This window comes from Pantherophis guttatus, chromosome 7 (assembly GCF_059756535.1).
Source record: "Pantherophis guttatus breed Tessera chromosome 7, ASM5975653v1, whole genome shotgun sequence".
Classification (NCBI taxonomy): domain Eukaryota; kingdom Metazoa; phylum Chordata; class Lepidosauria; order Squamata; family Colubridae; genus Pantherophis; species Pantherophis guttatus.
Genome location: NC_142069.1, coordinates 67,389,006 through 67,461,094, shown reverse-complemented (window position 1 = coordinate 67,461,094; position 72,089 = coordinate 67,389,006). Strand labels below are relative to the sequence as shown.

General features: G+C 38.8%; 1 long non-coding RNA gene across 2 annotated transcripts; it reads left to right on the top strand.

The window, feature by feature from the left end:
* Positions 1–24,968: 24,968 nt before the first annotated feature.
* LOC132710543 (uncharacterized) lies at positions 24,969–65,051 on the top strand. Of its 2 annotated transcripts, none has more exons than XR_009621250.2 (3): positions 24,969–25,037; positions 26,826–26,895; positions 64,830–65,051. It is a non-coding gene; the product is annotated as an uncharacterized LOC132710543 (long non-coding RNA). The 2 variants fall into 2 exon arrangements; XR_009621249.1 differs by lacking the exon at positions 64,830–65,051 and adding an exon at positions 27,748–27,978.
* The last annotated feature ends 7,038 nt before the right edge of the window (positions 65,052–72,089 follow it).

Sequence of the window (72,089 nt, the reverse complement as noted above, 5' to 3'; positions counted from 1 at the left end):
AGAAATTTTACCCAGGGGATGAAAGTGTGAATTTAAATATTGCTCCATTAAATCACCACATTAATCAGTCATATTTTTTTTATAAATCAGAATGGAAAAACAATTTCACACAAAGGATACTATTGAAGACTGGTTTTTCATTCACACCAGTACATTTAAAAAGTATAATTTTACAAAGAAAAGATTTTAATTCCATTATACCAGGGGCACACAGTGTTGCTATCTAACTCCCAACATTCCTCACCACTGACTTCTTGGCTAAGTTTACTGAAATGGCAGCTTTGAAAGTTATATATTCCCTGACTCTGCCTTACAAGGATGAGTTCTCATTTGCATCTGTCTTTGTAAAGGAATATAGAGCTGACCTCAGGCATAAGGTGGGATGGAATAAGCCTTTAAACGAGGACTAGCAGAAAAGGTTACAAAGTCTTGAGATGGAAGCATGAGAAAGACACTCAAAGGATTGATTGATTATCTATATAAATAAAAATATAAATGTCCGTTTGTACATAACCGCACATCTCCAAAAGTTCTTCACCGATTGGTTTCAAATTTTGACACAACATTGCATTCGACTTCGGGTGTGTTTTTATATACCTATATTATATACATGTCACACCTGTGATAGGTAAAAACATGAAAAACATTGGAAAACATTGAAAGACATTGACAAACATTGAAAAACATTGAAAAACAGTGCCATCTGCTGGACGTAAAACCAACATGGCAGCCTTCCAGCCCTGATTACGCTCAACAGATTTCTGCTCCTTATATTTAGACTCTCCATATTGTTTCCAAAAACTGCACATTTGGAAGGCAGAGATGCCCGAGGGCCATATCCTGTCACCGGGCTCGGCAGGTAGGCAGCCGACTCCCCGCCGGAAAGCCCTTGCAGCCGGCGCTTCTAGAGCTCCTGCCTCTGACCTTCCCCTTCCCCGGCCACCCCATGAACTAGCCTTGCTGCTGCCCATCCCCCTCGCCACCCGGTCTCGGGGCTCCCTCCAAAGAATACCTGGCCATGAGGTTGCCTGGGTCCGCTGAGCGGGAACCCTCCATCCCTCACCTGGCCTGAATCGCGCCTGGCCCAGCACTACCATGGGCCCCGAGGTCAAAAAGACCAGCCACTATGCGAATCCAGTTGGTGAGCGGGAGATGGAGGCAACTGGAGCCTCGAGGTCGCTTTTGACCAGCACCGCCTTTGATTCCCAGGTGCGCGCTCTGGCAGTTCATGGAGCCTACATGAAAATTTCGGCCTCTGGCAGAAAAGGGGCTCCGGGGAGGCTTCGGGGGGCAGAAATGGGCAGGAGGGAGGATGGCTGGCCCTCCTTCGTTTCGCCTGGAAGAGCGGGGGATTTAATCATTCCCCTGCCCTTGGCAGGCAGGGGAGGAGAACTGCGCAGCAGGGGTCCAGTGGGGTGTGCATGGCTCCTGGCTTTGCTGCTTTCTTCCTTCAGGTGGGAAGCCCCAAACCAGCCTCGATCTCAGCTCGTCACCCAGACAGCCCGGATTGCAACCATCTGTGGCTGCTGTTCTGGGGCCCAACCAACGCTCTCTCCCACAGGTGACCTGTGCTGCGATGCCCCGAGACCGTGTGACAAGCCGCCTCTCATGTGGACCTTTCGAACAGCTGGTAACCTCTGCCCCTCCAGTCCCGTGAGTGGCGAGACCTGGCTGGGGCTCGACACTCGAACTGTATCCCACCGCACTCCCTCCCTCCCTCCTTCCCTTCCCTTCCCTTCCCTTCTCTTCCCTTCCCTGCTATGCCTTTCTCCATCGAGCCCCCAGAGAACATCTGTGTAGGGAAGATGGAGCCCCCCCCCCGAGTTTCTGCTGTGGTGCGGAGAGCTGCGAAGGCCTGGCCTGAAAAGGTATGGGCGATGGCGGGGGATGCAGAAGAGGCCGGGCCAGACACAGAGATAAACAGAGAGAGAGGGAGAGAGAGACATAGAGAAATACAGAGAGACCGGGGGGGAGAGAGACACATACAGAAATACAGAGAGAGAGGGTGGGAGAAAGAGAGACAGAGAGAGATACAGAGAAAGGGGGGAGGGGAGAGACATAGAGATATAAAGAGAGGGGGAGAGAAAGACACATAGAGAGATACAGGGGGGAGAGAGAGAGACATAGATACAGGGGGGAGAGAGAGAGACATAGAGAGATACAGAGAGAGGGGGAGAGAGAGACACATAGAGAGATACAGGGGGGAGAGAGAGACATAGAGAGAGACAAAGAGAGAGGGGGAGACAGAGAGGGAGGATTTTGTGGTTCCCATTGTTTTTTAGCAACCGGTTCTCTGCCCTAATCACCAGCTGGGTAGGCGTGGCTCGGGGGCTGTCATGTGACTGATGAAAGTGAGTAATGTCGAGTTGGCCACACCCACCAAATGTTCGTGGAGAGTTTGGAACTTCAGCCTCCCTCTTTTAGCCCAGCGGAAGCACCAGACTGGGCCACAGCAACGTGTGGCCGGGTACAGCTAGTATGTCATAAAGTTGTCAATTCTTAGTGATAACATAGATGATTTTGCTCTATAACAATTTATTTTTTATTTGGTATTTATTTATTGAATTTATATGTCTCAATGTTTCTCAACTTTGGCAACTTTAAGATGGGTGGATTTCAACTAATATTTTTAAAAGGTTTTTTTTTTTTTATGTCATGCCCATTTTTTTAATGGATTTAAATATGGCTACATATTAGGTACCTTTCCTTTTTGGTGAAAAGTTTTGAATTTCAGGCATCAGCACTTCTATGGCTCCTAAATGTTGCCTGATTATTAGCTGGAAATTTAACATCAGAGTCCCAAAATAGCAGGCAAAAAGTTGGGGGAAACTGCTTTGGATCTGAGCCTACATTTGTCTCATTCACACACAAAAAATATAGAGCTATGATTAATTTTTTTCAGCAATTGGGGCAGATGAATTTTTTGATAGGGTCGAGACTGGCTCTTGCTAAAAAGGAAGAAAGAATATGAAAAAAAATATAAAGAAATGAGAAAAAGTAGAAAAACTGCAGGCTGAGAAACTATAAATCTTATATCGAAAAGTACTAGAAAACAGGGTAATTTCCTAACATGAATTGAAGGTGGAGATAAGAAAAAGGTTGTGGAAAGTGCTTGTGTCAGCATGAAAAGAATTATCTTTATAGAGTGCCATATATAACTGTGGAGTTATGCTAATAGGAGTATGAAAAACATGCTTTATGGAATGATGAAGTGAATGAAACTCTAGATGACAAGTATTGTATCAAAGATTCTGCTTTAAAACATGAGAATAAAAAAATTACACATGTATAGAAAGTAAAAGATACAGTAGTTTGAAAGAAAGCGGAAAAGGGAAGCAAGAAATGATTAAAATTTTAAAAAATTGACATGATTTTGATGGAAATTAAAAATGCTCTATAAATGGAATAAACAAAATGACTGTAAAGAAAATGAAAAAAAAAGCACTGTATTGTAATGGTAGTGTCAAAGAATAGTACATGAATCGCATAAATGTGAATGCCAAAAAAAGAAAATAAACAACATTTATATAAAGGAAGTCATAAATGTTATGACAGTGTTGAAAAAATTGTAAGTCTACAAGTATTCCTATAACTGAAGCTAAAATATACACTTATAGTGGCAGTGTAGCTTGTTTCATATGTGTGTAAAGACTGCATTTGTGGTTGAAGATTTGAATAATGCCTTTATTGTTACCTTACACAAATAGAAATCTAGCAATAGTGAATACAAAGGCAACAGGGTGATTGGTTGGTGAACTTAATATATGCTTACAAACATGTTTGGTGAATGTTTGACTGAAAGGGTATAAAAGATGAGAGTAGACAAAATTTGAAAAGTATATTGTGGCTTTATGCTGGTTAGGTGTGATTCCCAGATTTTTGCTCTTTAGCAGGTCATGAGGAATGTTTGACCTTGAGGAAAAAAAGTTAATTGTTGATTTAAAGAAATTCTTGAATAGGCTTAAATTATGGTTTTGTGCCACTATGGGATTGAAAGATGATTGAGTGCGATAAGAGTCTATCTTGAAATTAGAATATAAGAGAATAAGTGGGATGTTTAGAGAGTGGTTCAATACTGACCAAAGACTAAGAGAAAGATTTGTGATGTCTCTTTGGTTGTTTATTATGTTTATAGAAAAATATAAAAGGAATGCTTATGGTGATGATATAAATGTTTTGGTTAAGGATGAGAATGTGCTTCAATTTTGTATGCAGACAATGTTATGTTATTGGCTTGAAACTCAAATGATTTGCAACTACTTAGACCAAAGTAGTTTTGTCTGACAGGGAAAATGGAGTGAACAATTGCAAGCTACACATAAGTACCCAAAACTAGAGCAAGAAGATCAATTTGTACACCTTGGCAGAATGTTTAATGACAATGAGAAAATGGATTTTTAAATGTGCAAATGCTGATAGAAAGGCAGTGGGTATCATATGGTTTGTTGTGAGGAATTAATGTTTATTGAAAGGTGAAAATGGCTATAAGAGAATACTTTGCCAAGTTTGTTACATGGACATGAAAGTTGAATATTGCCATTTCGGTGTGGAGTCTGTTCGCAGAACATATATATATATTCGAAAGCTACCGTCCGGGGGTTTAGAACGAGGTGAAAGTTGAATATGTCAGAAGAAGCCTAAAAATAATTTGAATGTGGTGGGAATGGGTTAGGGAACAACTGTGTGTGGTAAAACAAGAAAAGTGAATGGCTGCTGAATGAATGTGGAACGAATACAAATCTGAGTGACCCAGAAAAAAATAACTTTGAGTTGGTTCAATCATTGAGGGAGAATGGATGGGAAAGGAAAAGTTGAGGTATTTAAATTTGGTTGGCATTGATGAGATATTCAATGAGAGACAGGAGGTGTAAAGAACAAAAGCCAATGAATGAACCATGATATGGATTAATTCAGTGGAAAGATGCTTTTAAAAATATATACATGAAGAGCTTTTTTAAAATAATAGTGTTAACTAGATTTAGCTATACTTCCTTTTCTGTTTCCTAATTCTGTTTTTATTTAGCTTACTAGCTGTTCCTCCATTGTTTGGCTTTGTACGTCTGTGTATACACACACACACTTTTATATACAGAGAAGGAAAATCATAGTCTTGAGTAGCAAATAATGCTGAAATGAGCTTATATTTTCTTCTTGCAAAAACTATTCATGCCCAATGCACTTTTTCAGCCTACAGAGTTTTGAATACAGTTTGACACCACTTCAGCATTTAATTTACATGTTTGTAGGTTATTCTCTCAACTCATCTAAGACGGTCTTTTAATACAAGCATGAGTTAGTTATCTCATTCATTTTTATCCTGCTTCTTGTTTTCTTTCTTTTCTTTTTCTTTTTGTATTAATTGTTCTTTCCAGTTGGAACACTTGTGAACTGTATTTTGTAACAGCATCACCTTAACATGGATTTTACAACTTTTGGGGTGGCTTTCATTATCTTTTAATATTTGTTTATTCATTATTTGCTGTAATAAGAAATGGAAATAAGGTGTACTTTGACAAACACAGATTTGATCCTGGTAGTTTTTAAAGTAGTGGTGAGGTTATACAGGTAGTCCTCGACTTACTACCACAATTTAGCCTAAAATTTCTGCTGCTGACTGCAATTTGGCAGTTCAAATCTCACCAGGCTCAAGGTTGACTCAGCCTTCCATTCTTCTGAGGTGGGTAAAATGAGGACCAAAATTGTTGGGGGGGCAATATGCTGATTCTGTAAACCACTTAGAGAGGGCTGTAAAGCATTATGAAATGATATATAAGTCTAAATGCTATTGCTATTGCTGAGCGTTTGTTAAATGCATTTTATCCCATTTTATGACCTTTACAGTTTACTTTATTGATTAGCCCATAGGCCATATCAAAGTGGAGTTCCAAACACAAATTATTATTAAAATCCAAGAAAACCAATTTAAAATGAAATTGGAATAAAATACAATAATGTAATATATAAATAAAATAAAATAAAATTATATTTCAGTATCACCCCTAAAATCTACCCCAATTAGTCCCACATATGCCAATCTCAACCAAACCATTTTGCTCAAGTACTGTGCCATATTAAATGTTGTTTTCAAATTCTGGCTGCACATAAGGTAAATTGTTTTAATATTGGGTTCCCAATGGGTCCTTTGTTTAGTATATAGACCAAGGTACCTGTCTAGTAACACAGTTGTTAAGTGAATCTGACTTCCCCATTAACTTTTCTTTCAGAAGGTCACAGAAAGTGATCATATGATCTTGGGACACTGCAATGTTCATAAATATGAGTCAGTTGCCAAGCACCTGAATTCTGATCATGTGACCATGGGGATTTTGCAACAGTCATAAGTGTAAAAAATAGTCATGACCCACTTTTTTCAGTGCCATTATAACTTCAACTGGTAACTAAGTGAACTGTTGTAAATCGAGGACTAGGTGCATTGAGATTAATTTAATTTATGCATTTAGGCATTTTAAATTTATAAAGGGGATCTAGAAAGCAATCCCTATATTGGATCCTAATTTATTTAGTTTTATTTATTAAATTTCTAGGCCACCCATGTCTTCTAATACTAAGATGTCTCTTTATATGGCACAAATTAGGTCTTATCACATGTGGGTAAAATGACAATATCTTCACATAGCTTACATCTCACCAACCATAGTACAAATGTGGATATTTTGTACTATACTTTCACTGTTGAATTAAACTTTCCCTGTTCCTGAAGAAAATTAATTAAAGGCCTACACAGCCAAACCTCAGAAAGCAAAGACTAATAGTAAGATTGATGAGAAATCATAGTTCCCTTCCTTTTAAAAAATGACACTATTATGGTTAAAGATTACTTCATTTTTGACACTATTGAACACTATACCATAATAGAGACTATAATATCTAATACAAATTCTTTATATGGTGTTCCCTAAATGATGGATATAATCAGGAATTTATTTAAATTAGTCATAATGCCAATATAACTTCATCAGTTTGTATTCAGGATAATAGTTATTGTTGAAAGAGACACATTCCAAAAATTAATTTGCATTCTGACATAACTGACAATGAGAAAATGATCAAGGCAGATAACATGGCATTAACGAAGATTACATGTTTCATTTGTGTTGGGAGAATAGCTTGCTTTGCTTTTTAGCTGCCTGGTAGATTCTTTAATCATTATTTACATTATACAATCTTATTTGACCTGCTTTTTCCAAGTAGGCCTATATAATCTAAGAGAGATGTCAAAACTATCATAGATATCAGTGACAAAAAAACAGGGTCATAAACCAAACTGCCATAATAAATATCCAAAATAATATTGTTAACAAGATTTAGCTATTTATCCTTATCGATTTCCTAATTCATGTTTTTATTTAGCATACTAGTTTTTCCTCCATTGTTTGGCTTTGTATGTCTGTGCATACACACACACACACACACACTTTTATATACATAGAAGGAAAAGCATAGTCTCTTGAGTAGCAAATAATGCTGAAACGAGCTTATATTTTCTTCTTGCAAAGACCACTCGTGCCAAACACACTTTTTCAGCCTAGTTTTGAGTACAGTTTGATAGCACTTCAGGATTCAATTTACATGTTATCCATAAATATCCAGAATTTGCTCACTTTTATTATTTCTCAGTTAAAATGTTGCAGAAAGAGAAATATCTTTGTGAAATGTGCCCTTGCTAACCAATTAGATCTGGGGAAACTGCTGAATTGGTTTAGAAAGGCAACTAGTTGCATGGGCTGTGTTTGCCTGTGTCTATGTGAAATCCTATTTACGTTTCCTCTCAGATTTCAATCAATCAATCAGAATAGAGCTGAAAGGGACCTTGGAGGTCTTCTATTCCAATCTCCTGCTCAAGCAGGAGACCCTATACAATTTGAGACAAGTTGCTGTCCAGTCTCTTCTTAAAAACCTCCAGTGATGGGACACCCACAACTTCTGAAGGCAAGCTGTTCCACTGGTTAATTGTTCTCATTGTTAGGACATATATCCTTAATTTCAGTCATTTTCCGTCCTTAGTTTCCATCCATTGTTTCTTGTCTTGCCTTCTGGTGCTTTGGAAAATAAGTTAACCCCCTCTTCTTTGTGGCCAGATCCTCAAATATTGGAATACAGCTACTATGTTCCCCCTAGTCCTTCTTTTCTCTAGACTAGCCATACCCAGTTCCTGCAACCGTTCTTCATATGTTTTAGTCTCCAGGACTTTATAATCATCCTAGTTGCCCTTCTTTGTACTTTTTCCAAAGTCTCAACATCTTTTTTGTAATGTGGTGACCAAAACTGGATGCAGTGTTCCAGGTGTGGTCTTACTAAGGTTTTATAAAGCAGTACTAATACTTCATGTGATTTTGATTCTATGCTCTGGTTATACAACCAAGAATTGTATACAACCAAGGACTGTTTATACAACCAAGTCTTAGCATCTAGACAATGTACTTTTTTTCTTAGCCTTTTCATGACTACTTTTAAAATAAGGAACAAAAAGATTTTTAAATGAAGCAAATATATATATTAATTTGCAATTTAATTGTTTTATTTGCAATTTAATTGTTTTATTTGCTATCTCAGAATTTATCTGCATGAAGTAAGATTATTATTTGCAACCTACCATTTATGTCATACATTTTAAGCCCAAAAGGAATTTCACAATTTGGATGCCAAACACATTTTCAAAACAGTTATGAACAGGTTGCAGCCCAGTAGTGAACCACAGCTTGGGGGTTGGGGACCCCTGATTTAGATGTTTTCTGATTGATGATGATGTGACATCAGTTCTTTTTTTTTTTACTCCTAGCAACCATATTAATAGATTTTCTCCATGATAAAGTATACCTAAACTATTCTTTCTGATGTCCCAATAGTGAACTCATTGCCACTGCATCTAAATTCATATACCTTGCAGCTAATCATTCTCTCCTTTTTCCCTCCACCTTCCCCATCATTAGAGCTCTCTCATATTTCCAAAGTAGGATAATTTGAGCCTAGACATTTGTCTCAAGTGAGAAATCTGGGTTGATATATTTATGATCCATCAGTTTATTTTCTTGGCTTTCCACAAGATTCTTAGGAATCTGGTCCAATACAAAAATTCAAAGATACTTCTTCAAAATGTTCTCTTCCACAGAGTGTTACAGGGATTGTACAACTCTGATCTTTGTAAGTATAAAGACATTGCAGCATTTGTATCTTTTCCAAGATCTTCATAGCTACTCTATCAAAAGGGCCTTGGTAGTACAGTGGTCTAAAGCACCCTGTTATTAACACAGCTGCCTGCAATTACTGCAGGTTCAAATCTTACCAGGCTCAAGGTTGACTCAGCCTTCCATCCTTTCTAAGGTAGGTTAAATGAGGACCCAGTTTGTGGGGGCAATAAGCTGACTTTGTATAAATATACAAAAGTATGAAGGCTATTGCTTAACGCATTGTAAGCCGCCCTGAGTCTCCGGAGAAGGGCGGCATATAAATCAAATTAAAAAAAAAAAAGTGCTAGTCTGTGGCATATTTCTTAAATGCTTATTCCTTTACTGTAAATGGTTGTTCTTAAAAGTCAGAAGCTATCCACACTTCGATAATTTCATTTTAAGGCTGTTTTTTCTGTTGTGAAGACATTCTCTAGCCACTGCAATTTGTGCTAGATGCAATTTTAAACAATCTTCAGAGCAGTTTTGGATTGAAATTACTTACCAATATTTTCTATTTGCTTTTTAATTCTTTATGTAAGAGAAAGTGGGTAAATTTTTGTTTCTGCTGAGAGGCACATACTCTCAAAAAGACTTGGTTGGCGATTGCATCTTGTAGAAGATGTGTCAACCCTCAAAACGACTTCAGCCATTTCGTTTCTCAGTTGCCACTCTTGGGGGCAGTGGGGGAGTCAGAAAATATTGGAATGTGGTGCCTTAAACTGCTAGACAAAACATTGACCAGAATCAGTGTGAAAGCCAAGGTCATGGCAATGAACATCTGCTGAGACCGAGGGGGAAGCTGCTGCCAGACTGATTGGTTAATGTGATCTAAGACACCTGATGGGGATGGGAAGTTTCTGTTCTTTTAACCACCCTAAAGCGTGGGAATTACTTAGAGCTAGCTTCACCTTTTTAAGTGCTGATATGATGTACTCAATAAAAGGTCTTTTGAGACTGACTGAAACCTCAGAGTCCTGATCCGATTTGGTTCATTACTCAGAACCATGACATTAGGATTGTATAGGATTAAATACAAAATGGAACTTTACTTAACAATATTGAGTCCAACTTCTCTTGATATTGAGGAAGACATGTAAGCACATTTGCATACACAAATGTTCAAAATGTCCTTACAATGACCAGGATGCAGCTAAGTCCAGAGCCAGGATATATTGCAATCTGCAGAACATCCATAGAACTGACTGCTATAAATGCAAGGAGATTTCCTGTTATAATACAGGAATTAAGTAAATGGAATAGACTGCTCTGATAGCCAGTGCAACCCCTTCTCTACATTTCCTATTGTCCAAACTGTCTGTATAAGTTGACTTATCCATGTGTTTGAGGGGATCTTGCGCAAAGGAATGTCACCCAGCAAGGTCTGCTTGGTCAGGCTCTGTAGACTCTTCATAAAAATACTGGAGACTTTGCAATTTGCATCCAGATTGTATAGAGGGACAAATCTGTATCTTGTTATTTGGGTGACTGAGACGAGACAAGGTAATTATTTTCCAACAATACTAATGGCGGAAAGGGCTGAAGCATGAAGTAGGTGGAAACACCTCAAGCAGTCTATTTTTTTTGCTCTTTCCTTCTCTCTCTTTTTCTAAAACTCTCATGCAGAAGGACAGGCAGCTGTAACCAAAAGATAGAGAGATTGCTTGCAAATTAAATTGATGGACCCATAAAACTAAATAAAGAGCCACAGCTGTCAACCCTTATATAACTTACAGTATTAAAAAAGTAATCTTCATAGTTACAGACATATGGACTACAATGTTTGAGGAAAAATACAGAATTAAGAAAAATGTACATGAAAGTGAGAGATGAAAAATAAAGCTGAGTAATTACTTTTGAGTGCCAAATACATTTTATGAAAAATGAGAGGACAATCCAGGAAATAAGAATGTAAATTTAACTCCAGTTCCTAAAAAGGAAAGTAGAAAGTAAACACAGAGAACCATTTGCTGGAGAATATTGCTCTTTAGAAGAGTACAGAATGTATGATTATGTGTTCTTATTGACAGATTGATGATACAACTTTAAAAAGAATTCTGTCCCACTCTATGTGAAAAATTAAGAAAAAGAGAAAAGAAATGGGAAAGAAATGGTGCAAATATCTCAAATGGTAAACAGGTAAAAGCTGTAGAAACCTTTCTAAGATCAAGAGAATGGTTAGTATTGAAAGTTACTAATTCTGCACTTTGTACCATGTTTCCCTGATCCAACCAGAAAATAAGCCCTAGCATGATTTTTAGGGTGCTCATAATATAAGCCCTATTCCAAAAATAAGCCTCAGTTAAGATTGCCAGTTTTGGGGGAGGTGAGAGTAGGGGTGGCTAGCACAGAAGGTGGAGAGCGTGCTGGGGCTGAAGGTGTCCAGCAGCAGCAGCAGCCCACCGAGCCTCTTAGCTGGCACAGTCTGGGGCTGCGCAGCCTACACAATGCAGGTGAGTCCAAGTGCTGCGACTGCCAGGCCGGCCCTCTAAGCAGCAGGCAGAGGCAGGGGAGAGGCATTTGATCTGTTCCACTGGATGCGCCACATGGCCATCTGCCCCATCATAACCACAGGCAAGCAAAGACAGATAATGGGATGGAGTAGGTGGATGTCAGTGTGGCCAGCGTATTCTGGGGCTGTGCAGCCTGTGTAGCACAGGTGAGTCTGAGCACTGTGACCACTGGGCCAGCACTCCAAGCAGCAAATGGAAGCAGAGGCACAGTGGATAGACATGCAATCTAACCCGCTGGATGCACCACTTGCCTGCCTGCCCTGTTGTGTCACAGGAAAGCAAAGACAGATGGTAGGATGGAGTGGGCAGGTGGCCATGCAGCATATCCAGTGGGACAGATCAAATGCTTCCCCTGTGCCGCTGCCTCTTCTTGCTGCTTGGAGGGCTGGCCCAGCAGTTGCAGTGCTTGGACTGCAGCTACTTCTGGACACCATCAGCCCCCATGCAGTCACTGCCTCTTGTGCATGCAGCGGAGAGTGGGGTGCCCAGCCAAGCTGGGCCATGGCCAGGGAGATAGGGTCTGGCCCCTTGCCATCACCTTGATACTGTATTTACTCAAAAACAAGTCCTAATGCATCTTTTGGAGCAAAAAAATAAATAAATAAGACCAAGTCTTATTTTTGGGGAAACATGGTACAACATATAATGGAAGGAATTATTTATCATTCATAGTCTCAGCCAACATGGCACCATCTGCACATAAAAAAATATGCACATATACCCAACAAAAACTTTAATAGTGCTATAAATATTCCTGATATGTTTATCCATAATGTCATTAAATAAGCTAGAAGTCATAATAAAGCTTTTCTTACTCTCTGCCCAATATTGAACTAATTGCTAAATATTCCATTTATTTTCAAACATGCAACAATGTTTAAGGAAGATAAGAAGTAATCTTCTTTATTGCACTTTTGCTACATTCAGCAAGTATCCTTAAACGCACAAAATATTCCATAATTAAAGTCTGTGCACTTTATTAGATTCTCTTCAAAATCATCAGTTAACAAACAAAATCTGGACTGCACTCCACCATCCAGCATACAACTACCATGAACTTTTTTTTAATTGCAGATCCAATCTGGGTCAGTCACCGGGACAAGAGGTTTTGTCTTCTGAGCTTTGAGATTCATGCTGAAGCCCATCTTCAGAGAGCCTCGCTCTGGCAGAGTGTGTGCTGTTCTTTGTGTGGTATTTATAGTGCCTGTTGTAAGTGGCTTTTTAGAAGTTGATTGGAGTGTTGATGGTTGGTTTTTAAGTCATTAGCTGTCATTTGCTTATGCTGCCCAGCGGTCAGCTTCTAAGTACTTGTTAGGCTGGTGGTAAATCAGCACTCCTGTTGACTGACTAGGAACCTTTTTCCCAGGCTTCAGTCACTTCCCTGGCTCTGCAGCCAAGTCAATCTTACCATAAGTTCCACACTCTACCCCTTTTTAGCCACCAGTCAAAGGGAGAAGTATCATATTTTTCGGAGTATAAGACGCACTTTAGTTTTTGGGGAGGAAAATAGGAGAAAAAATTCTGCCTACCAGGTATTCATCTGGCTTGCGTCCTTAGATTGGTCAGCTTCAGCACATTAGTTCTCTGATTTTGAGTGTGCGCACACACCTGGTTGGGGCTGAAATACAGCTTTTAAAGCATAGCTTATCATCAGAGGGAGCAGCAATGAGAGCAGCAGGCGAAGTGCAGAATATAGCTTCACTCACAAGCTCCTTGAGGCTAAAAAACAGCTTCAAAAGCATAGCTGGCCATCGGAGGGAGCTCAAGTGACTAAATCAAGTGAAGCGCAGAAGGGGTAAGAGAAGGCAGGAGCTGTTCTGGGTAGCCATTTTGGGCATCGCACGTCGCATTTTCAGCCTCTAAAGGTGTCACGTTTTTGGGTGGCGATCAGCAGCAATGTGCTTTGGCAATCCTTGCAGCCTAGAAGGGCTCTCGAATGGGACGTTTAGAAGCTGAAAACGTGACGCATGGTGTTCTGCCCCAGGTCCGGATCCCAAGGAGTGTGACACAGACAAAGCTCCAAAAACTCTGTTTAATACAAACAGACCCCTTCCAAAATGCAGGCTTCCAGTGCAAATGTCCTTATCAGTCTGCTATGAATTACAGACAATAAACGAAGTACGACAAGGGTTGGCAACCAGCCCAGAAACCAAGATATAACAAGAAACTCACTCTCAAAATGCTCTGCATAGTAATTAAATGTTGTTTCCAGCAGCGTGTGCTATCTGTGAGCGAACTTAAATAGGTTAAAGAAATGGCCAATTAGCCCCAAGCCTTATTCTCGAGGAGACCTCCTCCTGAGTAGCCACTCCTGCCTGTTGGCAGGCCTGCATGCTCAAGCATTGAGAAGAGGCTCCTCCACTTCACTCTCTTCACTTGAAGGAGCCTCTGGAGGTTCTGAAGGCCCTGGCTGAGTCTCTGCCTCTGGCACCACATCCTCTTCAGCCTCCTCGGTGTCCGACTCGAGCGTCGGCTGCACAGGCTGCTGGCGCAACACCACACCAGCCTCCTCCTCGTCGGGATCAGCCACAATCCGTGCAGGCCACTGGCAGGCCACAACACATGGTGCCCAAAATAGCTAAGCCATTGTTGGTGACAATCGCTTCAGCAAGGAAAAGGATGCGTAGAGGTTGAAGGGTGGGGGCCGGTGGGTGGGCGGATCTACATTTGGAGTATAAGACATACCCAAATTTTCAATCTCTTTTTGGGGGGAGGGGGGGAAGTGTGTCTTATACTCCAAAAAATACAGTAGATCTTTTTGCTGTTGGAAGAACCTGTTTTGCCTCCTTCTCTTCTTTCCCCATCTCATGTTTTTGTAAGGATATTAAGAGAGGTGGGATGGAAAAAAGAGCCAGAGAACAACTCTGGTGCCACTTATCTGATCCCAGCACAGAATTGATCATTGCACAGAATTGAAAGCACAAAATCCGCACATCATCTACTGTCAGCTCCTGGTATCAAAAGGGGCATTCTTCCTCCTACATCTCTCCTCCATTATTTCCGATGTGGGTAAAAACTCATTTGTCTTATATGACCAAGGAAGAATAAAAATGAAAGTATAGTCTTACCCAGTTTCCATTCCCAGTTAAATGGAATAAGCTTAGTTAAACAGATCCATCCCTTTTTAGGAGGAGCTCTATGTGTTTAGACAGGATTAAAAGTGACTGAACTTAATTAGAAATACAGGTAGTCCATCATTTAAAAACAAAATCCATTCCCAAGGTCTGTCCTTAAATCAAATGTGCATATAAGCTAGAACAGTATAGTTGATACTGTATAGGTGGTATTGTATAATGAACTCAGACCATTGTGTATTTAACTTGAATCAATATGTATTTAACTCATTTTTTTTTTTTTGCTACAATAGATTTTGTTCTTAACTAGGAGAGTCCTTAACCTGGACTAGGGGTGATCTTAACCTGGAGACGTATTGTATTGCACATTAAAGGTTTACATCCACTGAGCCCACGTCTCCACCATCTATCTTCCTCTGGAATACATATACTGTACATATGTACAAGAATAGATTATGTGTGTATATCTGCAAATGGAGAATTAATTCATTGCCTGTAAGGTGTCTTAATTTTACAGGCAATTAATTTTAATTAGTAGTCAGTAATTCAGTTATTAATGTGATTATTTATCTTGGCTCTTTTGTAAGTGTGTTTTCTAGCCAGTTGCGTATTTTCACATATATACAAACAAAACTAGAATTTTTATATATGTTTTCTTTCCTTTTAATATTCCTTTGCTTTGGCAGGGGATAGGTGTGGGTAGACAATTGTCTTAAATTCAAAGTCAGCTTGCCTGAAGTACATTAATTATATACGTTATATTTTAACTTCAACAGCTGATGAAGCAACCTCCTTTTTAAAGGAACTATCTGAAATTTCTTTTCCACTTTACCATTCTCCAAAAGATAAAGAGATTCCTTGGTTGTTTGTCTGGAGATATTTGTCTGGCTGTCTGATAGGAAAGAATGAGGAGAATATAAGCCTGTAAATTTGCTGTACTAGTTTCTTAGCATCCTTCACCACAAGCAACCCAGTTGGAGCTGCTGAAAGATGAAAGTCAAAATCACCCATAGAATCTCATATCATTTCTACTAAGTCTTCCCTAGGTATCTTGAAAACATGCAACAGATAAGATCATAAATTTAAGGAAGTTTAATCATATGAAAATGACAACTTCTACTACACGCTAGTCAATCAATTATTCATGGCATGTTGCAAATATATGAAACTGTTCAATCATGCTACCAAAGACATTTTCTTTTAACAGATCCATTCTTCCTTTGAATTACCCCATATCATCTTTCACCTTCTATCCCTTAGGTTAAAGCATAATTTAGTATTGTCTCATAAGGTGCATCACTGAGAAACTATGCTCATTCTCATAACTCTTCATACTCTTCTCCAGGCTAGCAAAATTTTCACAGGCTATCTTACTCCTTGCTTACCGACAAAGCACTTCAATAACAAACTGGCCATGATATCCTTCCTAGGGCATTAATAAAATTTTATAGAATTCAACTGAATCTTTTTTATTTTACATTCCAAGTGTACATTGAGAGCTAGTGTAGTATTTGACTATAATATATGATTAGGATTAGGATAAGATCCATCGCTGGAGGCTTTCAAGAAGAGACTGGATAGCCACTTATCCAGAATGGTATAGAGCAGGGCTGTCAAACTTGCAGCCCACGGCCAGATGTGTCATGTGCTGGTCCCACCCCTGCCTGGTTTAGCGAAAGGGGAAAAAGTCCTGATATGTCATGTGATGCTGCCGTGACGAGTTTGACACCCCTGGTATAGAGTGTCCTGCTTGAGCAGTGGGTTGGACTAGAAGATCTCCAAAGTCCCTTCCAACTCTGTAAATTTGTTATTCTGAGATTCGGGTTCAGGTTTTCACTCAATCATTAACCTGATTGGGTGATTGTAGAGCAATTATAATTTCTTTCATTAATCTATCTTGCAAGGTTGTTAGGGTAATAATGAAGGAGAGAAGTGTGTATGCTGTCTTGGCCTTCTAGAAAAGAAGCAGGGTTTTAGTAGCAGCAGCAGCAGCACTCTCATCATCACCCTATTGATAAAACTCCTTTTCTATTATTTTTCTAAGCACCTCTATCTTTTCCATTCTGGTTTTACAAAACTTGAAAGGGGTCAAATTTAGTGCATGATGAATTGCTGCATTTTGGAATAGGAAGGTGAATAGGAATATGTTTCTGAGTGCTTTCCTGGCAGTCTGCCACAGGTTGATTAATGGCTAATAATAAAATTATGACAATACAAAGCACAGAGAAGCAAGGCAGCAAAAGACCAGGAGAAAAGTGGAAATTCAACCTCCACATATGCCTTAAATTAATCCAGGGTTCCATTAACTGCATTTGTAAACGAAGACCAACAGTTGCAACAGGGGATTCCATTCTAGCAACATACATACATAGTAGTCAGCTGTTTCGTAACATGCGCACCCACACACTACAGATAGCGAACCGGTAGCACCGGGTTTTGAAACCCACTACTGGCGCACGTGCATGTGCAGGGAAGCCCATGCACAGGGCCACGTGCACATTGCACTTGGGGGGTTCAGGTGGATGGGCACTCAGTCCAGAAAAGACTAACCATCACTGGCATATACTATAGGTATGAAGCAGAACAAGTTTCTAGGAACATACACACATACACATCCTGCCTATTAATTTCCAATAGGAGTGTATAGAATTGCCCTCTTCAAATTTTAATTTTTGCACCTTTAATTGCATAAGAGATATTGGGAGGAAAGATCCATTAGAGAAATATGGATATCATTTCAAGTAACTATTTAGGTGGTGGCTCAGACAAGTGAGTCGGACATGTTTTTAATTGCTACCATATTATTACATCCAAGTAATAAATTTAATGGATCAGGAATGAGGATGTTAATTATAGGAACTAGTTTCATCCATTTGTTTCTAAATAGTAGCATATTTGATATTTGCACAATTTGACCATGAGTATCATAATACAGTTGGATCTAAATGAAAAGAGGATTATTTCCTAAATCCACTAGACTTGATGTACAAGCAGTTTAGCAAAAAAAAAAAAAAAAAAATTGTAGGCTTTAATGCCAAAGGCAAAGAAAAACCATCATCCATGCTGCATATACGAAATATTACTTGTGGGAAATTTCTATGTGCTCAGCCTGAATGTTGAAAATCTTGCAGATTGTAGTATTCAGAATCATATTTACTCTTGAGAGGAAAACCGTAAATTGAAACAGATGAAGAGAAAACTAGAAAAATCAGGGTATCTTTTATTTCAGGCCTCATCACTGTCCATGAAATTGAATCTGACGGGAAATTACCTTTGTATTCCCAGACTGGCCAGATATAATTTGAGAAGGGTTCCATGCTCTGTCTGACTGGTTCTCCTACTCATTGCACTCCTATTCATTCATTTATTTATTGTCAGGGTATGGGTTATAGAACACCCAATCTGATCTCCACTAGTTTGAACTCTATTGCAATATTGGACGTTTCTCCTGGTGCTCCTCTGACCACTGATAAATTGAATTCATTTAGGAGCATTGATTAGAAAGGATGAAGGTGCTTTCCTGCTGCTCGTTTCCTGGATCTTTTCTGTCACCCTCAGAAAAGTACAGGAAAAAGCTCCTCAGAGTTGACTCCGACACTTCCCTAAGAGGCAGGAACAGCAAAGAAACTGCCATGACCCTCCAAAAATAACTGTCAGCAAGGGAGGTTAGAGTGTTAGGGATGGAACTGACAGCATCACTAGCTCTTCCCCCATTTGAATATCATGTCACCTGTTGTGTCGGCGCGTTACCATAGCGATGGAAATGCCTGCACCTAATTGGTTGGGACGGGGTTATGCTAAGCGCGGGAGGTTACTCGTTTCCTGATTGGTTAATGCTGTTCTGTTTTGCCAAGTATAAAAAGGTGAGCTGTCAGATAGACTGACAGTTCAGTGTTCTAATGTTTTGCTGTTGCCTGAAATAAACCGATGTTACGTTGACATCCTCGCCTCAGTTAATGACTATAATCCAAACACAACAAGTGGCGACGAGGATGGAATTTTGAGCCGACGGAAGAAGTGAATGTTATTCTGAGCGGCCGCACTGAGGTAAAGTAAAATACAAACGAACCTGACAGGAATATGGCCCCTCCTACATTAGCCCCATTTAACGCAGCTGCAGAGACATGGCAGGCGTACGAGGAAAGATTCGAGTGTTACTTAGAAGCGAATGAATTCACTGAACTTTCAAGCAGCCAAAAGTGCGCTCATTTTCTAAATGTTTGTGGGCCAGAAGTATTCGCAACTGCAAGGGCATTGGTCACTCCTCTTCCAGTACACACGGCTCCCTGGGAGGCGTTACGAGAGAAACTGAGGAGTCATTACTCACCAGTTCCCTCCCGTATAGCCTGCCATTTTAACCTGAGACAGATAGTGCAAGAGGAAGGGGAGTCCATAAACCAATACATGGTTCGCCTCCGAACGGCAGCTTTAGACTGCGAGTTCAGGGACTTGGATGATGCCCTTGTAGAACAGTTAGTTTGTGGCATCAGGGACATCCGACTTCAAAGGAGGCTGCTAGTAAGGAAGGAGTTGGACCTCCCAACGGCACTTGAGGAGGCCCAAGCTGCTGAGATGTCCCATAAGTCCGCAATGGATATAAGAAAATTTCAACCACATGCCGGTTTAGCCACCGCTGTTCATTATGAGGACGAGGTTACGGATGAGGAAAACGAGGGGGACATCAGTCGTTTAAAGGCATCTACAACCATAAAAAGGGGCCCAATGGGACAACCAAGATCTTCAAAATCATTTTGCCTCAGTTGCAGTGAAAATCACCTTTGGGCGAATTGCCGTTTCCGATCCGCCACATGTCGCCGATGTGGGAAACAGGGCCATATTGCTCGCGTTTGCTGGTCTGGTAAACAGTCCTCACGGGTTTCCAAGTACAAGCAGCCCAAATCCAAAACCTATTCCACCAGTGAAGATTGCTATGCCATCTACCGAGGCCGCCGAGTTACCGAGGTGACCACCAACAAACACAGACCTGAGATGAGCAAGCTGTTCCTGACGGTCAAGATTGAGGGAGTGGCCTGCCAGATGGAAGTCGATACCGGATCTGCTAAATCGATTGTCTCCTGGACCACCATCAAGAAGCTATTGCCCAACCTCCGCAAAAGCCAACTCCATACTTGCCCCATCAAATTACGCGATTATCAGGGCAATCACATTCCTATTATAGGCCAGGGCCGGTTTTTAGTTGAAAACAATAATTTTGCGGGCCGCCTCCCTTTTATTGTAGTGGGTGGTTCCCTTCCCAGCCTTCTGGGTTTAGATTGGTTCACCTCTCTGGGCCTTGGCATTTCTGGCATACACTCCATGTCGGCAGGAGATTGCGATGCTCTGTATATGGAATTCACTGATGTCTTCAGCGGATCCTTGGGTAAATATGTTGGTTCCCCTATTTCCCTAAATTTGGACCCTCAGGTAGCTCCTATTCGCCTCAAACCAAGGTGAGTTCCCCTGGCTCTCCACCCAAAAGTAGATGCGGAGCTGGATAAACTCATCTCCCAGGGTGTATTAGAGCCCACGGATCATTCTAAGTGGGAAACTCCAATTGTAATTCCAATCAAACCTGATGGGTCTATTCGCATTTGCGCCGATTTTAAAAGTACCCTAAATAAGGCTTTACAATCTAACCCATATCCTCTTCCTGTAGTCCAACAATTACTGCACATTCTGGGTCCTGGGTCCATTTTTGCCAAGTTAGATTTAGCTCCGGCCTATCAGCAGCTCCCGGTGGATGATGCCTCTGCTGAGCTCAGACCATCGTGACCCACCGTGGAGCTTTTAAGTGCCGGCGTCTACAATTCAGCATTAGCATCGCACCTGGCCTTTTTTAAAATTTAATGGAACGTCTGTTATTTGGGTTACCTAGAGTTGTCCCATACTTTGATGATGTTCTCATCTCGGAGTGAGCTCATCAAACATGTGTGGACGGTTTTACTACGGTTCCGAAGTGCTGGACTCAAGTTGAAAAAGAACAAATGTCTCATTGGTGTGCCTAAGGTTGAGTTTTTAGGGTATCTCATAGATGCCTCAGGCATTCACCCCACCCCTTCAAAGGTGGCAGCCATCAAACATGCCCCCGTCCCCACCAGTAAATCCAAGTAACAAGCATATTTTGGGGTTATTAAATTTCTACAATGTATTTCTTCCCCATAAAGCTAGCGTCGCTGAGCCTCTCCACCGGCTCCTAGACAGGAACTCACCGTGGGTTTGGACCCCGGCTGAGAACCGCTCATTCCAAGCTATAAAGGATCTGCTCACATCCTCGGCTGTTCTAGTCCAGTGCACACCAGACCTTCCCCTTACCTTGACCACCAATGCTTCCCCATATGGCATAGGGGGTGTATTGAGCCATAAGCTTCCTGATGGTCGGGAAGCCCCCATCGCATACTATTCTAGGACATTGTCCTCCACTGAGCACCGGTATAGCCAAATTGATTGCGAAGCATTGGCCGCTGTGCCCTCTGTTAAGTGTTTTCATGACTACGTATATGGCCATCCATTTGAACTAGTCACGGACCATAAGCCATTCTTGGGTCTGTTAGCTGGGGATAGGCAAACCCCCCAAATTCTGTCTCCCAGGATGTCTCGTTGGGCAGTGTTTTTATCGGCGTATAATTACACTTTGCGCTATCGGCCGGGCAAATTGATAGCCCATGGCAACGCTTTGAGTCGCTGCCCATTACCAGTGTCCGTCCAGGACCCTGCCCCCGCCTCGTCTGTCCTCCTCATTGAAGAGTTACAAATCCCTATTTCCGCGAGAGATATAGCAACTCATTCGGCTAAGGATCGCACCCTTTCGCAGATCCTTGACTGGGTAAAGAGGGGATGGCTTGATGGCCAAATTACTGAGGTTTTCCTGCCCTTCCGATTATGAAAACAGGAGTTGTCTGTCCATAGGAGTTGTTTGTTGTGGGGAAATAGGGTGGTGATTCTGGACACATTGCAAACCCCGGTTCTAGAATGCTTGCATGAGAGCCACCCTGGTATCGTTAGGATGAAGGGCCTTAGTCGGAGTTACGTGTGGTGGCCCAAAATCGATCGAGACATTACGGCGTGGGTTACCAATTGCCAGAAATGCCAGCAGTCTAGACCTTTTGAACCAGCTTCCCCCCCTCAAGAATGGGAATCCCCGAGGGGCCCTTGGTCACGCATTCACCTGGACTTTGCCGGGCCGTACATGGGACACACCTTTCTTGTCGTGGTGGATGCCTATTCAAAATGGGTAGAGCTGGTGAGCATGACGTCCACCACCACGGAGACCCTGATCCAGGTGTTGCGCGGAATGTTTGCCACCCATGGTATGCCTGATATTTTACTTTGGGACAATGGCCTGCAACTAATGTCCGCCACTTTCCAGCTGTTTTTAGCATCATTAGGGATTCGCCATTCCCGGGTTGCCCCATTCCATCTGGCGGGGAATGGCCTGGCTGAAAGGGCCGTGAGATCAGCCAAGGAGGCTTTGGCAAGGCTAAGTCCAGGCGGGTGGCCAGAAAGGGTAGCAGCCTATCTGCTGTCCCAACATTCGACACCGTGCTCTTCCACAAACCGAAGCCCAGCCGAAATGCTGATGGACCGTCGTCTGAGAACAACTTTGGACAGAATGCATCCCGATTACTCACCTGAGTTCCCCATTAAGGGTCCCGGACCATCTAGAACTTTCAAGGAGGGAAGCCCTGTCTATGCGCAGAATTATGGGGGTGAGCCGCGATGGTTACCGGGCCGGGTAATCAAAGTAACAGGTCCCTGTTCTTACAGGGTCCAGCTCAAAGACGGCCGAACGTGGCAGTGCCACGTGGATCAACTGCGCAGAAGGTTGTTAGATGAACTGTTGGTAGGAGGAAGGAGTCTCTCTGCAGACTTTTTCCGATGTGGCAACCCCAGATATAACAACAAGAAGACGCGCAGCCCCATCTCCATTAACCAGGGCAAACAACGACGCAGACCACAATTCCGAAGTGGCTAGCCCACCGCCAGACTCACCTGAAGGAGCAATTCCAGCCAAAGTTCAAGATGAGCTGTCATTCCAATGCCCGGCGGAGCCTCATTCCGAAGGGCAGGCCGCTGACCCCGAATTGCAACGTTCGGGGTGAATACGCAGGCGTCCGCGTACCTTGCAGACTATGCATGCGCCATCCAGGGGGAAAGAGGTGTTGTGTCGGCGCGTTACCATAGCGATGGAAATGCCTGCATCTGATTGGTTGGGACGGGGTTATGCTAGGCGCGGAAGGTTACTCGTTTCCTGATTGGTTAATGCTGTTCTGTTTTGCCAAGTATAAAAAGGTGAGCTGTCAGATAGACTGACAGTTCAGTGTTCTAATGTTTTGCTGCTGCCTGAAATAAACCGATGTTACATTTACATCCTCACCTCAGTTAATGACTATAATCGAAACACAACATCACCCATATGTGCAAAAGAAGGGAGGCTGTGTCCTACAGACCCCTCTATTCCCATACTTCCATGGGCTTCACTCATCCACTCTAAACAGTACAAGAAGAGGTGCTTTCTTTCTGTTAATGCCACCACTACCTTCTATGTTCTCATTAGAAGTTCTGAGCTTTCTTTTGAAAGACATAGAAAGAAGAAAGCAAATGAAAGCAATGATATCTGTACATACTTTGTCCAGGGGAGCTTTGTTATACAATGTGATTTAATAAGAAAAAGAAGGCAATCCTGTATTAATTTACTTGACTCCAGAGATTCCAGGTGTCCCAATCATTTTATTCATCACATTGGGTGATATCTGTCAGCCCAAGGGCATTTATAGAGAGAAGGGCTCACAAAGGCCAAGTTAGTAGCTGAGCTATGCAGTCAAATTCCCATTCTTTTTTTTTTTTACATACAGTGCACATTTAAGAAAAGAGAGGACTTCAATTATGACAGCTGACATCTTAATTTTTTTGACCATTTGCCACCTCCACCCCCCACCCCCCAATGACCAAGGCTCCTATATCCTCCTCTAGAAAAGATGGATTGAGCGGCAAATCAAGTTCCATTACATTTTAATTTGATATTTTAATTAGATTATTTTAAAGGACTGTATTGTTATTCTGAACACAGTATTTCTATAACATTAAAACTCAGTGAATTTTGATTGCATTCTTATTTTTAGTCCTTGAAGAATTCTTACAAGTTCTTAATGGCTTAAGTTATTTTTCTGATTATGCTCATTCATGATTTATTAAACCACTCTCAAGGGGGTATTTCACAAACATCTGCAGTTGCATCCAGATTAATGCTGGTTCCACTTATTTCTCTTTTACATAAATTAAATACAAGTGATAACTAATCTGGATCATAACTAACTAAATTGAACTAGTTTGGATCCAATCCACTGTCAAGAATCCATCACCTTTAGCTTTTTATAGTCAATTAATATTAATTGTTAAACACAAAATGACATTGATTTGTGAAATAGTTGCAAGCTTCCTTGAACATCTGTGGTTATAGTGAATTATAACAGAAATAGCAATTATTAAAAATTTTATAGTACAAATAGCAAAGACTCCTTAATCAAGTGAGTTTTTGAGCTTCTCCTGGACTTTGTCCAGAACTACCATATTTTAAAATTTTAGATAGAAGATTATAATTCAAGATTTTTTTTTCACATTGGATGTTCCTTCCAATCAATCAATTACAGTAATTATAAACATTTAGGTACCTGAATCAACATTACCTGATGTGGATAAATTGATAGACATACAGTACATACATATATACAATTGTCTTTGTAGTAGATATTTAGTGTCTTAGAAATTGAAAGTGTAGTAATACGAGCATGGTAACCACTTTATTTTGTTCCCCTGCTATCACTTCTATGCTTATTACTCAAGGCATTTTCAAATGGCTTACATGGCAGAGATAAAAATAAATATATTCCCACTGGTATGACTTCTAACAGTCAGCTAACAAATAGGCATTATGTAACTTGATATAGCTGCTCTTTGCCAGAACTGCACATTGGAAGGCCTTCCAACTGATCTTACATTGGAGAAGCCAACCCAGAATATGGGTCATTGTTTTATCTCTGGGGTTTATTCTTAATAGAATCTCTCTAAAAAGAATTTTCCCTGCTATAGTATTATGGAGTCATTTGTCTAAATGTCACTGATATTCCACAGATTGTGTAGTCAGCTGCTCCAAGTAAAGAAGGGAGATTGCCTTCTTGGATTGTAGCCTTGGCCATTTTTCCAGGTTGCTCACATGAAAGATGAATGAAATGACTGGAATTATGTCTTATGGAACCTTAAGGAATAGAGTAGGTACAAAACATTTTTGGAGGAGTATTCTAAATTAGTCTATTTTTGTTTCTTACCATTAAATAGTATTAAACATACCTTGAATTGTTTCTGTTCTGCTTTCAGTAATAACGATCTTGGTTCTTTTAAAAAGTGGATGAAACTCCAGATAACAAAATAATGATTACCTTGGGCTTCTTCTACAAATGTCTCAGCTGATTCTGCAATGTAATGTTTCACTGTAGACATGTCCATTTATTTTCAACCACACTTCACTCCCCTTTCACTTCTCTTCCTCCCTGTCTCATCTCATCTTCAATCAAAATAAATCTACCACCTATAGAAAAATAACACTGGACATAAATTGGACATTAATTCTAGGTTGGGTTCTTCAATAATCTAAGCTACAATGTATTTGATTTGATTTTTGCTTTGGCCTTTGTCAGGGTTATGTAATATTCTTTGAATGAAGTGGCACACCAGCACACCTTAAAAGTATTCAGGAAAAAGATAAGTAGATAGGTCAGGACAAAAAAATATTTTGATTTTATTAAATTAAATACCATTTGCATTCTTATTCCCTATATATTTCATGATTCTTCTTTTGGGATCTTGCAGTTTTTGACAAACTGCTAGGGTTGATGCCAAAGGTTTTTTTGTTTTTTTTCTTTCCAGTGAGGTTCATACAACAATGGAGCTTCAGACTGTACACTCTGGCATTATGATTGTAAGATGATAAATTTCACTGTCCTTTTCTTTTTCATATGTGATACTGCAACTGTTGGAGTATCACAAATGATTTTAGCTGCTAGTTTTATGAGAAAATAACGTCCATAATCAGGTATTATTTAAAGTTGGGACTCTGCTTTGTAGATTAGTCAGTGTTCCCCAACGTTTCTGGCTCCACAGACCAATGGAGGAGGCGGAGGTGGGGGGGGAGAGGGGATGGTTTCACATGTGTGCAGGCACTGCTTTCACAAATGCAGCTTCACATGTACACATACTGTTGCCCTCCACTTCAATGACCCTGTTCCAAATGGGCTGCGGCCCGGCATCGGGCCACTGACTGGGGGTTGGGGACTCCTGCCTTAGGTGCTGCATTATATTGACCTGCCTCTGTTTTTCTTATTGAATAAGCATTATCAGGAAGAAGTATCATCATATCCATTTTATGCTGGTTTCAGATTAATTTAGGATAGAGATAAAAATAGAAAACAGAGTAGAGTGGAGTGGAGTGGAGTGGAGTGGAGTGGAGTGGAGTGGAGTGGAGTGGAGTAGAGTAGAGTAGAGTAGAGTAGAGTAGAGTAGAGTAGAGTAGAGTAGAGTAGAGTAGAATAGAATAGAATAGAATAGAATAGAATAGAATAGAATAGAATAGAATAGAATAGAATAGAATAGAATAGAGAGTTGGAAGGGAACTTGGAGGTTTTCTAGTCCAACCCCCTCTCAGGCAAGAAACCCTATACCATTTCAGACAAATGGTTGTCCAATCAATGTTGGAGTATTCACAACTTCTGGAGGCAAATTGTTCCACTGATTAATTGTTTTAACTGTCAGGAAATTTCTCCTTAATTCTAGGTTGCTTCTCTCCTTGACTAGTTTCTTGTCCTTCCCTCAAGTGCTTTGGAGAATAGATTGACCTCCTCTTCTTTGTGGCAGCCCCTGAGATATTGGAACACTACTATCATGTCACCCCTAGTCCTTCTTTTCATTAAACTAGACATGCCCAATTCCAGCAACTATTCTTTATATGTTTTAGCTTTCGGTCCCCTAATTGTCTTTGTTGCTCTTCTCTGCACTCTTTCTAGAGTCTCAACATCTTTTTTACACCATGGCAACCAAAACTGGATGCAGTATTCCAAATGTGGTATTACCAAGGTAAGTGGTATTAACACTTCAGATGATCTTGATTCTATCCCTCTGTTAATGCAGCCTAGAACTGTGTTGGGTTTTTTGGGAGCTGCAGCACACTGCTGGCTCATAGTTTGTCTGCTAGGATTCCAAGATTCCTCTCACAGTTACTACTATTGAGACCGGTACCACCTGTCTTGGCTAAATGTAGAACCATATTTTTTTCACCATTGAATTTCATTTTGTTAGATAGCACCCAATGTTCAAGTCTGTCAAGATCCTTCTGTATCTTGAGCCTATCTTCTGGAGTGTTGGCTATTCCTGCCAGCTTGGTGTCATCTGCAATTTTGATGGGTTCCCCATCTATCCCCTCATCCAAATCATTGATGAAAATATCAAAGAGTACTGGGTCTAAAACAGAGCCTTGGAGTACCCCACTGCATACTTCCCTCCATGTAGATGTAGTTCCATTGAGAACTACACGTTGAGTGTGGTTGGTCATTCAGTTATGAATCCATCTGGTGGTGATGCTGTCTAATACACATTTTCCATCTTATCAAGTTGTGGTCCACTTTAGCAAATGGCTTAGTGAAGTCCAAGTAAATTACATCCACAACAATCTTCTGGTCCATTAATTTTGTCACTTTGACAAATAATGCAATAGGTTTTGTCTAGCACAGGGCTGTCAAACTTGTGGCCCGTGAGCCAGATGCATCATGCGCTGGCCACACCCATGCCTGGTTTAGCAAATGGGGAAAAAGTCATGATATGTCACATGATGACGCTGTGATGACGCGAGTTTGACACCCCTGGTCTAGCATGACATTAGAACATTTATGAGTTTATTATTTATGTTTCTTTATTACTTCTTTTTCTTAGGCCAGAAAAAGATCTGGACTGCAAAAAAACTAGATAACCATTGGATGCTAGTAAAAAGTTAGTTTTCTGTATTTCTTTGCTGCCATCTAGTAGCCATCTTGATGTCTGAAAATTTGGTAGTCCTATTGCTTGTATACCAACAGAGTAATGAATTTGGTCTTTTTTGATTGACATCTTGAACAGACTTATTACTATCTTTGTCACAGAATAAAGCAAATTCAGGATTTCAAACCTGCCTTGAAATCCAGATTTTATCCAGAGATGATAAAGCTAAGCAAATTGTAGCTTGAGGGTTTGTCATTTGCTTAACTGTACATCCTCAGAGGGACTTAAACAGGTATCAAATCTTTTACAGTATCTTACTGTAACATAAAACCAGGAACTAGGTAATACTAAGAGCACAAGATTCTAAAAGATTCAGAGCATGCCAGTTTAATTCAAGCAAAAAGGGCTTTCATGTTTCAGTGAATACACTAGGGCAGAGCTGGCTACCACCTTTGATGTTTCTTCTAAATCTTAGCTTAATGGAGATGGTGCCAATCACTTATTTGATAGCACAAAAATATCCATCTTGCAATATTTTGGTAACATACAGTTCCAGGCTTAGAGAATTCCACCACATCAGGATCAGCTGGCAGTTTGCACTAGCAACTGGCTCATTCATAAAAGTTATTGATTTCTGGCTTATCTACAAAGGACATTTCTTACCAGCAAATAAGAAACTGAACTTGAATACACAGAGTTGATATTCTTTGATTTCTCAAAAACTAGCATTTAGATCAATGGCCAAAATACTATTAGACATTTTCAAGGAAAAACTCACAAGAATTGTACATATTAATTACCAATCTTTCTTTTTGCTAGAGAAGCACTTTATTTGCAACAATAATTCTCTATATTTTTAAAATAAAATTCATGAATAATTACAGGTGGTACTATATATATAAATTATTTGCTATCTCAGTAGGCACAAATCAAAATAACTTTCCAAAATTTGCACTGACAAAATTGAACAGATTTTTAACAGGGCATAAAGAGGACTAGAGTTTCAACCTCAGAGAATTCTAGACCATAGAATTTGAGCAGCAATGTCATCATATCTGCAAAAGTCCCAAATAGTTTGCTGAAATTTTAATGAAATAGAAGTTCAGTGCAAGATTCCCTCCTAAATTCTAATGCCCATCTCCCAAAACTATCTTTTTTGGGGGGGGGGAGGGGGTAAAGTTTTTTTTATTTTTTACACAAACACACACACAAACATACAATGTATTTTTGCTGAACAGAGTATTCAGCTGGTTAACAAATTTAAACAATTTTTACTCCTTTCAATTAAAATTACAATTTCTATGTCTCCTTTTTTGCCATAACATTTATTTTCATCTATTTTGTACCAATATTACCCTTCATTTTCATCTCTAATTTTGATCAAATTCCATTTTCCTTTCTATTCTATATTAAACCCTTTCCCATTATCATCTAATTTTTATATCCATCATCAAATTAATTAATTATGTGGTGTTAGTTATTTAATTCTTATATTAATAATAAACCCACTTATTTTATAACATACATTTCCTTAACTAATACAATCCAACATTTTAATATAAATCAATTGATTATATAGATATCTTTTTCATTTATATATGAACCAGAAGAAGAAAAAAAAACCTTAATTGAATTTAAAAATATTCTAACTATTATCCTCTAATCATATAGCTTCCCCCTGTATTATTCCAAATCATCACTTAATCATTTATACACACACCACCGTAAACCATTAAAAACATTTCAATTATTATTCCAATTATTTTTCAATTCATTTTCACCATCACATGATTTAACATTATTTTTTACTACAATTCATATTTCAATTCTAGTCATATACATCATATTCCTCTTTCATTTCTTTCCTATTTTCCCTTTCCCTTTTTATTTTTACCTTTTTCTTTCCCCTTTTTTCCTTTTGTGCCTTAAAATCCTGATCTCTCCTGTTTTGCCCTATATTTCCCATTGTTCCCCCTCTCTTTTCCCTTTTTTTGTTTCACCACTGTTTATCCCACTATTTATCCCAGTATTATCATTTTGTTTTTCAAAGTCCTGAACTCTTCTATTTTGCCCTATATTTCCTGTTATTTTCCACCCCTTTTCTCTCTTTTTTATCTTTTCACTGTAAATCCCAGTGTAATCATTTAAGTTCTTTATATTCTTTCTGTTCCATCCTTCCTTCCTTATTTGTCTCTTTCCATCCTCTTTATTTTTTCCATTGTTAATCCCAATGTAATCTCTAAAAACCTCCTTTTGACCGGAAGTGTCGTGGCGAGACAGTCAGGGAATTAGTGGGCTCTGATAAGATCCGCAAAAACCCAGACTGATGAACTGCTGCCAAGGGTCTTGGGACCAGAACTGTCCTGTAGGGACTGGTAAGAAGGAGAGGCACCTCGGAAGACCAAGAGGAACAGGCAAGTTCCTCGAAGGTCAGAGGAAACTCTCTATGACTCAGTGGCAGGGGACGGCAGCCATTGCGGCTGTCACAAAGCTGGGGCAACTGGACTAAGCATTGAGCAGGAGTGATGAATGGAACAGAGTTTTTTGAAGCTGAGTGAGTGACAACTAACCCATGGTTGAAACAACAATAAGGGGGAAAAAATTAACTTTAAGACCCCTATCGATAAAACAGCAGCTAATGAGCACGGGGGAAAGAAAAGAAGATTTTGAAGCATAATCTTAAAGGGACAAAAACCCAATGGAAAATTGACTTTTGAACAAAATTATTTGGAAATAATTTGGAAAATTTTAAGTAACTACAGAAATTGCCCCAAGATTGGTTAAAGGATCGGAAAGAAATAAATAGATCCTTTTTTCCCCTTTCTTTTTTGAATTTCAAGAAAAACAAAAGAGAATGGACAATAAGCCCTATAACAGAAGTGTTGTATAAATAAAAGGAAAAAAAGGAAAAAAGAAGTGAGAAGAGAATTTAAATTCAGACTGGACTATAAAACTGATTTGATATTTTTAAAGCTAAAAAGAAAAAGAGAAGCTAAGTAAGATTGTTAATGTAGATTGAAACAAAATGGATATTTGTTAGACAATCAGAAATTGTGGATTGCAAAGAGACACCTTTAGGAGTAAAAAGGAATATTGCAACTTGGTCTTTGTTTTGGAAAATTGTGAACTTTACAGATAAGAGCCGTGAGAATTTTTGGGGAGGATTTCTTTGTCTGCAAGCAGCTTGACTTTGGGGGGAAAAAAGGAATACAATGGAACTTTTAAAATAAGAATAATATTAACTCAAAAAGAATAAAATGGCGCAGGAAATTAGAGAAATGAATAAATCGATGTACTTGTCATAGAAAATGGAAATAAGAGAAATAACTACAATGTTACACGGAGGATTAAAATCTGAGGACACAAAAGCTGAGATGGAGCATATGCAAACGGACAAGGAACTGAAGATGGAGAAGCAAGACATAGAGGCTGAAAATAAAGAAGATAAAGACAATGTGATTAAATATGAAGAAGTAACTGAACATGTGGATAGTAATAATAAAAAGGAGGTTTTTAGAGATTACATCTCCCAAAACTATCAATAGTGGCATCCATGTTGGTCAAAAAAAAAAGTCAAGAAGATGGCTACAACAACAAAAAAGGACAGCGTTTTGATTGTATGATTAAGGCCACCATCTTCATGTTTTTTACACTGCCCCTATGCCCCTGATTACCAAATCTGTTAATTTTGTCTTTATTTTATTTTTCCTATGCTATAATTTAGTTTACAATTATAAAATGACCCAGGGGTTCACAATTAAACAAAAATATCAGATGGTAATAAATAAGATAGCAGTTAAGACAAGATCTACAAAGTCAATGCAGTCAGAATGGCTGAGGGCTTTGTTTGTGTGTGTTTCAGTTAACGTTCTCTGTTCTTCAGTAATAAATGTTTATGACCCCTGAGTATGTTCAGTCCTTGTAATCTCTTTTCCCCATTTTTCCCAGTAATTTTAAATTTTTGCAAACCTTTGTATTTCTCCCAAGCTGTTAATATGCAGGAATGGTGCCATTTTGGCTCATGATCCACAATCATCTATTAACATTTAAAACCAAGTAATGCATGAGGTTTAGTGCATGGTTGGATAACTTGCTTTCCTAGGACTACATCTTTAATTCTGTATCTCTTTGACTTGGTGCAAAGTGCCCTCTGTAAGCAATTAATTCAGACCTCTAGCAAGAACAATCAGACCTGGGAGGAAAAAATTGGAAGAGAGACAAAGAAAAAGTGCCAGTAAGAAAGAGAAGAAAAAGAAATGTCACAAAAAGAGAATGAATGGCTTAAATATTTTAGCTGTAGCCTTGCTCTTTACTTATACAAACACCAATGCTATAGATTTTGGGTGGACCTTCTAGAGAACAATTTGTCTTTGGAGTAAATCCTAAACAATTGGGAGACAGGATGAATGGACCAAGTTTTCTACTAATATCAGACTACTTAGTTAAAAAATTTCTGCAAATTGTAGTTGAGCACTAATAAAGCACATGGATACAAGTTAACACCAAAAATAGTCACTCAACATTAATGAGATCTGAACTGAAGTGACTATTTGAACGAGCAACCAAATTAACGCCTTTTATTATGGTCACAAACCAGTACTATTGTATATATAGTATTTTATACAGTATGGCAGAACTTAGAAGAAATATTTAAAACAATTCTAAAAACAAGTTATTTTTTTAAAAAGTTTAGAAATTAAAATAGTCTATAAATACAAGTATTAGATTTCTGAAGTCTAAATACTTGAACTAAATTTCTAAATTATAAAATTGTATTGTGAGTAAAATACTAAATGACTAAAATGTATTATTAGTATACTAAATAACACTAAAATATTCATTTAATAAGCTACTAAAATATTCCAAAATTAAATACTTGAAATATCAGACTCATAATCCATTGATCTAACATTTTATTGCCAGTACAAGTTAAGTTTAGTGAAAGTTCTACTTTCAAAAATCCTTAACTTATTAAATTTTGTGCTCCTTCCTATAACAATTTATTTATTTATTTATTTATTTATTTATTTATTTATTTATTTATTTATTTATTTATTTATTCAACTTGTATGCCGCCTTTCTCCAAAGACTCAAGGTGCTTACAATGCATTTAAAAGCCATATATAAAAACATTAAAAATTAAAACATTAAAAACAATTAAAACCCATTCACACCATTCATGGCTGGATCTTGCCAGATCGCAACAGCGAGATCAACGGCCCCAGGCCTGCCGGAAAAGCCAGGTCTTCACTGCTTTTCGGAAGGCCAATAGGGTGGGGATGGTCCATATCTCAGGAGGTAACTGGTTCCAGAGAGCTGGGGCAGCCACAGAGAAGGCCCTCCCCTGCGGGCCCGCCAGCCAGCATTGTTTAGCTGACGGGACCTGGAGGAGACCAACTGTGGAATCTTACCGGTCGCTGGGAGCTATGCGGTAGAAGGCGGTCTCAAAGATAACCTGGCCCTGAGCCATGTAGGACTTTAAAGGTAATAACCAACACCTTGAATTGTGACCAGAGACCAATAGGGAGCCAGTGCAGTGGCTGCACTGCAGTGCAGAGAATTGGTGTAATGTGGGTGTACCTAGGTGCACCCATGACAGCTCACGCGTTCTGGACCAACTGTAGTCTCCGAACTTTTCAAGGGTAGCCCCATGTAGAGCGCATTGCAATAATCTAACCGTGAGGTGACAAGGGCATGAGTGACTGTGAGGAGAGCCTCCTGATCCAAGTAGGGTCATAATTGTTGCACTAGGAGAACCTGTGCAAAGGTCCCCCTAGCCACAGCTGACAGATGTTGCTCTAATTTTAGCTATGAGTTTAGGAGGACACCCAAATTGCGAGCCCGTTCTGAGGGAGACAATTTCTCCCCCCCCCAGGACCAAGGATGGACAATCAACATAGTCTTTAGGAGGCAATATGCAGTATTGCCTCCCAATGTGGGTATTGCTTTAGGAGGCAATACCCACAGCCACTCGGTCTTGTCTGGGTTAAGTCTGAGCCTGTTGACTCCCATCCAGACCCTCACAGCCTCCTAACCGGCACAGACCCTCATGGCCTCCTAACCGGCACATCACATCCACCGCCTCACTGAATTGACGTGGGGTAGAGATATACAGCTGGGTATCATCAGCGTATTGCTGATACCTCACCCCGTATCGTTGGATGATCTCACCCAGTGGCTTCATGTAGATGTTAAACAACACTGCATTTGATGTTCTGTTAGACAAAATTTCAACACTTGCCACATATTTTTAGTCTCTTTATCTGTAGGCAGATAGTTTACTTGAGAGTCGTGGGTATAAGATTTTTTTTGGTAAAGTTATCAGATTCTACAGCTTGATAGGTAGCTGACAGTACAGTACTGACAGGAGTTGGTGTTTGCGGTGCACTTTCCTGAGCTCGGTATTGTCAGGTGCAAAAGACCAGGCCCACATGTGAAGTTTCTATTAAACTGATTTATTGTTTACACCTGTACACAGGAATCTGCACTAGCAACCAATGGTTAGCACTATTTTGATACTAGATAAGGGACAAAAAAAATCAAGAGGGTTTGGATTTAATCCATTTGTGGCTATGTAAAGATTCTAGACTCATTCCTTTTTTGATTCCACCCTCAGATTTTGCCACTGAAGGAAGCATACTAAAGCCAGACTATGAATGATATTTTACAGTATTTTTTTCTAAAGTAAACTGTTTAAGCTAATGAGCTGCTTGTATGTAGTATAATAAACTTCCAGCTATCACACTTGCAGAGATACTACACTATTCTTCCTGCATACTCATATCAGTAAATCTCTAAGACTGACCTACATGAATATATTGTGTGAGTTCTTCACTATTTCTACTGGCCTCCAATCCATTTCTGAACCCAAAAACACTGTTTTTAACCTTTAAAGGTTAGGATGAAGTTACTTGAAGGAATGCCTTCTCCCATAGGTACCAATGTGGTCTTTAAGATCATCTAAAATTTCTGAGTCTCCCTACCAGAGGAGGTGAGATGAGCCTCTGAAATTGATAGATCTTTTTCTTTCTTTCTTTTTTTTAAGGTTTTTTATAGTTTTTATAATACAAAATTAAAAAAAAAACTGGACATAGATATGACATCACTGGTTCCATACATCTTCCGTCACTTTACGATAATATTAGTACTCATATAAACATATAGTTCTTAAGCTTTGTTCACTATTTAAGCATAATATGATATGATATTAATACTTTTCCCCTTATTTCTGTATATTTATTTATCTCTTAAACATACATGTATCTATAATAACCTATAATAACCTATATTTTTGTTCTAACACTATACATTTGTCTTGGCTACCCTCTTGTTATCTATAAAATTGTTCCCAGAGTTTTTAGTACTTAGTTTCGCTTTTATCCTTCAGTTCCAAAGTGAGTCTGTCCATTTCTGTGCAGTTAAAGATTTTCAGTAATATTTCCTCTTCAGTTGGAATATCTTTCTCTTTCCATTTTTGAGTAAAGGCTATTCGTGCCGCTGTGACTATACGCAATAATAAATAATTTGTATCTTTCTTATATTTTCTTTCTATAATTCCCAATAAGAAAAATTCCAGTTTGACCTCTATATCTGTTAGCAAAATGTCTTCCAGCCAGTTCTTTAGTAAATTCCAAAATTTCTGCACCTTTGGGCATTCCCTACCACATGTGGTAGTAATTTCCAACTGTCTCTCCACACTTCCAGCATATTGAGGATTTCCCCTTATTCATTTGTGCTAATCTTGTGGGGGGGGGAGGTGCCTTCTATAGAACATCTTACAGAGGTTTTCCTTGTAGGAAGTTGATAGTGTGATTTTTAAATTTTTTCCCCATAAACTTTGCCAATTGTCCAAATCGATATTGTGCCCAAAATATTTACACCAAATTATCATCGTTTCACCTGTTCCTCAATCATATCTTGTTCTAATAAATATCAATATAGTTTACTTATGATCTTGCCTCCCTTGCTAAATAAAATTTTATCTAATTCTGATGATTCTTGCTTTGTGCCCCATTCCTTTTTATCTTTGCTAAATTTAGATTGAATTTGGAGATACGCCATTCCATTCCAATTTGATTCCTTCTTCCTTTAAAGTATTTCTCGCTTTTAATTCTCCTTTCTCATTCAAAATATATTTATAGGTGACAGCTCCCCCTCGTTTTGTCAAATTTGGATGGGTGTACATTTCTACTGTTAACACCCAATTAGGAATTTCCATATAATTATTTCTTTTTATTTTTTTCCAAATATCCAATAGTGCTCTCCTAATATAATGCCTCCGGAAGTACTGATGGGCTAAATGTTTTTCCTCCCATAGAATAGCATGCCATCCTCTCTGTAGATCATGAGTGCCAATAGTCTTAGCCAAACCAACACCGCTGCCTGATAATACTTTGTCCAATCTGGTAGGCCGAATCCTCCTCTTTCTCTAGCATCTTGTAATAATTTGAATCTGATTCTCGGTCGTTTCCCTTGCATATGAATTTTGAAATGAGTCTGTCCAAATTTGTAAAAAAGTCTTTTTTGAGCCGAATTGGTATGCATTGAAATAAAAACAACATTTTTGGAAGAAGATTCGTTTTAATGGTGGCTACCCTGCCCATTAGAGATAGCTGTAATTTCCCCAATTTTTCCAAATCAGACCTAATTTGCGCCATTAATTTGTCATAGTTATCTTCTTTAAGTGTGATGCATCTCTCTGTCAATTGAATTCCCAAATATCTTAATTTTTTCATAGTCTGAATATTTAGTCCAATTCTTTTTTCTTTTCTTTTTCTTTCTTTCTTTTTTTTTTCTTTTCTTTTTTTTTTTTTTTTTTGCTCTTTAGTCATATTTTTAACTATCACTTTTGTTTTATCTTTGTTTATTTTCAGGCCTGCTACTCTCCATAGACCTCCAGCACTTCCATTAGCCTAAGACCAGATTGTACAGGCCCTTCAATAATAAATACAGGGTCGTCCGCAAATGCCTGTATCTTAAAACTTTCTTTTCTTACTTTTAATTGTTTGATTTGTTTGTCTTCTTGAATTGTTCTAATTAAAGCCTCTAGTGATAAAATAAAAAGCAATGGTGATAGCAGACAACCTTGCCTTGTGCCTTTTTGGATTAAAAAGTTCTTTGTTGTTTCCCCGTTTATCACCACTCTGGCTTCTTGTCTGGAGTAGATTGTTTTGAATATCTTTATAAATTTTCCCCCAAAATCTATATATTTTAATTGTTCTAGTATGAAGTTCCATTTGATGTTGTCAAATGCTTTTTGCTCATCGATGAATATCAACACCATCTGTTTTTCATTGTGGACTTCATAGTATTCTATTGTATCCAAAATAATCCTAAAGTTGTTCCTTATATGCCTCTGGGAAGAAAACAGTTTTGATCAGTATGAATGAAATTCTCTAAAATTTTCTTTAGTCTGCCATAATTGTCATGAACGTTTTATAATCCAAATTTAGTAGGGATATCGGCCTATAATTTTTAATATAAGTCAAATAGGAATTTTCTTTGGGAATCAATGAGATTGTTGCTTTTTTCCACGATTCAGGTATCTTAGCTTCATTAAATACATCATTATACACCTCTAATAACAGTGGGCTTAATAAATCCTGGTGATTTTTATAAATTACTGAAGGTAAACCATCTGGACCTGGTGTTTTGTTACTTTTTTGTTTTTTGATAGTGTCAGATATCTCCCATGCTGTTATCTCATTATTTAATAAATTTTTACCTTCCTCCGAGATTCTGGGCAATTCTGTTTTTTTGAAGGTATTGCACTATCATACCTTCTTCTATCTTCTCCTTATCCTCATAAAGGTTTTTTAAAAACTCATACGCTACCTTCCTCTTTTCCTCTTTTTGATAAATTAACTCTCCTTCTTCATTATGTAATTTACTAATCTGGTTCTTTTCTTTCCGTTTTTTTAGTCTATAAGCCAGCCATCTTCCCAGTTTATTTGCATTCTCAAAAAATTTTTGTTTAATGCTTTTAATTTGTTGTGCCATATTTTCCTTTTCAATGATATTTAATGTATGTTTAATTGTGTTTATTTGTTGTTTCAATTTCCGTTTTATGTGGTCTTTAAGATCATCTAAAATCTCTGAGTCTCCCTACCAGAAGAGGTGAGATAAGCCTCTGAAATGGACAGATCTTTTTCTTTCATGGCATCCCATTTGTAAAATTTCTTCCCAGACAGTTTCAACTGGTTCCCCATATTAGCACTGATTAGCACCAGGAGAAGACCTTTTCTATTTTTCCAGACATTCTTTAATTGGCTTTTAATTGTATTTTAATTCATAGTATTTTAGTTTGACAATTACTGCAGTGCTGTTGCCTAATTTTTTATCTTGTATTTGATTTGATTTGTGTCTGTTTCTGTGAGTGTGTATCACAACTGTGATATATGTGCTTTGTTGTAAACCACCCAGAAAACTTCAGTATGAGCAATTCATTAATTGAGCATTTTTTGAAATAAATAAAATAATAAATACTGTATACTCAGTGGCTAAGATGCTGAGCTTGTCGATTGAAAGGTCAGCAGTTCAGCGGTCCAAATCCCTAGTAATGGGGTGAGCTCCCATTACTTATCCCAGCTTCTGCCAACCTAGCAGTTCGAAAGCGCATAAAAAATGCAAGTAGAAAAATAGGGACCACCTTTGGTGGAAAGGTAAAAGCGTTCTGTGTGCCTTTGGCATTTAGACATGCTGGGCACATGACCACAGAGATGCCTTCTGACAACACTGGCTCTTCAGCTTTGAAACAGAGATGAGCACCGCCCCCTAGAGTCAGGAACGACTAGCACATATGTGCGAGGGGAACCTTTACCTTTTTAAAATAAGTATCAGAATTTCTGTGAGGTAGTGGGATTGAGAGAGTGGATTGGCTAAAGCCATCCAAAACTTCAGTGGCTTGAGAATAAATTAGAGCCTGGTCTTTCCACTCTTACTCCAACCTTAACTATTACATCACACTTGCTTTTGCCAAAAGAAACTTCTGTTTTATTTAGAAATACAATCACTATCTATTAGGTCTGGTCCTGTTAATGTAGAATGAAGGCAAGAGTAAATGGGAATTGAAAAGTAATAAACCAAATATGAAAAGCGCTACAGAACATTTCTGTTCTCTCCCTCTCTGTTTATCACTTGTCTTTTAGCAATAGCAATAGCAACTAGACTTATATACCACTTTACAGTGCTTTACAGCTCTCTCTAAGTGGTTCACAGAGTCAGCATATTGCCCCCAACAATCTGGGTCCTCATTTTACCAACCTCGGAAGGATGAAAGGCTGAGTCAACCTTGAGCCTGGTGGGATTTGAACTGCCAAATTGCAGGCAGCCGCTAGTCAGTAGAAATAGCCACTTTTCCACTTTAGTCAATGGTTTATATAGAAATTTAGGTAGACAGCTCACTGAGATTCAAGTGACATTCCTTTGACCTTACTTCTTGCTTCTTTTGTTTCTCTCTATTCTTTGCTCTGCTTGTTTATCCACATTCCTGTGATGGAGAAGACTACATTCTCTACACTTGCTACCTATTCCCAAATAGCATCCTGATATTTGTTGTTAACCCCTCACAGAGATTGGTATTTTGGGTTGATGAGAAGAAGTATTAGTTTGATTTTCCCCCGCTGGCCTTGGAAAAAATAAGCAACAGAGATGACTTGGCTATAGATTGACTTCTCAGTTAGCACTGTTAAATTTATTCAGCCTAGCAGTAGTGCCAAAGAAATATGGGGAGTCATGGAAAGCTGTGTTTGTTAGTCTGTCTTTAGAAGTAGGCTGTTACTGGAGCAAGGCTGACTTGATTTGAGAAGAGATTTTATAATGTAGTCACTTTCAAAGTGAGTGGTAGGATAAAGTTTATGGTAGGATAAATTCTGCATTGAGCCATAATCTGGCTTTCACTTGCAAATCTACATTGGATGCATTCATTATATTAATTAGGAGTATCTTTTTATCAGAATTTCATCTAAACACTTTCTACTGTATAAGGATGTTTTTTTTCCAAATCAAGGTTCATTGGTATTACAGATGAATGTACCTGATCATATAAGGATTTTTACTATTATTATTCTTGGCCAATTCTCATTATTAACATAAGCAAACTAAAAGTGATTTCCTACAGGCTCATTATCTTTAGACAAAACAGTGGTCAGTTTAATTACCGCTCAGTTCTTGTGCAATTGATTTGGTTTCAAAAATTCAGTTAGAATGCCCAAAATGTGATACAGTTGAAAAACTTGAAAGCCTCAGCTCCACATATACTTATCTGGTTTAAATTCTATTGAAGTAAAAAAAAAAAAGGCTTAGTTCTTGATGAAAATGGAAAGAATTGTGTTTTGCTGTATTTTCTATGCCCTCTACAAGAGGAATTTATTGGGAAAATTTGTAAATGCCAATAAAGGATAATATTTTTGGCTCAGGGTTGAAATGAGGGGTCCTTGGTGCTCTCTGAGCTTGCTTGTTTTCTTGCAGACATTTTATTACCCTAATATTACCCTAATGAAACATCTACAAGAAAATGGATAATGAAACATCTGCAAGAAAACAAGCAAGCTTAAATTTGTAAATGGTTTCTCCATTTTGGGAGGGACACACACACACACACACACACACACACACACACACACCATCTGGGAAAAAAACCCCTTAATAGCCAATACATGTCTTCTGACTCAGACAGTAGAATAGTAAAAGCAATAGCACTTAGACTTATATACCGCCTCATAGTACTTTACAGTACTTCCTGAGCGGTTTACAGTGTCAACATATTGCCTCCAACAATCTGGGTCCTCATTTTACTGACCTCAAAAGGATGGAAGGCTGAGACAACCTTGAGCTGGTCAACTCCTGGCTGTGGGCAGAGTTTTCCTGCAATACTGTATTCTAACCACAGCTCCTAATCCACATATCCAAATTCCACATTTTGGGATAATAGTTTCCAAAATTCCCAGTTAACACTTCAAAACAGAGGAAGAAGCTGTGCATGTTTTATTTGAGCAAACAGAATTCTAAAATTCTGGATTTCTGGATTTGGCTTTCCCCCCTGTATTTTTTATCCTATTCCTAATTTAATTGAATGAATTCACATCTGTTTGAAATATAATAGAATAAAGAAGAGTTGGCATACTCTAAATGGATACTATGTTGGTCATATGTATATATTCATATGCTTATGACAATCTTCTAATTGGATTGCCTTTCGGTAGCCTCTTTAGACAGCTATCCATAGCTTTATCCAAGAGAAAGTGTGTGAGGGGGGAGAGGGAGATCTTATCACAGCCTTTTTGTCTACCTACTGAAGTACCTAAAGTTACTTAAAAGAATATTTTAGAGCCCGACTATGTAACTAGAGCCGAGGTGGCGCAGTGGTTAGAGTGCAGTACTACAGCTACTTCAGCTGACTGCTAGTTCAGCAGATCAGCAGATCAAATCTCACTGGCTCAAGGTTGACTCAGCCTTCCATCCTTCTGAGGTGGGTAAAATGAGGACCCAGATTGTTAGGGGGCAATATGCTATTTAGTATACTGTCTTTGGTGTAAGCCACCCAGAGTCCTCGGAGAGTGGGTGGCATAGAATATGACTAATAAAATAAATAAAATAAACTAAGGAAAGCCAAATTAGTTTGGACCAAACTGCTTACTGGCCCCCTGTTACACCAGAAGAGATATCCCTGTTGATTGAGCCCTCAAGGCTAATAAGGCACCTGGTGCTGATAATGTCCTCCCAGAAATAATAAAAAAGAACACTAGTTGGTGGGCTCCACTTTTATCATTTCTGTTTACATTCATAGATAAAACGGGCCATATGCCAAGAGATTGGGGATTAGCAATTGTTATACCAATCTATAAAAAGGGTAATAGAAATGACCCAGGCAATTATAGATCCATTAGTCTTCTGAGTGTTATTAGTAAATTGTATATGCTAAACACCTAAACTATAAACTTCAGGATTGGCTAATTTCAGGGGGGATAATCAAAGATGAACAAGCCGGTTTTAGAGAAGGAAGATCTACGGTGGATCACATCTTGGTACTTCACCATCTGATGCAAAAATATACGTACAAAAAAAATCCTCTCTTAACGTGGCCTTCCTTGACTTTAAGCAGGCCTTTGATTCAATATCCAGGAATACCCTATGGGAGAAATTAAAATGCACTACAGTATATATTCTCCCCTTATTAGAGAGTTTGCCAGGGAGGGCAGACAACTTTTATGTAGGCTTTCTCCTCCATGATCAAACCCGGCTACCATGCATATAGTGGCAAAATTCTATGTCACTGCAATGTACATAAGAAAAAAATTGATTACAGAATGATAGCTGTCAATTTGTGCCAATTTTTGGAGATATCTATAACAATTTTTAGAAAAATATATTATTCACATACTTATTGGCTCTCCACTCATGTAAATTAGGGAGTGATCCTAACGGTTTGAGATCGTGTATTTTCTTAATAGGGATGTTATTATCCACTATTAATGTCAGTATTATTTTTTTTAATATATTGTATGTCTATTGCTGGTCGATGACCATAGTAAGGTTATATTCTATTCTCTTTTTTAAAAAAAAAATATTTTTATTATTAAAATATAAACAAAAATACAAAGACAATACAAACCAAACAGAACTCCGATCACCACAACACCCACGCAACATTCTACATATATGCTTTTTGTCATCAACAGTGTATCTAGTTCTTTTCATTATCTATTCATAAGAAAATAATATTTGATTCTTAATTCAACTACTTAAGACTTATGCTAACTTTACATCTTCTCCTTATTACTAATCATCTTTCACCCTAGTTATTATCGTCAACTTTTGTGTTTATTTTCCTTTCCAGCCATTGGTACCATTGGTGCCATACATTGTAATAGTCACTTTCTTCTTTGTCCTGGAGCTCCAGCGTCAATCTGTCCATCTCGGCACACTCTGTTATTTTTGAGATAATTTTGTCTTTGGTTGGAAGTTGATCTAATTTCCAATTTTGAGCAAATAGTAATCGTGCTGCTTTCAGGATGTGTATAATAAGATATTTTGTCTCTTTGGTGAATTGTGCTGTTATCATGCCAAATAAAAAGAATTCTGGGCTGTCTTCTACTTGTAGATTCGTTATTTCCTTAATCATTTTTTTAATGTCTTGCCAGTATTGTTGGGCCTTTTTACATTTCCACCAAGCATGAAAATATGTCCCTTTTTTTATTTTACATTTCCAACAAGATGAGGGGGCATTTGGGTACATTTTTGTTCATCAAGCCAGTGGTAGGTGCCATCTATAAAACATTTTGATGAGATTCTCTTTATACGTTGTGGCCCTTGTCATTTTAATATTTTGTGACCATAATTTCTCCCAATCTGCCAATTGAATGTTGTGGCCTATATCTCTGGCCCACCTTATCATGTTTTCCTTGACTGTTTCTTCTAATAATTTATATCTAAGAAGGTAATTGTACGTTTTGGTTATCATCTTTTGTTCCGGTCCATGTAAGATCTTGTCCAATTTGTTTAGGTTGTCTGCAATTCCATATTGTTTTTTGTCTACTGTGTATCTTGATTGCATTTGGGTATAGGGCCACCAATCAATATCTATGCCACCATCTTGGAATTGATGTCTTGCGGTAAATTTGCCTTCCTGATTTATTAGATCTTGATACCGCATCACCTTTCCCTATCTCGAGAGTATTTGGATGTATCAATGCCTCCATCGGGGACCACCATTTTGGAATTCTAATATAATGATTTATCTTAATTTCCTGCCAAATCTTAAATAATGAAGCCCTAATTATATGTCGTTGGAAATACATATGTCATTTGTCTGGTCCATCCCATAGGAAGGCGTGCCATCCTCGCACTAGATCGAAGCCTTCTAAGTATAGAATTCTTTTATCGTCCAATTTCATCCATTCTTTGATCCAAGCCAACCCTGCAGCCTTATAATAGAGTTCCCAATCTGGTAGTGCCAGGCCTCCTTTGTCTCGTGAGCCTTGTAGAGCTTTGATCTTGATTCTAGCCTTCTTTCCCTGCCATAAATACATTGTTGTTAATTTATTGAGATTCTTTTTTTTTTTATTGTAAAAGTTTTACAATTGCATTTTCACCCCATTTTCACCACCCTAACCCACCCCAAACTCCCCAGCCCACCCTCCCTAACCCCCCCTAACCCTCCCCTCCCCCCGGACTTCCATAGAGTATACCCCATCATTGTCCCCTTTATATAAAAAAAAGAACCTTGAGCTTTAAACCCCCCCATCCCCCATATCATTTTTCATCTTCACATAGTTCAAATATTTCTATCTTAATGTAATATAATACTATCAATAAAAAGCTATTTGATACTTCCTAGTTTGATATTTGTTCTGCACATAATCTATCCATTTTTTCCATTCACATTCATAAGTCTCTTGTGAGCGGTCTTTTAAATATGCTGAAATCTTCGCCATCTCAGCGAAACTGGCCATCTTCAAAATCCATTCTTGAACGGTAGGCAAAGCTTCATTTTTCCAATATTTACCTATCAACAATCTCGCTGCTGTAATCATATACAAATTCAACTTTGTTTCATCCACTGTAAAACCCTTAGCTATACCCAATAGAAACAATTGTGGAGAAAATTGAATTTTTTTCTTCAAAACATTCTGCATGACCCACCAAATTTTTATCCAAAAAGCCTTAACTTTCTTACAGGTCCACCAAATATGATAATATGTAGCATCTGTACAATCACACCTCCAACATTTTGGCTGAACATTAGGGTACATACACGACAGTTTCTTAGGGTCTAGATGCCATCTATAAAACATTTTGTAAAAATTTTCCCTCAAATTCTGCGACTGTGTAAATTTAACATTCTGGACCCAAATTTTTTCCCATGTTTCCAACATCACTGGTTCTTCAAAATTTTGTGCCCACTTAATCATACAGTCTTTAACTAATTCAGTTTCTGAGTCCCTTTCTAGCAAAACATTATAAAGCCTTTTGATATGCATTGGACCTTTCTCTCTTATATGTCTAACCAATTCTTCCTCATGCAACATAATACCAGTTTTTTGGTCCTCTTTCCATCTCAATTGTAATTGATTATATTGTAACCAAGTTAAATTAATCCCTTCGTCCAACAGTGTCTGCAAAGTCTTCAGCTGCCATCTGCCCGCATCTGTAAAAAGAACCTCTTTGTATAAAAAACCCCCGAGTGACATTATATTTGTATTCCACAAAGTATGACCAAGATCCAGCCATAGCGGTATTTTATAATCCCATTTGAGTCGGTGCTTCTTCCAAACTCTCATCAAAGAGTCTCTAAGTATATGACTTTTAAATACTTTATCAACTTTGTCATCATAAAATAAGTAAGCGTGCCATCCAAATTCAAGATCAAAACTTTCTGCATTCAATATTCCAGCCTTTTTACTTCCAAACCAATCACTTGTTAAGGTTAAAGCTGCTGCATCATAATATAACTGTAGGTTTGGAAGTTTAAGACCTCCTCTTTCTGGAACATCTTGCATAATTTTCAATTTCACTCTCGGCTTCTTTTCGTTCCAGACAAACTTATTCACTCCAGATTGCCAAACTTTCAATTGTTTATCACTTTTAAGCACCGGAATCATTTGAAACAAAAAAAGAAATCTTGGCAAAATATTCATCTTAACTGCTGCTATTCTTCCAAGTAGAGACAGCTGCAGTTTTTTCCAAGTCTCCATATCTTTCTGCACCTCTCGCCACAACACCTCATAGTTGTTTTGAAACAATTTCATGTTTGATTCTGCAACCTGAACTCCTAGATATTTTACCTTAGGTACAGTCTCAAAACCTGCCCTCCTTTCAAGCTCATGTTTGCGATCTTGTGTCATGTTTTTAACTATCATTTTAGTCTTTTTTGGATTCAATCTGAAACCTGAAACTTTACCATAATCTTGTATAATGTCCTTCATCAAGATTATTGATTCCATTGGTTGTGATAGGGTAACAACCAGATCATCTGCAAATGCCTTTATTCTGTAATCCTCTTGCCTAATCTTTATACCTTTCAAGATATTAGAGTCCCGTATTGTATTTAACAAGACTTCTAGTGTTAAAATAAATAAAAGTGGGGACAACGGGCATCCCTGTCTTGTTCCTTTTTCAATTTTAAACTCTGTTGTCAAACTTCCATTAATAATAATCTGTGCCTTTTGCTCTTGATAAATTGCCGAAATCGCCTGTATAAATTGATCCCCAAAGTCCATCTTTTTAAAAGTCTTTAATAGAAAGTTCCAATCCACTCTATCAAAGGCCTTCTCTGCATCCAAAAAAACCAGCACTGCAGGGATCTGTTTATTCTTCTCAAGATATTCCAATAAATTTATTACTTGCCTTACATTGTCCTTCATATATCTGCCCTCGATAAATCCCGCTTGATCATCATGAATCACCTCTTGAATTACTGGCATCAATCTGTTGGCTAATACTTTTGCATAAATTTTATAGTCATTATTTAAAAGAGATATTGGTCTATAATTTTCCGGTTTTTTAGGACCTACTTGTTCTTTTGGTATCAAAGTAATATATGCTGATTTCCATGATGGGGGTATTTTACCCCCTTGTTGTATATTGCAAAATAAGTCTCTAAGTTGTTCCACCATTTCTGCTTGTAAAGTTTTATAATACACTGCAGTCAATCCATCTGTTCCAGGAGCTTTAGCTGTTTTCAATTGTTTAATTGCTGCAATTATTTCCTCAACTGTTATAGGGTAGTTCATTCTTTCTTTTTGTTGACTAGTAATTTTTGAGACTCTTTTCTCTTCTAGATATTTTTCTATAAGTCCATTCTGTATATCATCTTTAGCATATAATTTAGTGTAGTAGTCTACAAAGACTTCTTTAATCAATTTTTGTTGAGAAATTTCTTTCCCTCCAATATCAATACTCTCAATAGTCCGTACACTCTGCTTCTTCCTTAAGGTGTAAGCCAACCATCTTCCCGGTTTATTAGCATTACAAAACGTATTATGCTTCGCATATTGTAAGTTTGTTGCAGCTTGCTCCGCCAAGAGCATTTGAAATTGATCTTTCAAAAGTTTTATAGCACCAGATATTCTTTCATCTGTTGGGTTTTTAATGAGTAGCTGTTCCTTATTCTTTATTTCTACTTCCAATTCGAGTCTTTTCTTTTGTCGATTCTGTTTGTGTTTAGAGTTCATATAAATGAGTGCCCCTCTCATATACGCTTTACTCGCATCCCATACAATTTCAATTGGGGTGCCCTTATTCAAGTTCATCTCAAAAAATTCTTTCATCTGTTTTTTAAGTTCTGTTATATTTTTTTCATATCTAAACAAATTTTCATTTAATCTCCATGACCTTCTCTCAGTTTTTCCCATCTCAATTTCTATCCATACAGAACTATGATCAGTTAAAGTTCTTGGAAATATCTTTGTTCTTTTTGTTTTAACAAGTAAATCATCTGATAGCAAGATAAAGTCAATCCTGGAAAAAGATCTATGTCTATCAGAGAAAAAAGTATAGTCCAATTCTTTTGGGTTATAAATTCTCCAGATATCTTTTAATTCCAGATCTTCTTTCATATCAAAAAAAGTCTGTGGTAGTCTGATCCTTACTTTCGCCAAACTCTTTTTATCTAGTTTAGAATCAATTACTCCATTCCAATCTCCCATTATTAAAATAGATCTATAATCCCATTGCAATATTTTATTATGTAAAGTCTTATAAAAATGATCCTGTTGTTGGTTCGGAGCATAAATTCCAATCAGAAGAATTTGGCCATTTGCTGTATGCAATTCAATTGCAATAAACCTACCACCTTCGTCTGCTTCTATAATTTTAGCAGACAATCTTTTATTTACATAAATAACCACACCATTCTTTTTTTCCGAGTTTGAAGCTATAAAATGTGTTCCTAATTTAGAGTTTATCAGGTATTTGTGATCTTGAGTTCGAATATGAGTTTCTTGTAGACAAATTATGTCATTATTAAATTGTCTCAGATATGTAAATAACTTGTTCCTTTTTTGTGATGAGTTTAATCCGTTAACATTCCAAGATAAGAGCCTAATTGTCATCTTGGCCTTTCTGAAGCGATGAGCTGCCTTGCCTCGCTTCTTCTGAGGTCTTCGGCTTTGCTCCCCCCATAGCTTCACTTTGTGTGGTGCTTTTAGCTCCCCCTTTATGTTGACTTACTTGTTGTTGTTTTTCTTTTATTTGCTTGGAGACTGCACGAGTTATACGCTGGTCCTTAACTTCAGGTATCCGAGCTAAATCCAAAGCAGCATCTCTTGTTGGCAAAATTGGTGAAGATTCTAGCAGGGATTCCTCCATAAGGCCTCCTCCTCCTACAGCTCCCTGCATTTCCACTAATTCCGTCTGCTTGGACTGTTGTTCCCTCTCATGCTGAAATTGCTTTTCCTTATCACTTTTTATCTCCAACATTGTAGATGTACGTGGGGATGATGATCTTTCTTTAAGAATATTGTAGTAAAAATATTCCGCCTTCTGAAAAGTATTCAATCGGTGTCCTTCTCCATTGTATTTCAAAATTATACCAGTTGGGGCATCCCACCGGAATGGTATTTCTTGCTTTTGCAATTCATTCACTAGAAACCTATATTCTTTTCGATCTTTTAACATCTTAGGTGGTAATTCCTTGTAAACTCCAATTTGAGCTCCCTCCACTTGCACAGAGGAAAGAAAGGATCTTTGCAAAATATCATTTCTTATTCTTCTATCTGTAAAATATATCACCACATCTCTGGGTAATTTTCTTTGTCTAGCCACCCATGAATTTATTCTATAAATTTTATCTATTTTATAGACCACGTCTGCTGGATCAATTTTTAACAATACAGCCAAGGCATCAGAACAAATCTGTCTCAAATCTTGCCTGTCATTCTCTTTTATTCCTCGAAGCCTAATAGCGAATTCCATGGATCGAAACTGTATCATTGTAATTTCATTTTCAACTCTCTGCACTTTATTATCCACATCAACAATTTTAGAATCAGTATCCTTCATTTTAACATTAACTTCTGATTTAAATTCTTCCAGTTTGGAATCCACTTTGCTAATGGTTTCTGCCAAATCAGAAACCACATTTGTCAATTTGTCAGACACCTTATCATAATTCTCTTTCATTGCCTCTTTAAATTCATTAATTTCTTTCTTCATTTCCTGTTGTGATTTTTGAAATTTATCATCCAGAGCCTGGGTAATAAAATCCTTCAAACTTTGAACCTCAAAGTCCTTTCCCTCACCCTGTTGGCTGGGAGGGGGCTGCTGTTCCGGTTTATGAGTGGGAGATCCCTCCCCTGCAGCCTTTCCTTCCTGTTTCTTTGAAGCCATTCTGCCACGTAAATTAACTTTTCTGAAAAAAGGAAGTCTTTTTTCCTTTGCACCTCCACAAAGTCCTTTGAAAAAGTCCCCCAGATTTAATCAAATTAGAAATTGAGTAAGCTGAAGCAAGCTCAGGTTTATTTTAAAAGGAATTTTTTCTTCCACTCTTCTCTGTTCACTTGCTACAAGCAGTGCTACAATGTAGCTTATTAAAATAACTTTGCAAGATCACTCTCCCTTTCAGCTCGTTAACGCTGGAACGGCGCCATTTTTTCCAAGCCGTTTCCGCTCACTCTAGCCTTTTCCCAAATCAAAAGTTCAAAAACAAAGAGTTACTTGCAGTTTCTTGGTTTGGGGGTTGAGGTTGTTTTATAGCAAAGTTATTTTTCCATCAATTTAAATGTTTGCTGCAGCCGGCTTGCTCTGACAAGCAGAGTCGTCCCACGCCGTCTGGAGTCTCCGCAAGTTGAAAGGGAGCCGCGCCCGTTTCCTCCCCAGTAGCAAACTTCTGGGGGTTCACAGGGGCTCGACCTGCCTCTTGCTTCACTCTTCTCCTCGAATCCTCAGGATTTAGGAGTTTTCAAGCCGCTCCCCTCACTCGGAGCGGCTCTACAGGCGGCGGGGCTGGCGGTCCTTCAAAAACGACCGTCTTCGCCGGTGGCAGACAAACCCGGAAGTCAATTTATTGAGATTCTTGAAAAAGTCTCTTCCCGGCTGTATTGGTATTACCTGGTATAGATATAATACTCTTGGCAGTATATTCATTTTTATTGAGGCGATTCTACCCATCAGTGACAGTTGTAGTCTATTCCAAATTTCCAAATCTTTTTTGATTTCTTTTAATAATTTAGTATAATTGTCTTCTTTGATCGTAGTAGCTTTTGCCATCAACCAGATACCTAAGTTTTTTATCTTCTTTACTATTTGAATTCCTAATTCTTCTTCTGATTTCATCCTCTGTGTCTGATTCATACTTTTCGTTAGTACTTTCGTTTTTTGTTTATTTATTTTGAGGCCCGCAACATCTCCGTATTCCTCTATCATTGCCATCAGCCTGGGTTCGGATAGTCTCGGTTTTTCCAGAATAAAAATTACATTGTCTGCGAAAGCAAGCAGTTTGTACTCTTCTCCCCGGATCTTAAGACCTTGGATATCTTCTTCCTTTCTGACTTCATTCAATAGCACTTCCAGTGCTATTATAAATAGTAAGGGTGACATGGGACATCCTTGTCTTACTCCTTTCTGGATATCAAAAGTTTGTGTCATGTCGCCATTTATTGAGATTCTTGCTGTTTGGTGAGAGTAAATTTTTTTTATCAATTTGAGAAATTTCTCTCCACAATCCATCGACTCCAATTGTATTATGAGAAAGGACCAATTTAAGTTGTCGAAGGCCTTCTGGGCATCAAGTGAGATTAGGGCTACTTCTTTATCTATCTTCTGATCGTAGTATTCCAAAATATTTATAATTGTTCTCAAATTGTTTTTGATTTGTCTCCTGGGTATAAAGCCATTTTGATCTGGATGTATATATTTATGAATTATTGCTTTGAGTCTCTTTGCTAGAATTGACATAAATAGTTTATAATCCACATTGAGTAATGAGATTGGTCTGTAATTTTTAGCTTGGTTCAGGTCTGTATCTTCTTTTTGTATTAATGTGATGATAGTTTCTGTCCAGGATTTTGGAATTTCAGTTGTCAGTAATGCTGCGTTAAACACTTGTAACATTGTTTCATCTATTGATTGTTGGCAGAGTTTATAAAATTCAGTAGGAATTCCATCTAGTCCTGGGGTTTTATTGTTCTTTTGTTTTTTGCGGGTTTCAATCAGTTCAAACATTGTTATGGGCCGGTTCAAGATCTCTCTGTGTTCTTCTTCAAAATGTGTGAAATTGGTTTTATGAAGATATTTTCTAATTTGGTCTTCTGGGACATCTTCCTGTCTGTAGAGTTTTTGAAAGAATGTTTTAACTATGTTTTTCTTCTCCAAATATGTATGGTGTAAGGTTCCTGATTCATCCTGGAGTTGATGAATAGTTCTTTTTTCCGTTTGCTTTTTCAGTTTGTAAGCCAACCAGCGTCCGGTTTTATTTGCATATTCAAAATTGGTCTGCTTTGCCATTCTTATTTTCTGTGCCAGTTCAGTTTTTGTAGTTAAGTTCAATTTGTGTTTAGCCAAATTAAGTTTTTGTTCCACAATGTTGTTATTAGGATGCTGTTGTAATTTGACTTCCTCTATCTTAATTTCTTCCAGTAGATCATTCCTAATTCTCTGTTTTTCTTTTTTCCTTTTTGCCACATATGCAATGGTTAGGCCTCTAATATAGGCTTTCGTCGTATCCCATAAATTTTGTAACGACATTTGATCCTTTGTATTGATTTGAAAAAATATCTTCATTTCCTTTTCTATCATTTGTAAGTACTCTTTTTCCTTTATTATACTTGTATCCATTTTCCATCTTTTCTGTTTTCGGAAACCTTTCCAAACTATTTTGATAGGATTATGATCAGCCCATGTACAAGGCATAATTTCTACATCATGTGTTTCTTTACTTAGTTGGGGTGTCATCCAAGCCATATCCAGCCTGGACCATGATTGATGCGGGCCAGAGAAATATGTATATTGTTTTACTTTGGTGTTTAATTCTCGCCAGGTATCATGTAAACTCATTTCTTGTGCCAAATCCTTGAATGTTTGTGGTAATGTCTTCCTTTTAATTTTATTCTTTCTATTACTATGATAATCTTCTCGTTGGTTTACAATCGAATTAAAATCGCCAACAATACAGACGTTTTCATAATCCAACTCTTTTAATCTATCGTGTAATTTTTTGTAAAAATCTATTTGGTTTCCATTTGGAGCGTAAATTGCTACTAATAATATTATTTTTGTTTCCAATTTTAGTTCTATCATTAACACTCGATCCTCTATATCCGTATGAATCAGCTTGGTTCTTATATTCTATTCTCTATCCCTAAATGTATTGCTACTAAATCTTCTGCTTCTGAGGTTCAATTTCTGCTGGGTTCTAACTTATCCATCTACCCAGTTTCCCCACCCCCTACCAGATATTCCTGTTCCTAGAAGTGGCGTCAAACTTATTCACAGCCAGACTGACAATATTTCCCTTTCTTCACTGAAACTAGCCTCATCTGTTCTGATAACTATATTTCTTGAACATTTGGAATATTTATAAAGGTGTTTCAGGCCATATCCAGGCAGCTGATTCTAAGAAATGATTCAAAGAATAGCAGGATAAGTAGGATCAATCAAATTTATCCTGCTATAATTTGTGCTACAGTGAATTTATCCTGCTATAATCTCTTGGATTGAAAGTAATTTGGATATGCAGAATGGTGGGGACTTTCCATCCCTATTTTGCCAGGAAGTCCTTAACTAACTCTTAAATTATTTGCAGTGACAAATCAGACCCTGGAGCTTTCCCTCTTGTTTTAATGGGAAGATCTACCAATTTAATCAACACAGTATGAAGCCAACAGTATGATGCAGTGGTGAAATGCTCCGAAGTCTGCTACCGGTTTGCTTTGCTACCGGTACTCTGTGTGTGTGCATGCGCAGTGCGTGCCAAATGCATGCATGTGCACCGCAGGTGCTACCATGCAGCACTGAAAAAGGAGGTTTAAGAAGCCTTTTCAAAGGTAAGTAGAACAGCGAGGAGGGGGGACAGCTGTGCCATGCAATTTAGATTCACTAGAAAGCAGGATTTCCTGTTTTCTAGTGAATATAAATCGTGTGGCACAGCTGATCATTGGAAATACCAGTTCGTCTGAACTGGTAGCATTTTTTTACTACTGGTTTGGGTAAACTGGTCCAAACTGGTAGCATTTCACCCTTGGTATGGTGCAAAAACCGGTAGCATTTCACCCCTCGTATTGGACAAAACATATTTCAACATCTATTCAAATATTGGCGTTGGCTTTGAACTGGGAATTAGAGAAAAACTGGATCACATTGAGATATCTTTTAAGAAAGTTAGCCAAGCATCCTCAAATACTTCAGAATTAAAATCATGAGTAAATGTGCCTTCAGTCAGAAACTTCACTGCTCTAAGCAGGATAGATCAGACAGTTGGATATAATCTGTTTAACTGTGGTTTTCCATTCAACCTATATTATTTCTTGAACATTTTTTCATTTTTCTTTCACTAGAATGTAAGATGTACAGTATCATACAATTCAACTTTTTCAATCCAGACTGTTTCTAAGTGGCAGATTTCAACTCACAGAAAGCTCAGACCAGATGCAGAGAAGCTCAGGCCATTGCAGAGAATTCTGGGCATTGAAATCCTTATATCTGGAGGTTCCCCGTGATAGGCAAGATTAATGCACAAGTCAGAGTGAAATTGTCTGGGAAATCTTTGTTTCAATTCCCTGCTTGGTAATGAAACACATTTTAAATTATATTATTATAACTAATTTTATGTAACCTAATATACATATTGGAAGGATAAAATGACAAACAAGAAACTGAGTTTCTCTATCCAAATAAATTCCTTCCTAACTGGGTGGAATTATTTATTTGTTTATTATTTGGCACCAACTCTGTATCTGAAACTTTCAAAAGAATACCTATGACACATCGCTATCTCATAAAGCTTATTCTCTCCGGCTCATTATTACTGTGAAAGAATGAAAGAAAAAAAATAGTAGATAAGTCTTTTCAAGCTCTCAAGAATTTAGTTGAAGTGTATGTATCTCTTTTTATAACAGAAAGAATTGAAAGGCAAGGTTAAGAGTAGAGACACAGCCATTGCAGAACTGCTTTAAGTCTTAAACTGTTGGGATTGTTCACTAAATCCAGTTTAAATGTAGAGAGAAAAATCTAATTATAAGGCCGTTAACACTCATAAGGGAAAACTGGACTACATTCTAAACCAAGAGAACTAAAGTGTCTTCAGTGCCTTGTCACTAATTGGCCATTTGGAACATGGGGAGCTGTGAAGACTGACATTGTGAAAATGAAAAACTATTGTTGAGCCATGGATAATTAAAGAGAGGCAAACTCTAGGCAGCTCTGTTTTTATCTCAGTATTGAAAGCTTCTGGATGCTCAGAATGGCTCAGCAGAAATCCATCAATCATGCTGTGTAAGTGATGAATATTGTGTTTTGCTTTAATCTTTTTTTCTCCCTCCTCCCCTCCTTTTCCTGTCCTCAGTTAAAATTAAATACAGTGAAATATACTGGATGTGGATAAAACTGAATATGCTATAAAAGTATATACAGTATAACAATGAAGGGAATTCCACATTGGTGCTCAGAGTCCACTTTTACAAAAAGAACTGAATCACAGCCATCAGCTTTCTTCTGCTGATTATCACTAACCAATGACAATCCTTCCTTTTCTTGCTGAATAACTGAAACTGATAAATAGCAGCAAAGGATGAGCGAGAAGAGATTGAAGTAAGCAATCTCAGCAGACACATATCAAGTATCTCTCATGAAAAATTAGCTTAAATGAGGATGGGATTTTTGGATTAGACTAAATGTTTTTGTTAATTCTTCATTCTGGTTTAAATTTCATATTATACTGGCTATTTTCATTATGTTAGATTGGATACTGAATTAATTTTAATAATGACCTGAAAACTTATACTGATAATTTAAAGTGCAGCACTAAATTAATGTTTACTTGAAATTCAGCCTTCTATTGCCTTAATATTAGTTATTCTGTGCATTTCTCCAAGTATACATAATTTTTTGATAGCTGTTTTTCCTAGAATACTTTTTTTCATAAGCATTTCTCCTAATGGATGCATTTTTCAAAGTAATGATCCTTAACGTACAGAGGGTGGGGGGTTGTATGTGTTCCTTTAAATCAGAGAACTGTATCATAAAATTCAGAGAAGTGTGAAAAATGAAAGAAGATTGAATTCTAGTCCATCTCCTTGTTTGTACAGTGCAAATGAGGTCAGTTCCTGTCACAAAGAAGGCTAAAAAATGTTCTCCCTGTTATAGATCAGCTGAAATGACTGTTTCCTTTATTCTGGCATGTGGTCTTCCCAGGCACATCAACCTGGGCATCAGAAGACAGGATACTGGGCTAGATAACGTTTTGAACTAGTTGGCTTCTTATATTCTCACAACCAGGTCTGTCTATACCACACATCAACATGAAACAGTACCGAGTATCCCAAATAAGGGGATTATTATTATTATTAACTTTTTGTTTTTAATTCCATGGAATGAATTAATATTAGTAGGATTTCATTCCCAAAATTTGGGATTGAATAGTTTTAGAACCTGAGTCTTTTTCACTTGGATGAGTAGAGGCATCACTTGGTGGTTTGCACAATTTTTGAGCCTATAACCACTAACTTTCAGATTAATCATTTCAGCAAAATATATTTGACTGTGTATATGACTGATGCAAATAAACAAATAGATTTGTTAGGTGCTTGATATATCAAATTGGGGTTATCTAAATCACCTCCTGATCTATTAGAAGAATGTAGCAGAACAGAGAACTTGTACAAGGTGGTGCTTCTGATTATAGGAGAACAAACTGTCCTTATTTACTAGGAGTCTTTTTCCCCAAAGCAATTTCTGCCAGCTGTCAGACATTCCCTAACATGACTGCCTTTTTGCTCTCAATTGAGATCCTACCTACACTGTAAACTGCTTGCAGTTCTGCAGATAATGGAGATGGAGGAAACGCTGCAGTAAATGAACCTGTCTGTCTTGCAGGGTGACATCAAACTTGCTCTTCATACATACAAACACGCACACACACACTCACTCACACACCACTTTCCTGAAATAGAAGTATTATTATGGAAATTGCACCCTGACACATTGCTACAGCAAACATTTCAGGGAGGCCTGGAGTTATGTTATCTAAAGTAATTTAGATTTCCACAGACAGAAACAAAACCTGGTGATTGTAATAATATTTCAAGAGGTAACAAGAAAAAAAAAGGAAAATCATTCTCCTAAAAAGGGGGAGGGATTTCACCAAACAATTAAATTAATTTGAATTTGTTCCCGGTTTTTGTTTTGTTTTGAATAAAAGTTATCAGACTCAGATTTGTACAGAATAAATTATCTGATCCCTCAAGCAGAAAGAAAAAGGCAGGCAGGCAGGAATTTTAGTTTTAGAGACATTAATTGTACACTAATAATATGACAGAGAAAATGTCAGCGAATAGAGAGAGTATGGCAGAGAATATTACTGTATGGAGAATCTTTGGTTTCTCTAAATTTCCAATTCTTACTTAAAGTAATGGTTTAACACTGAATGCTTAATGCAAATTCAGCCCATCTTGTTAGCAAGGAGAATAGTCTTCAGTTTATCAGGGGGAAAAAGCCAATTGTAGTAAATAATATTAGCTTGTTTGGCTAAATCACAGGTACTATAAATTACAATCCCCAGTTCAAAGGTTTGCTGTAGTCACCAAAAAAGCCAATGATAGTCTCTTTGTATTCCTTAACCTTAAGGGATAGAATCAAGATCACGTGAAGTGTTGATACATCTTTATAATGCCTCAGACAGCCCATACATGGAATATTGCATCCAGTTTTGATATAAAAAAAGATGTTGAGACTCTAGAAAGAGTGCAGAGAAGAGCAACGAAGATGATTAGGGGACTGTCTGGAAGTTAAAATACATGAACAGTTGCAGGAATTGGGTATGTCTAGTTTAATAAAAAGAAGGACTAGGTGTGACATGATAGCAGTATTCTAATATCTAAGGGGCTGCCACAAAGAAGAGAGGGACAACCTATACATGACAAAATATCTTTATCCATTTCAGTGCCATGCTATAGAAGGACAATATGGATATAAAGGTAATGCCACACACAAAAGCATATTACTGATTACTGCATTTCTATAATTATCATGATGACTAGGAATTATGCGTAATGTAATCCCACTGTTCTGGATGGCACCTGACCAGGGAGGTCTGACTTGAAGCCATATGCCATTCTTTACCACTAAAAGGAAAGAAATATATGTCAGTATTATATAGGACATCAAAAATATGATCAGATCACCTAACTCACTCATGCATATTTGCTTTTTCCATTTTCTTGTTATATGCAAAAGAACTCAATTACAATCTTACCCCACTCCACCCCACCCATAAAGTAATCATGAGGATAAAATAGCCTTCTGCCTAGAATAGAATTGCATTGAAGATTCACCCATATTCATATTAATAAAGGAATAACCTTTGGATGAGAGCAAAAAAAGTCCTCTTTTGTATGTCAGATGAATATTCTTTCTTTGTAAGGAATATACAAACTGGGTGAAAGGCACATAGATGATATATAAGTGTTCCTACTAGTCTGCCTTTTATCTCTGAAAATAAATAATTGCTTATAATTTTATAATCAATGCTGGTATTACAACTACAAGCTAATGATTTTACAGCTTTATGAGGATGAAAGAAGAGCATTTTGAACCTTTGAAGAAAAATATTATATAATCAAAGAATATTTGCTGAAAGAGAATTGGATTTACAAAGAATTAATTATCCCAAATATGGTAGTGCAGTGATGTTTAGCATCCGCATGTAAATTTGTTCCTTGAAAATGTTTAAAGGTTGACAGTTTATGGAACATCCTTTGAGCAGCCAGTATTCAAAAGCAATAAAATATTTCCAAATATTGATTAGCTTTAAAGTGTCTTTGAAGAATATATTTATTTAAATATTTATGGCCTTAATGTGAAGTGGTATGAATTCATGTAAACTTGTAAAGAAGCAGACTTTTTTTAACTCCTTAGAGTATGGATTTCTACTAGGGAGGGAGTAGCAGTAATATCAGAAATACTAGTTTAGTGGATGGCCCGTCGGCTTTTCACAACTGGAGTGGCGCTGGCGGTGGTGGCTGCGGCGTCAACGTGGGCAGCATTTTTTCCGTCGAAGCAGCAGACGCCCTGGGTGGAGGTAGGGAGGCGTCTGCATGATGAAGATACTCAGTGAGGAGGCTGTTGGTAGCTGTTGGTGGTGCCCACGATGATGCCGATGCCGATGACACAGACAGGGCAACGGTTGGTCGGTGGGACGGCCAGAAGTCAGGTGTTAACAGTGGATGAGGGGTACTATGCTGGTGGGAGACCCTCCACCGTGGAATTTAGACTTTGGATCATTCTGGATCGCTATAGGGCCTTCGGGGTAACCCCCAAAGATTAGTCCCTGTGGCGCGGCCTCCTTCATTAACATCTCTGGAGCCTAAGACTGAGCATGGAGTGGCTGCTGAAGATCTGAGATGGAGGAGGAGGGTCTAAAGGTTGACAGAGTGGTGGCTTTCTTGTCGCCTTGGACACCCCCCCTCCACTTTCGGCCAATTTACAGGCCTGAGGACGGCCACCCTGCCCTATTGGTTCCTGCACGATGGAGGTGCCTCCCCCACCCGGTTTCATCTTTGCCCTTTCTAGTACATTTCGCCTTGAGAACAATGTGGACCTTCCTATTTCGGAGTTTCAGGACTTGGCTCTGTTTGTCATCCTGCTCGCTGGCTGTATGGAAAATGGCAGTTTACGGGAGGACTGACGGAGCCGGTTCTATACTGCGTTTTCACCACTGGTGGGATGTTCCACCTTTTCCAGGGCCAGTGTGGCCAAACCACCGTGAGAGGGTGGTTCGGATGTTTACCCCCAGTTGGTCGAAACGCTAGGACTCCTGCCCACTACCATGAGAGGGCAGTGGTGTTTCTTCCGATTATGTTTTATCTGGCCATGTTTCCTGGACATTTTGGGACTACCATTGTGGACCCCTTGGCCATAGTTATACCATCATCCCAGTGTTTTGGATGTTCTCAAGGTCCAAGCTTCTTGTGCTGTGAGATTCCCCCCTCTCGCAGGTCTGGCCCTCCATGTTATCGAGGGCCTATCTTGATGACAGGTTTTGGAACCCTGAGAGATGGCATGCGTCAAAGAGGGGATTAAGGGGTTTTTTAAATGCATTATTAACTAAAAATTTTAAGCGGTTCAGGGATGACCGGAGTGGGAGTGGGGGAGAACCCACAAGGGTTAAGGCCAGGTCCGGCAGAGGGCAGCGGCAGTGGGGATGCAGGATTGGATATCAGGGAGGGGGCGAGAGATCAACCTTATGAGGGCCGTATGATCTGTACGGTGGGTGGGAGGGGCAGATATGATGGAAGCAGGGGGCCATATGTTATGCGAGTGCGCTCTCGCTATCTTCGAGCGATTGCGCACTCCGGTCCCCAAGGCTTTATTCATTCCCCAGGTAGCACAGACTCTCAGGGCCAGGCCTTCGGCTGTTGTTGTGCAACACCAGATCCGTGGTAAATAAGGCCCCCCTCATTTATGATCTTATTCAGGAGGGGGAAACAGATGTGGCGGGTATTACGGAGTCCTGGTTGGGCCCAGAAGGGGGGGGTGCCCCTGGTTGAAATGTGCCCACCAGGTTTCTGGGCATTTCATCAGCCGAGGGCCCAGGGTAGGGGCGGGGCGGTGGCAGTTATTATTAAAGAAAATCTATGTCCGAGGGAGATCACTGTACCTCAGATAGCCGGATGTGAGTCCCTCCTTGTGAAGTGGGGTCGTGGGGTGTAGATGGGCCTGCTGATCATGTACTTGGCTCCCTGCTGCATGGCAGCGGCCCTGCCCGAGCTACCTGACGTGATAGCCGGGGTGGCGGTTGATACCCCCAGACTTATGGTTATGGGGGACTTCAACCTGCCATCTATCGGTGAAACGTCTATGGCGGCTCGGGAGTTCTTGGCTTCCATGACGGCCTTGGACCTGACCCAATTAATTCAAGGCCCTACTCACTTGGGGGGACACACTCTGGACTTGATTTTTGTCTCTGGTCAGTGGCAGAGTGATCTGGAAAGAGTGGATTTAGTCATCGAGCCCTTGTCATTGTCTGATCACTCCCTCCTTTGCATGGACTTTCAAACTGCTACACCCCACCGCAGGGAGACGGAACCAACTAGGTGGTTCCATCCCAGGTGCCTGATGGACCCAGATAGGTTCCTGACGGAGCTTGGGCCATTCCCTGAGGCTCTGGCTCACAGCGCGACTGAAGAGCTGGTGGCTGCCTGGGATAGGGTGGCCACCAGAGCTCTGGATCGTGTCGTGCCTTTGCGGCCTCTGACCCGGTGCCGAACTCAACTGGCTCCCTGGTTCTCCGAGGAGCTGAGAGAGATGAAGCACCAGAAAAGACTCCTGGAGAGTGATTGGAAGGCCAGTCGCTCCGAATCTGACCGAACACTGGTGAGGTCTCATATTAAGACCTACCAAGTGGCGATAAAAGCAGCAAAATTTAATTATTTTTCCGCTCTTATCGGGTCTGCAGAGAACCGCCCAGCTGCCCTGTTTAGGGTGACCTGCTCCCTCCTTCATCTGGGAGCGAGGGAAGACCCCTTGCAGGGCAGGGCTGAGGATTTTGTGCAATTCCTGCATGACAAAGTCACTCAGATTCGGGAAGACTTGGACTCTGATTGGGTAGATCCAGATGGACTGATGGAGGGGAATCTTGAGAATGTTATCTGGGAGGGGTTTGACCCTGTGACTCCCAAGGTTGTGGACAGGATTCTGGGGAGGCTTAGCGCTGCCACATGTTTATTGGATCCGTGTCCCTCCTGGTTGGTGCTGGCCTCCCGGGAGGTTACACGAGGCTGGCTCCAGGGGATTATCAACGTTTCTTTGAGTGAGGGTTACTTCCTCCCCTCTTTGAAAGAGGCGGTGGTGAGGCCTTTCCTCAAGAAGCCTTCCCTGGACCCGGCTGTATTAGCGAATTATCGCCCAGTCTCCAACCTTTGCTTCGTTGCGAAGGTTGTTGAGAGTGTGGTGGCGCGACAATTTCCCCAGTACCTGGATGAAGCCGATTATCTAGACCCATTCCAGTCGGGCTTCAGGCCAGGGCACAGCATTGAAATGGCAGTGGTCGCATTGGTTGATGATCTCTGGAGGACTCGGGATAGGGTTTGCTCCTCTGTCCTGGTCCTATTAGATCTCTCAGCGGCTTTTGATACCATCGACCATGGTATCATGCTGTGATGATTGGAGGGGTTGGGAGTGGGGGGGGGCATCATGTTGCGGTGGTTCTCCTCCTTCCTCTCCGACCGTGTGCAGTTTGTGTTGGCAGGGGGGTAGAGGTCGACCCCGAGGCACCTTGTATGTGGGATGCCGCAAGGGTCAGTCCTCTCACCCCTTCTGTTCAACATTTATGTGAAGCCACTGGGTGAGGTCATCCGTGGTTTCGGGGTGAGATTCCATCAGTATGCTGATGATACTCAGCTATACATCTCCACCCCGAGCCACCCCAATGATGCCCTTGATGTGATGTCCCAGTGCCTGGAGGCCGTGCAGATCTGGATGGGGAGAAACAGGCTCAAACTCAACCCATCCAAGACTGAGTGGCTGTGGCTTCCAGCAGCCCGGTATAGTCAGCTGGCACCATCGCTGACTATTGGGGGTGAAACCTTGGCCCCCACAGAGAGGGCTCGCAACTTGGGTGTTCTCCTGGATGCACAGCTGTCTTTGGAAGATCATATGACGGCTGTGGCCAGGAGAGCTTTTTATCGGGTTTGCCTGGTACACCAGTTGCATCCCTTTCTGGACCGGGATGCCCTGCACACAGTCACTCATGCCTTCATCACGTCACATCTGGACTACTGCAACGCTCTCTACATGGGGCTCCCCTTGAAGAGCACTCAGAGGCTCCAGCTGGTCCAGAATGCAGCCACGTGGGTGGTTATGGGTGCGACTCGGTGTACCCATGTAACACCCCTCCTGCGTGAGCTGCACTGGCTCCCGTTGGTCTTCCGAGTGCAATTCAAGGTGTTACCACCTTTAAAGTGCTCCATGGCTTAGGACCGGGGTATATACGAGACCGCCTTCTGCCAGCAACAACCTCCCACTGGCCAATACACTCCCACAGAGAGGGGCTCCTTAGGGTGCCATCAGCCAAACAATGCCGACTGGCGACACCCAGGGGGAGAGCCTTCTCTGTGGGGCCACCAGCCCTTTGGAATGAACTGCCCCTAGAGCTTTGTCTTAGCCCCGACCTGCGCACTTTGCACCGCGATCTTAAGACACTTCTGTTTCAGCAAGCCGGACTGGCCTGATATGAATTTTAAATGGGTGTATGTGTATTTTAAATTGATGGCCGAATTTTATATATCTTATTTTAATTGGTTTTAAATTTTATAAATTCATGTGTTTTAATATGGCTGTACACCACCCTGAGTCCCTCGGGAGAAGGGCGGTATGGAAATTTAATAATAATAAATAAATAAATAACCATGTCATACCATTTCATACCACTGTAAGGAAAGGAAATATTTCTTGTACACTATATCCTGAGTTGTTATAAACATATATTTAATCTTCATTCATATATACAATAATCATTTGTAAAATTCCTGATTTTGCTTTGAAATATTGCTAGCAGTAGAAGACCTATTAGTATTGTCATTATACTGAAGAAAAATATCAGTTGCTATGGAAAATGAAAGTAAATTATTTTTATGACATCTTGATTAGAAAATGTACCAGTTTGGTAAAGAATTATTCTTAAACAAACCTTTTATAAAAAGACCAAAAATATTTTACCTTCTTAGCAGAAGATTGCCTTTATAGAGACATTACTTTCCACCCTCTTTCAAATTCAATGTCAATTTTTTTCTTTTAAAGTGACCTGACATCAAACCCAGTGGTGGGATTCAGCCAGTTTGCACCACTTTGCACCAGTTGTTAACTTTCTGAACAGTTTTGTGAACTGGTTGTTGGAAGAAATCATTAGGGCAGAAAACCGGTTGTTAAATTATTTGAATCCCACCACTGACCAAACCATATTGCCGTATATATTCCATCAACAATGTTAAAGATTCTATAAGATAAGTAATTTTAATTTATTTTCTGTGTAGTTGATTTAACTCATGAAATTAGTTTTTTAAAAACCCATTTGTTCTTTATATATACCTTATATCCATGTGAAAAAATTAGAGCCAAAATCCATTTTCTTCAAAACTATGAACATGAAGGGATATTCCAATTTGTCAAAGGCTTTTTCAGCATCAACAAAAATCATTTTTTTCTTTCTTCAGGTTTGTATTGTTAGAAACATTTAAGATATATCTGACATTATTTCTCTCTGTCTCTTCAGAACAAAAGCTAGTCAGGATGTATCATGATCAATGTATCATGTAAAATGTCTATAGTCCAAATTAAATAAAGCAATAGACCTGTAAGCTTCAGGATGTGTTGAAACCTTCTTTATAAATCAAAGAAATAAAAAGGTTATTTTCATGACATATCCAAATCCTTACATATCTGAATCTCATTCATTATTTCAGGTTAAGGGTTAATCATTAGGCTCATCTTCTGTCATAGGTCTACTAAGAATGGCTTTATCTGCAATTTTTTAAAAGTAGTGTTCCATTTAAATGTTTCATTTTTTTATGAACTAAGTTTCTGTTTATTAGATAATTTTGAGTAATAATTAACAAATTGGTATATCATATCCTTCTTCATCTAGAAATAAGTAAAAACTAAGAATTATATTCTTTATATAATTGGTAAGCTAGCAATTTGTTTGATTGTTGCCTTTTTCAAAGAATTTCAGTCTAGCAAGATTTAACTATCTAACTTTCATTAACATCCAGTAAGTCAAAATGGTTCAGTATTGTTTTTAATCTTCTCTTTCAAGTCTGAAATTGAATTAAAATTTATGACTTCTTTTTAATTGTTTCAAATTACTCAATAATATTTAATGTTTTCAATATATATTTAATATTCAATATATTTATTGTGTTCATGTTTGTTACTTCTTCATCAAACCAGAGCAAATTATCTAATAGGATGCCATAGAATTTGCTCCTGAGCCAAGCATTCTTCAACATTTTCCTTAAGTATATAAATGGAGAAGTGGAGAAAAAGCCTATTAAATACCTAAATGCAAAATCAGATTTGCTAATATTTTAAAACAGTGATTCTTAAGTGTGAAATTTGGGTGGCCGCAGGTTTAGTTACTGAAACTTTATTTTATGTAAATTTTATTTTTTATGCCTACCCCTGAAGATGTGACCTAGTTGGCTAATGGAACATCTGCAAGAAAACAATCAAGTTCAACCCTTAGCTATGAATACTGTACTCTCTTCAATTGTTACTTTATTTTATGTCTTTAAATGTATTATATATTATAACAAAATAATAACTTAAACATGTGCATGTCTTATTAAAACAGAGGTTGTTGAACAAACAAACAAAAATCAAAGTTTAGAGGCAGAATGAAATTTCATGGAGAAAATTCAAAATGGTTTACTTAGAAAAAGAAATCAAATGCACAGATATTAGATGGAGGCTTTCTTTGTAATTGTATAGGTAAAAAGTTTCTTGGAATTGGAATCAATAACAAGCTGAATGTGAGGCAGTATTGTAATGCAGCTGCCAAACAAGTAAATGCAATTTAAATACCATCAATAGAAGCATAATTTTCAAACCATGGAAAGCTTTACCACTTTGTCAATCTAGGTTTGCCAGTTTTTATTTAAACGAATTAAGGACAATAAATCTCTTACCTGCCATAATTATATATGGTATTTGTATGTAAATATTTGCCTGCTTCAAGAAGGGGCAGAAAGAGGACAAAATAGTAATATTAAATAAAGTAATTACTAATTAAAGTTCGTGTCCTATTCAACAACTTGTATCATTTAAAAAATTAATTGATCCCTATCTGCATATACTAATGAATCTTTTTCGCTTACACATCACTTTCATAGAGACAATTTAGCAGGAAGAAGCAGAATCACCATTAAATCTGAAGATGGAAAAATAGGAAAAATATAATAGGGGAGCAAAAAGAAGAGAAGCGGTGGTTACTATTGAAAAATATTCTGAATTAGACAAAAAGAATAGAGTGATAAGATGCTCCCTTGCATAGACCAGAGAATGCACAGGATTTCCCCCCTTTTTTTATACAGAAAGAAATATAAATTTATTATTACAAATAATATTGCTTCTTGGTTCAGTTATTAACAGCCATTCTATGGTTGGGTTTATGAGTTATTTTATTTATGTCAAATGAAGTTCCTGGGCTCTGAATTTAATAAAAAAAAATGTCAGTGTTCTCCTGAAACAATGTTTTTCACATTTCCCCTTTTCTTTCAAAGACAAATTCATTGATTACTAGAGAAAAGAATCCTACAATTCAGGTATCTGCAAATTTGCTTAATTGGGACCATTTGTGCTGGGTATTACCCTACACTTTCAATTTCCTAGTGTCAGCAGAGGCATTAAAGCAAGATATTTTATAACAATATGACACCTACAAATTAATACTTCTACCATAATTGTATCAATTATACTTCATCCATAAATATTAAATATCTAACTGTTTTGATTAGACTTAGAAGCACTTGGTTTGGCATTTGAAGTGGTAAATTTTCTGCTTAAATAGCAATATTTTCCATAATCCTTAGTTTCTGGGAGTTTATTTTAAAAATGCTTCAAGGTTAATTTTCTAAGATTAGAATTCAGGCTCAGACTTATTTCTTGCAATCCCACAGCTGAATCAAAAGAAGAAGAGACAGGTATCTCTCCCAAGCACACATATGATTCTTCCAGTTACAGTACAGTAGATTCAGATTTGATGGTTTGTTTAGCATATGGCAAGAGTTGGATTTAATGGCCTATCTGGCTTTTCTAGGATATCTGCAGGGCAGTCAAGAAATTATAAATACAATGGTCATTTCTGTGCAATTCAAATCTCCCAACATACATTAATAAAAGGATCATGACTGCCTTCTTAATATTTTTGACTCATCCCTCTGTTTCTTCTTTTAGAAATCATTAAAATTGAAAAACTTGTTTGAGAATCAAGTGGCCTCCAAATCCAAATAAATAAAGGCACTTCGGATAATGAGTTATACTGATTTAATTTAAAAACCCTAACAAGTAAAATAAATTTTATATATAATAATAATACATTTTTACAATTAGAGAAAGACTTGAAACACCTAAACCCTTAACCTATGGCAGTTTATTTTCATTTTCCTCTTAGTTTCAAAATAGAGAGTAACTTTATTTTGATTGCAGTTTTCCAAGCACTCACTGTTCCTTAGAAGAATTTATATTTAATGCAAGCAGAAATTCAACTGAAAACATATTTCTAGAAGAGTTGAGAAAAGGAAAAGTCAGAAATTAGTAATGAAAGAAAGATGACTTCTAGCATTTAAGTTTATCAAAAATACTGCAAGTTCAGCAAAAAACACCTTAGCTCATTTCTAGGCACACATTATTCTAAATGTGGCATAATAGAAGCAAACAAACAACAGACTTCAGGCAGTGAAGACTTAGAGCAGTGCAAGGGAAAGCAAAATATCAAAATGAATATAGTACTCTGAGCCCGGTTAATGGTAATAGGCCTAATGTTTCATGGCAGTGACATTCTCTGATGGTTCCTATTTTTCTTTCACTTCCATTTTGTAATAATGCAAGCATGTTCGTTGCTAGAGGACTGTGGAGAAAATTCTCTATCTACTGTTAACAAATTTTGTTTCCAAAGGTGTCCTTTAATAGGTACACGATCCATTATAATACAAATACCTATATGGAGCGTATCTTTGAAAATGTCAAGAAAAGCTTAAAGGGGAGAAAATGGCAAAGAAAACATATGAACATTTGTTGTTTGTGCAAATATAACATAGGTATAATTTGTAAGGTGAAAGCTGGTTTTGATATCAAATAAATTTTGGAGACCTAGAATAATGCATATTTAAAACAGGAGTGTCAAACTTGATTTCATTGAGGGCCGCATCAGGGTTGTGTTTGACCTTGGGGGGCCAGGGTGGACGTTGCCAGTTCAACATCACTCCTGTTGTGGGCACCTGTGGTGGCCTGAGTGCTCTGCCAGAGAAAACAGGCTCCCAAGCTCCATTTTCACTGGCAGACGGTTGCAGGAAGCCATGGCAGCCGAAAACAGAGCTTGGGAACCCGTTTTCTCTGGCAGAAGCTCTGTGGGCCGGTCAGTGGTGGGATTCAAATTTTTTAACAATCGGTTCTGTGGGTGTGACTTATTTGGGGGCATGGCTTGCTGGTCATGTGACCGGGTGGGCATGGCTAGCTGGTCATGTGACTGTGTGGGCATGGCTTGCTGGTCATGTGACCGAGTGGCCATGACTATGTGCATAGGGACTATTCAGAGGGCTGAAAAAAATCATTTCTGACCGGTCCTCGCACTTATGACTATCCTCACATTTATACCTGTTGCAGCATTCTTAACAACCATGTTACTCATTTCACAACTACTTCTCTTCACCAAGGTGACAAGATAGAGCGCAAAGCGTAAAATGTGAGGGCAGTTGTAAGTGTGAGGACTGGTCAAAAGTGCACATAGGGACTACCCAGAGGGCTGAAAAGAGTGATTTCTGACAGGTCCTCGCACTTTTGACCAGTGCTTGCTCTTATGACCGGTCATCATTTATGCCCGTTGCAGCATTCTTAACAACCGTGTCACTCATTTCACAACTGCGGTGCTTCATCTGACCAGATGAGCATGGCCAGGTGGTCATGTGACATCGCTTCTTTGCCCTAATGACAGTTTGCTGCAGTAGTCGTAAATGTGAAAAATGGTCATAAGTCACTTTTTTCAGTGCCATTGTAACTGTTGTAATCAAGGATTACCTGTACAAAAATACAAAATGCTTCTTTGCTTGCAAAAAGCTGCCCTAAATACCAATCATTAGATTAGAAATACCTGCAAGCCGAAGTTACAAATCAGGCAGGGTGCCAGAGCACCTTGAGGAATTAAAATAGTTAAAACGCAATGATAACTATCAGCAGCCAACTCTTGCTCATAAAGTGAAACCCTTTAGCAGAGAGGTCATTTAAGCTCTCCAGAACGAAGCAAAGGAGCAAACACAGTAGGTTTTGCTTGTTAAACCAATTACCAGAACAAATAGACACAGGTACTAGTCAAATTTCTGAAGCTGCTTCTTTTCAGGAACAGAGATTAACATTTTTCCTTCCAAACAAAGCTGAATAGGGAAAATTATCCCATCAATAAACTCAGTTTTAAACATCACCAAGCACAGAATTAAACTTCACCAAAAACCAGTTTTAGACCAAAAGTCAGAAAGGGTATGTAAACTCATTTTTGAATGTCAATCAGGCACTGTACAGAGCCTGTAGTACAGTGGACTAAAGCACTGTTATTAACAACTGCTGCTTGCAATTACTGCAAGTTCGAATCTTACCAGGCTCAAGGTTGACTCAGCCTTCCATCCTTTCAAAGGTAGGTGAAATGAGGACCCAGATTGTGAGGGCAATAAGCTGACTTTGTATAAATATACAAAAGTATGAAGGCTATTACTTAACGTATTGTAAGCTGCCCTGAGTCTCTGGAGAAGGGCGGCATATAAATTAAAGCAAAAAAAAAAAACCTTTCTAGCTAGCCAAGAAGCCTTGCTGAATGTCACTCATCTTGGTTCCTTGTCATTAAAAGCTTCTGCTTCATTATTCAATTATTTCTTCAAAGTGCTAATCATTGCATCCTGACTAGAAGAACTTCAACAGGGGAGGGAGTATTTCCTCCCAACAGCTGTGTAAAAAGCTTAAAACAACCCTTCCCCTTTAAGAAAGTCAAGCAAAAAAAAAAAAAAACTCTGAAAAGCTCCGGAACCAGAATCGACAGTAAGTCTAGGCGTACTGCCAAGAATGTAATAAGGATTAACAGAGAGGCAGTTCCTGTAAGCAGGGCAATAAAGATTAGGCTAAGAAACATCAGAATGTTGTAATTCCTTACAGGATTAACCCTGTAAAGTGGAAAAAAACAAAAGGAGATTTCTTCTAATAACCAGTTCTCCGAACTGCTTAACTACTTAACAACCAGTTCTACCGAACTGGTGCGAACCGGTAGAATCCCACGACTGGGGCTGGTACTTCACTGTTTCCAGGGTGGCTCCGCGGGCCAGATCTAAGTACCCTGAGGGCCGGATCTGGCCCCCAGGCCTTGCGTTTGACACCCCTGTTATAAAACATGTTCACTTTACAATATGAAAGGCAACTCAAAGGTTTATCTCTTTAATGCTTTCATTATTGGTTCAGGGCGGTTGCTGGAATGTCCAGCATTACTGTCTGAACTGATGTCTTATGGATGGAGGGCATATTTTTAGGCTTGTCCATTATCACTGCAGAGGCAGTTGAACCATGTGTAAACATTCCCCAGACATATGGAACATAGAAGATGATAACTGCCTTGAAGTCCTGCCATAGATTGGATGCTGAGAAGAAGACCTCACAGTATAACTGAATGGTGAACATAAAAAATTGGCTTTACTAGGGTGATTTGCTTACTAGGGTAAGCAAATCATTTGTGCATAGCTTTGCACAGCCTTATGCAAGTAACAGTAAACTAGTTGGTCAATGATTGCAGAGTATTCTCCCAGGCAGTCATTCGATGTCAGCAAAGAGTTACAGAGAAGTAATTATTTCCTGTTATATCTTTCTTGGTTTTATTTATTTATTTACATACACACACACACACACACACATAAATGCACACACACACACACACAGAGAGAGAGAGACAACTGACAAGCTAAATATTCATTAAGGTGGCTTGGGAAACACGTGCTGTGAAGAAACTGGCAACATTGCATGTTGTAGCAGAGTTAATGTGTGCAAGTAGTAGGGAGTTATCAAATTTTTATGTTTCCTGTATTAAATTAAAGTTTTATCCAGGGGTGGTATTCACTTACCTTCGCTACTGGTTTGCAAATGTGAGTGCTCCCGCTCTCTCATTCGCACATGCGCAAAGCATTAAAAATGAGACTTGATGATGTCCGGCGGGTGGGCAGAGCCTCCCGCAGCCACCACTACCGGTTGAACTGGCTAAATACCACCACTGGTTTATCCCTTTTTATAGGTTTTCTTTAGTAGATTTTTGTTTTTATATGCATTGTTTAGCTTTTTTAACCTTATGTAATTTATATATTTTACCTTTTTAAATTATTGCTTGCACCTCCTTATGCTGGTTTATCACCATAAATAAAGTTTTGATTGATGGCAGCTCAGATCTGGTAATTCTAGTGCTGACACAACTTGCTAGCACTTGCTTAAATTGACGATTGAAGTTGGGAGAGGAACCCCATCTAAGAAGTTTGCATTACAGATAGTCCTTGATTTACGATCAATCATTTTGGCTGTTCAGAGTTATGATGGATGCAGTCTCAAAGTTATGGCCACTGCAGGGCCCCCACATTCATTAACTCTTACAACCGATCACAGGGATTCTGTAGCCCCCCCCCTTATCTTCCACACCAGGTGGACCGTTTCTATCCCTCTATGGTTCTCTTCCGGCCTTAGGCCTGATTTCACCCCATCAGGCCCCCCACACTCCTCATCCTAACTTTTGAAAAGCTCCCTTATCTGCTTTAAATTCAGCTGAAATAGTAAAGCCAAAGTGCCTGCAACAACAGAGGTCAATACCGAAGCTGAAGAGAGGAAGGGAGACGGGGAAAATGCAAGTTAAACAAACAGCTTTTTGGTTGTTGTTCCACAGCATGTATTATTATAAAACCTTGAATTTATTCCCCTTTTGTTGAATTTAATAACTGGAAAGATAAAATAGCTGGCGCTGAATGTCAATTTGCATCACTACTGGGAGCCTTGCCATAAAGCATTTCCAGTGATTTGTTGTTCTTCTGTGTTGGAGCTCAAAGATACCCTTAATAATCATAAAATCATTTCTCAGTAAGACACATAACAAGCTCTAAAAACCTTGCTTCTCTAGCATTCAGAGAGTGCATGATGGCAGTAAAGTATGCAAAAAAATATGTATTTGTATCTGCTTTTCAAAAGCCAAGTCTGAATACCAACCATATCTATGTTGCAGTATAAGACAATTAAAGCCATTTTTTAAAAAAGGATGAAAAAAAAATAGAAATAGCTCAGCTGTAATATTTTCAGAATGCTATATATTCACGCAATCCTGATCCTAATTAAATTAATGAGTGGTGACATGAACTCAGTGTTGCAATATTTGAGGGGCCACCACAAAAATGAGGGGATTATCCTATTTTCCAAAGCACCAGAAGACAAGACAAGAAACAACGGAGAGAAACTAATCAAGGAGAGAAGAAGCAACTAAGGAGAAACTTCCTAACAGTGAGAACAATTAACCAGTGGAATGGCTTGCCTTCAGAAGTTGTAGGTGCTTCATAACTGAAGGCTTTTAAGAAGATACTGGATAGCCACTTGTCTGGAATTGTATAAGGTCTCCTGCTTGAACAGCGGCTTTGACTACAAGACCACCAAGGTCCCTTCCAACTCTGTTATTCTGAATACTTGCACATTTTTGCTTTTTCTTTAATGCACTTTTTAACCTACAAAACTGTGCTCATAATTCTAAAATATGGCCAATCTAGTGCCTCAGATTTTTCTACTTACCCATAATAGTGCCAGAAACACAAAGCATGCTTGATGATGTCATAATTGGTACCATAACATTAGACACAAGTATGGAAGGGATTTAGTTTGTATCATGACACCATGATTTATGTTTTGTCATTTGCTTTCTCTCCATGGTAGAGGGCAATGCTTGATATCTTCCAGATGTTCTGAGCTGCTGGTGTGTCTGGACCATAGGAAAGAATTGGGGGAATTATAATCCATAATACTTAAAAAGCATCAGTTGAATAGGTACCTGTACAATTAGCACAGGGGCCTCCCAAAGCTGTGTGCTCTCTCCACTTCTCTCTATATACCAATGACTGCATCTCAAATGATCCATCTGTTAACCTACTGAAGTTTGCAGATGACACAACAGTGATCGGTCTCATTCGAGACAATGATGAATCCGCATACAGATGGGAGGTTGAAGAACTAGCCTCATGGTGCAACCAGAACAATCTGAAACTGAACACACTCAAAACCATAGAAATGGTAGTAGAGTTTAGGGGAAACCCTCCCATACTACCACCTCTTACAATACTAGACAACACAGTATCAACAGTAGAGACCTTCAAATTTCTAGGTTCTAC